Genomic DNA, 72089 nt, shown 5'->3' with positions numbered 1-72089 from the left:
TACACATTTTCAAACTGAATATGTTATAGAAATAATTTTTGTCACTCTTTTGTGTAAACTCAGAACTGAAATACATTTCTATATTTTCAAATTACATGATACTTTAACCATGAAGCTTGATTATGATTTTAAATTTCAAACATGGATTTTTGTTGAAGGCATTAATTGTGGATTATTAAAACTGTGTTCTGGAGTTTGTTCATTTTCACTAAATGTCAGAGAAGAGTCAAAACATATTTTGTAGAACTGAGACAGCAGGTGAAGGTAGAGCAAATCAGGATGTGATGTGAGGCTCTTCAGGTCTTGCAAGTGAGCTTACCAAATGAAGTCATGGGCTCACCAATTTACAGCCATCCTTCCAGACCTGCTGATGCAGAGAGAGGATGATGCCCTTTATTCAAGGATGTACCATCACACAGTTTTCTTCCTTGTATATTAAATATCTTTGGGAGACAATGAGTTAAATACTGAGCAGAAAATTGTTTTTGAAAACTACTTAAGTTTCTACTGGCAGATAAATGGATAAGGAAGTTGTGGTACATATACGCAATGGAATATTACTTAGCTACTAAAAAGGAATGTATTTGAGTCAGTTCTAATGAGATGGATAAACCTAGAGCCTAATATACAGAGTGAAGTGAAGTGAAGTGGAGTGAAAGTCACTCAGTCGTATCTGACTCTTTGTGAGCCCATGGATGATACAGTCTATGGAATTCTCCAGGCCAGAATGCTGGAGTGGGTAGCCATTCCCTTTTCCAGGGGATCTTCCCAACCCAGGGATCGAACCCAGGTCTCCCATATTGCAGGCAGATTCTTTACCATCTGAACCAGGGAAGCCTAAGAATATTGGAGTGGGTAGCCTATCCCTTCTCCAGCAGATCTTTCTGACTCAGGAATAGAACTGGGGTCTTCTGCATTGCAGATGGATTCTTTACCAGCTCAGCTACCAGGGAAGCCCTAATATACAGAATGAAGTAAGTCAAAAAGAGAAAGACAAATACTGTATATTAATGCATATATAGAGAGTCTAGAAAGATGATACCAAAGATCCTACATGCAGGACCACAAAGGAGACCCAAACATAAAAAGCAGGAGGCTCAGGAGGCTCAAGGAAAGCTCAAGGGGAGGGCATATGTGTATGCCTATGGCTGATTCATGTCGAGGTTGACAGAAGCAACAAAAGTCTGTAAAGCAATTATCCTTCAATTAAAAATAAATACATTTTATAAAAAAAAAAAAAAAGCATAAAGAACAGACATTTGGACTCAGTGGGAGAAGAAGAGGGTGGGATGATTTCAGAGAATAACATTGAAACATATATATTACCATATGTAAAATAGATAACCAATGGGAGTTTGATGTATGACACAGAGCAACCAAAGCTAGTGCTCTGTGACAACCTGTAGGAGAGGGTGCGGAGGGACGTGCGAGGGGTACTCAGGATAGGGAGACATAAGCATACCTATGGCCCCAATTCATATTAAAGTATTGCAAAAATCATTACAATATTGTAAAGTGATTATCCTCCAATTAAAATAGAAGAATATCCAAGTTTCAAAAATCTAAACAATTGACCAATGTATCATATAATATGTACCTGAACAACACACATCTGTATTAGGTGATTGTGCTTAGAAAGTATATGGATTCATGTAAATGAGTATATATTTATAAATAATGTGTCAATGTGAAACAATTTATAGGCATAACTTTTCAATTTGAACAGGATGACAATTTTTTTCTTTCCTGCTAGAATTATAATGGAAACTGTTGTAGAACTCTCCACAGTGGTCATCACTGCAAAATAATTAACCTTGACCTTCATTAAGGTCCCTGTTCTGCTCGCAATATTTGTAACTAATGAAGCAAGACATTTTCTTGCTGACACAATAATTTCATGGGTAGTATTACCACCTAAATGGGAGGACATTAAAACTGACTTTTGAGGCTTTATTTTTCTTCAAGTGAATCCATTAGCAATAGGTTTTAATCCCTTACTGATTCTAGAATTAGGAAGCATAGAATTTATGTGATAGAATTACACTAAACTACTAATTATCTGTGGTACATTTGAAATTTAAACAATTTCACTTTCCATAATTACTTTTTCTCATTTTAATTTCAATAGCTAAATCTGCTTGTTAAAATGACATTACAAAGAAAGATTTAGGGAAAAAAGTGATTCCAAAGTTTTAGCATTAAATAAATAAGTATTATAGTAATTTAATGCTAATATTGTCTGATTTGTTTTGCCTATTTGCTTGGAAAATCCCCTATCTATATTATAAAGGAAGACTTTAATTTTCAAAGTGAACATGAAGTTACTAAATTAAAGACTCCTATATGTTTACAAAGTTACTTTGTATTAGCATCAAGTTGAAAAGTAAATTTTAGAAAGTTATACTAAAGTGTTTTCCACCATCATTTATTGTATTTATATGCAAATGTGCATTTAATTTTTTTTAATTAGGGGGAAATTATGGTTTTACCACTTCTTAATGGAGTGTAGTGTGCACATTTTGGATGAAAAATTGTTCCCAATTTTTGCTTTATGTATGTATATCTGATTGTTCCTACCGGGTGACATTTATATCCAAATTCCAGAGTTTTGAGGACTAGATCCATATTATTATGTAGTCATTCTATTACAGAGGACAGAATGATTTACTGTGCAAACTTTCAGTACACAATATATTTCTAGAAATACTCTCTATTGATTACTAAAGTCCAGAAAACTTGTCATGACATTCACTTTGTTATTTACCAAACAAACAAACAAAAAAACAGATTTTAATTTTATATTTACTTTTGTATTAACTCTGTAAACATATGGGAGTCTTCAATTTAGTAACTTCATATCCACTTTGAAAATTAATGTAATCTTTTATAATATAGGAATATAATTGCCTCTTCACTAAATAAGGCAAAAAAATCTATCTTTTAATAATTGCTATTTATGAAGCACTGTGTCTCATTGCCTCCAAATGCATTATTATCTCACTAAGTGCATTTTACAAATGAGGTATTGAACATGGATAAAAACAAAATGAGTGCAGGCCATACAGGTGGCAAAGCGTTAGAGCTGTGAACATCACCTGTGTTTTCCTGGCTACTGTATCCCTGCTCCTTCCTCTCCATCACAATCAGCTCAAGACTCAGGTCAGTCCTAACCTGGGTAGTCGCATACAACAGATGCAAAAATCCTCTCTTCCCAACATAGTTAAACAGACAGTGTAGCTCTCATGGGAACTTCAAAGGCAATGTAGGAACTGAAGGAAAGGGTATGTGTATGTATAAACAGCACTGAAGTAGCCATGCAATTAAAAGACGCTTACTCCTTGGAAGAAAAGTTATGATCAACCTAGATAGCATATTGAAAAGCAGAGACATTACTTTTGCCAACAAAGTTCCGTCTAGTCAAGGCTATGGTTTTTCCAGTGGTCGTGTGTGCATGTGAGAGTTGGACTGTGTGAAAGTTGTAAAGTTAAAAATAAAATAAAATAAAAAAAGAAATTTAAAGCTAAAAAAAAAAGAAAGAAAGAAAGCTGAGCACCGAATAATTGATGCTTTTGAGCTGTGGTGTTGAGAAGACTCTTGAGAGTTCCTTGGACTGCAAGGAGATCCAACCAGTCCATTCTGAAGGAAATCAGCCCTGAGATTTCTTTGGAAGGAATGATGCTAAAGCTGAAACTCCAGTACTTTGGCCACCTCATGCAAAGAGTTGACTCACTGGAAAAAACTCTGATGCTGGGAGGGATTGGGGGCAGGAGGACAAGGGGACAACAGAGGATGAGATGGCTGGATGGCATCACTAGGACTCGATGGACATGAGTCTGAGTGAACTCCTGGAGTTGGTGATGGACAGGGAGGCCTGGCGTGCTGCGATTCATGGGGTCGCAAAGAGTTGGACACGACTGAGCGACTGAACTGAACTGAAGTAGTAGAGGGAGCCTTGAGGTACTGGACCCCCAGCCGCTACCCCTCCCAAGTCTGCATTGGCCACCGTGTAACCCTATGGACTGTAGCCCTCTAGGCTTCACCTTCCATGGGATTCTCCAGGCACGAATACTGGAGTGGTTTGCCATTTCCTTCTCCAGGGGATCTTCCTGACCCAGGGATCCGACCCAGATCTCCCACACTGCTGGCAGACTCTTTACTGTCTGAGCCACCAGAGAAGCCCTTAGTGGATCTTAAAATATTGGAGGTAGGCTCGCTAAGGAACTATCTATTCCCATAGCTTTCTTTCCTGAGTTTTGTGGTATGTCCGACTGTGGACCCCTGGTATCAGATACATCTGTATTTACCTCAGTAAATTCCAAGGCAGTAAGTTGTCATTGTCCTTTTTATTGAGGTTAAAATTGTGATTCTTTTTCCTACAAAGTTGGCATTATTGATGCTTAGCTCACACCTCAACATACATTTCCTGATGGGACAAGAAGGAGCACATTGGTCAGTGAGTATCTTTAATACAGACACACAAAATTGGACAATTCAAGCTCTCTGGCTCATATAGTCATTTAACCTAATGCCTGTTTCCATTTGCCACAATGCCCAACTAGTTTAATAAGGCTGGGTCCCCAATGAGTGGCTGAGGATTGAGTGTTCATTAACTTCACATGCTTGTTCTATAAGTCCACATCACTTTAATACCAGAACCCTGCAAAAAGAACGCCTCAAACCTCATGTTTTTGGCTCTTCAGTTTGAGAGGGCTGTTTCCTTTCACACTTTTCCTTCACGATCATTTACTAACAAATATGCTCATGGCTAAGTATGTTAACAGAAGAGATGGCTAATGAAATCTAAGTAGCCATAAAAGGAAAATTCCCATGAACTGAATAAACACAAGAATTAAAAATGTGATGGATAGGAATAAGATGCTAGAGAAATTGATATTGCCAACCGTATCATTTCAGCCACATTTCAATACTCATAACAATTACGTAGAATCAGCAACACCACACAGCTCATCAAAGGCATCTGTTCATCTCCACAGCTGTTATCTCAGAAAAAAAAAAAAGGCCACTCTCCTCCCCATTCGGCTCCAAGCACACTGTGATTGTAATGAACACCTCTACTGATGAGGAAAACAGCCTAATGGTTTGGAGAAAATTCAAATAGAGGTCCATTTGAAAGTCAGAAATATGTAGTTACCAAGGAAACTCGCTGATGAGGCAATGCAAGGGTTTAACTTCAAGCTATAGAAGTTTATCTTACATCCAAATCAACTTGCTATTCATTTTCCACTTACTCTTCTAAAATGGCTAGAAAACAAAATAAAATTATAAGTAATATAACCACACAACATTTAAATGACTAAGTTATTTATTTTTTTTTTATTCATTTTGAAGGAAATATTAGTTTTTCAGTCTTTACTATGCTCTCAGCCATATACATGTGTGTGTAGTATGTTTGTGTGTGTACCCTCATGGTTATTAACAGGAAACAGAAAAGTGGCAGCAAAAGATAGTAGCAATTAGTCAGCTAAACCTTCTATAAGGTGTTAGGAGAACATTTGACAGGGAGGACAGACCAAATGAGGAAGTTCAAGGGGTGTTTGCTTTCTTTGAAAACATATTAATGAAACAAGAACTTAAGAGAGCTCATATTAAGAGAATGAGGTGGAGATGCATGAGTAAGTCTTGATACAGAAGCTTACAATAAAAAAAAAAAAAAGTAAAAACAGTTTATGGCCTGGGTATAAATGGTTCAAAGAGAATGGGAAGAGGTCATTCAGGAGACAGAGCCTCCCTTACCTCTCCATGTTTAGGTATTTGGGTCTTATTTTTCCTAAGAATAATCAGAAGTGTATGATGAGCAGAAGAATATTCATTATTTCAGGGAAATGCTATATCAAAGAACATATAATCTCTTAGAGAATACACAAACCTTTTGGATTTCTCCATGGAGTCTGTCACAATTCCTCAGATGCCCTCAATTCCTCTGCATGCCCCACTATGTGATAACCTTAACCTCCAGTTTGAACACTGGCCATTCAACATCCCCGGAGCAGTAAGTCTGAAATAAGGTACAGCTCTCCCTTCTTTTTCTTATCTTTCTGGGCACCATGTCCTATAAATGCTGTACCTAGTACTTTTCTTAAACATGAGTCTTCTTGGGCTTCTTTCTACAACCTCACAACGGGCCTATAGCAGCAGCTTTCAAGTTACAGTCTCTTCGTTTCCAGACCTACCTTTGGAAGGTCAGCACGGAAATGTGCAAGCATTCATTTGAAAATTTCTGTTTGATTTTAATTAGTTTTATTTTCTAAATTTAAAAATAGAACCCTAATAATTTTCATAGTGTATGTCTCGAGGTCTCTATGCATTTAGTGTATTTCTCAGTCTTGTTTCCACAAAATCCCACATCCCTATGATGTTGCTGTACTTTCTTTAACTTTCTCATCTTTTCCAGTCTTTCCTAAAGCTCTCAGCACATGGATATCCTAATTATGCAACCTACATTTTTAATTGAGTCTCTGATTTCACATGTGATAAGAAAAGTTACCTTTTTGTGTGTGCTTACTCTGAATTAGGCACTATTCTAAGTGTGTTCATTTACAGTATGCTCTCTTTCATTTTTATTATTAATCTTATTTTATAAATAGGAACATTGATCCTCAGAGCATCACACATCTGGTAAGTGGCAGAACAAAGATTCCAGACTTAAGCATCACCTCTAGATCCTGTGTGCTAAATCACATTTTTGTTCATTCTAATGTTCCTCTGTGTGATATATATATATATATTTATATCATATATATATATGAAGTGAAGTCTCTCAGTCTTGTCTGACTCTTTTGTGACCCCATGGACTGTAGCCTACCAGGCTCCTCCATCCATGGGATTTTCCAGGAAAAAAATACTGGAGTGGGTTGTCATTTCTTTCTCCAGGGAACTTCCCAATCCAGGGTCAAACCCAAGTCTCCCGCATTGTAGGCAGACGCTTTACAGTCTGAGCCACAATGGAAGCTATATATATATATATAATTTCTGATATGATATATGCAATTGTCTTTTTTTCACTAATTAAATAATCATCTATTATCATCAGGGTCTATATTTGCTTGAGTTTTGTTTTTCCCTTTTAGCCTTCATCCAAGAATATAAAATGTCATTAATAGAAACATGTTGAACACTATTCAGTAGCATTACATGTGTTAGAAGCGTAGCTTTCAATTCCTTGTTGCCTGATTAGTAACAGTATAACTTTAGGTATCTTAAACTTTCTATTCCTCAGTTCCTCATCTGCAAAATAAAGAAGATGAAGTATTTTATATATGTGTATACATATATATATATATATATGTATACACATACACACACAGACACAATGCAATGTTATTTAGGTGTAAAATGAATAAAAGCTTTTCATTTGCTGCAGCATGGATGGTATTATGCCAAGTGAAATAAGTTAGAGAAAGACAAATATTGTGTAATCTCATGTATATCTGGAATTAAAAAAACAAAAATAAATGCAAAGGTCATAGCTACAGAGAACAAATTGGTGTTTGCTGAAGGCAAAAGTAGGGGTTGAGAGAAATGGTTGAGGAGATCAACAGGTATGGATTTCCAGTTATAAAATAAATAAGTAATGGGTTGTAATCTACAACATGGGACTATAGTTAAACATGCTGTATTGCAACTTAAAAGTTGCTAAGTGATTAGATTTTAAAAGTTCTCATCAAAATAAAAAAATAAACTATGTTGGGTGAGGAATGTTATTATGGTAAGTGTTTAAAAAAGGTATATCAATATTGAATCATTATGTTGTACATCTGAAGCTTATATCCTGTTATATGTTAGTTATATTTCAATTGAAAACATTTAAAAATTAAATTAAATTTCAAGACTAATAAAATTAAACAGGTATTATGAGGATAAGGAGTGTGTGTGTGTCTATATAATAGAACAGTCCCTGGTCTGGCTGAAACTGAATGCTTATGTAAGTAAAATTGCCAGTAATATTTGCTATTTTCACTACTTTCCATTTTAAATTCTAATATAGTTCTCCCAATTATGTCAACTCCTATTTCTCTATATTTTTTTTGATAATGAAAAAAACATTACATAAGGAAGAAATAAGAAATGGTGGGTGAGGGATATCATGTCATGTTGAGGGTCTGCACATTTCCAGAACTAGATCCATTGATCCAATGGCTTCACTGCATTCCTCCAGTTTGGCTTGTCAACTCATGGGACCACTGTGTCAAAGGCTTCCCAGACTGACACTCTGAAGGCGAGATGCTCAAGCTCCTTTCATTCACCCTGTCCTGGGAGATCTACCCACCCATGCCCAGCCTCTCTGGCATGCACAGGTGGATCCTCTGGGTCTTTGAGGGTTTTATCCTTCTCTTGAATGTTTCTATCTCTCTCACCCCCCATCCTCTCATCTGGTCTCAAATATCTCTCTCTTATATGCTATAAGCTTCCTTATCAGAACAATACTGTCTCCTTCTAAGGCTGCTCTGGGTAAGACTTGTTCTCAGAAGTATAATTCTATTAATTTTGTTTTTCCAAAGAAAGTAGGTGATTTTTTTCAGCAACTAAATCCTCTCTTTTTACCTTCCTTATTTCCTCATGGCCAGGGGTTTCTGAGGAAAACAGCAGGGAAGCAGTGAAAACCCAAAACAGGAATATATGAATAAAATCCCATGAAAAGAACACATCTTATTCTCAAACAAGGAAGCAAGTAGATAACTTTACGAAATAGGTAAAGGCCACAAATTTCACAAATATTTTTCTTTATCACTTCAAAAGTATTTGATACGCTAATCTGTTTGCCCCAAAGAAAATGTTTCCCATTTATTTATGGATATTAATTCTGCTTGAAATACTGAATTTGACCCACCCTAATTTGAATTAATGTTCATCTTGCTGATGAAAGTTCATCTCTCTTCACATTCTCTCTCAATAGTGGTCATAAATAACCATTATAATAAAATAAAACACTTGTTCAAAAAAAAAAAAAAACACTATAAGGATACCTCCTCAAATCTCTGTCTTCACTCGTAAGTTTTATTTGAAGCTCTTTTCAGGCGCTAAGGGATTCCCCGGTGGCTCAAATGGTAAAATGTCTGCCCACAATGTGGGAGACCTGGGTTTGATCCCTGGGTCAGGAAGATCCCCTGGAGAAGGAAATGGTAACCCACTCCAGTACTCTTGCCTAGAAAATTCCATGGATGGAGGAGCCTTGTGGGCTAACAGTCCGTGGGGTAGCAAAGAGTCGGAGACGACTGAGTGACTTCACTTCACTTCACTTCAGGTGCTAAAGTGACATCTCACACTAAACTTGGTCCTAAAATGTATGAACGTTTTTAGAAAATACACTAACTGCTACATAATTTAAGGTAACAAACTGGATGGAAAATATCATGTCCTTAGATACAGGTGCAAAGGCAGAAATTTCAAATGGCCAGTAAAGATTCTACCTAAAGAAAAGGAGGAGCAGCAACATCTATGATTTCTCTTCTCTTTACAGACATTCTTTACACAGCACATATAAGAAGGGAATGAGTGTGAATCTGCTTCTGTGGCTTTAGTCACCGTCATGTTCTGATACACAAAGTTCCACATCCTTACTGTTGCATTATTACCAGACTCACAAACATTGAGAAAACAGCAGTTGAACACAGAGTATGTGTACTGCAACAATCCTTCTCACTTTAAGGTGTGGGAAATGCCTTCTAAATAAGTTGGAATTTATTGTCTTATCAGTTCAGTTCAGTCGTTCAGTCATGTCTGACTCTTTGCAACCCCATGAATCACAGCAGGCAAGGCCTCCCTGTCCATCACCAACTCCTGGAGTTTAACCAAACTCATGTCCATTGAGTTGGTGATGCCATCTAACCATTTCATCCTCTGTTGTCCCCTTCTCCCACCTTCAATCTTTCCCAACATCAGGGACTTTTTAAATGAGTCAGGTCTTCACATCAGGTGGCCAAAATATTGGAGTTTCAGCTTCACTGATTTCCTTTAAGATGGATTGGTTGGATCTCCTTGAAGTCTAAGGGACTCTCAAGAGTCTTCTCCAACACCACAGTTCAAAAGCACCGATTCTTCCGTGCTCAGCTTTCTTTATAGTCCAACTCTCACATCCATACATGACTACTGGAAAAACCATAGTCTTGACTAGACAGACTTTTGTTGACAAAGTGATGTCTCTGCTTTTTAATAAGTTGTCTAGGTTGGTCATAACTTTTCTTCCCAGGAGTAAGCGTCTTTTAATTTCAAGGCTGCAATCACCATCTGCAGTGATTTAGGAGCCCCCAAAAATTAAGTCGACCACTGTTTTCCCATCTATTTGCCATGAAGTGATGGAACTGGATGCTGTGATCTTAGTTTTCTGAATGTTGAGCTTTAAACCATTTTTTTCACTCTCCTCTTTCACTTTCATCAAGAAGCTCTTTAGTTCTTCACTTTCTGCCATAAAGGTGGTGTCATCTGCATATCTGAGGTTATTGATATTTCTCCTGGCAATCTTGTTTCCAGCTTGTGCTTCATCCAGCCCAGTGTTTCTCATGATGTACTCTGCATATAAGTTAAATAAGCAGGGTGACAATATACAGCTTTGATGTACTCCTTTTCCTATTTGGAACCAGTCTGTTGTTCCATGTCCAGTTCTAACTGTTTTATACCTTGTTGTAAAACAACGTTCATCAGACAACATTCTTTATAGGATGTAGTCACTATGAATTTTTTTCCTTATTTTTAAAACCAAGCCTCTTTAATAATTCAGTGCTGAATTATAAACCTACCTTTTACTTCAATCTGCTTGGACAACTCTTCTATTTTCCCTTGCCTAAAATCATCCAGTGGAACTAATGTCAAATCTTCAGATGATCCTTGATCAGGATTGTTGTAATTCTTCAACACTCTTTACAGACCATGATTTTCTTAATCTTCTGCAAAACCCTTCTTTCTTCAAACTTCATGTCACCCAGTCATGATGGCTATCCCTTTCTCCTCTTTCTCATTTTCTCTAAGTAATTAAAGCAGGCATGTCTTGCTACATTCTTGTTATCTAAATCAATAGTACAATATATGTAATATATGTGGTACCTGAAGTCATGTTATACTATAACACTTATGTAATCATATACATATTGATCAGTGCTGCTCTATACTAAGTCCTTAGCTGAGTGTAGACTGACCTAAAAGGTGTCAATTTATTGGTTTATTGAGTGAAAAAAAAAAAATGTTTTTTTTCTGAAAATTGGAATTAAAATTGTGCAGACTTAGAGTGATGTAACAAAAGTTACAAGAGCAACGGTCTATCAGCACAGGTCTACTCTAGTCCCCTCCTCCCTGAAATCCTGGTTTAACCGTTTCTGTATTCCATGCCTTACGTCACTTTCTTTCTAACAATATTGGTGCACTTCTATTCATTAAGTTTATCATACCTATTCTAACCTTACTTTCCTTTCTTCCAAAAATTGATTTTCCTGGTTAGTACTATACTTTGCATCAGATAGCTACTATTATGCAACAAACCACTCAAAACATTTTGCCATTGAAACAACTATTTATCCACAGTTTTTCAAGTTAGTAGTTTATTTTCATTCCAAGTGGGACCTTCCATGCATATTTACTCAATCTCAAGTTAGATATGCAGCTTTCTTGACCTTGGCTGTCTGCTCTACACATCACTGATATATCTGCTCTGACTTAGGAATTGTTTCATGGTTCTTCATTAACCATGGGGCTGGCTTAGGGCTGGTCTCATGATATTGCCAGGGATCCCGAGATAGAAAGAAGGCATGCCAATCTCCTTGACATTAAAACATGAAACTTAAACATTACCACTTCAACCACATTTGTTGAGCAAAGCAAGTCACACGGACAGCCCAGAAGAAAATAAAAATAAATGGATTCCATAGCTTAATGGGAGAGGGTGTTGGGTTACTTTGCAAGGGGTATGGAGTCAGGAGGAGTGTAACTACTTTGTAATCTACTACAAACTAACCCTTATGAGATCTCAGCCGCTTGGCTCTCTTATCTCAGTGCCCCATCTGTTCCTCTGTACGAGCCTGCGGCACAGCTGAGCAGAATCCTTTCACAGTAGAAATTAATTTCATGACAATATTACTGTTACTATATTGAGGTGGACTTTTCATAGTCCTCAGACACTCTTTGGATCTTCCTGTGAAGACTCTCTTGAGTCTCTCATTGTCAATTTCAAAAACTCTTCATTCTCCATGAGCCACATATACAACCGCTTCAAACCTGTGAGAGAATAAAATCAACACTGTTCATGTGATGCTTTATTCTATGAGCTCAGGTGTGATCATGCTTTGTTACAGTTCAGTAATATTGAAAGATCTGGGTGGGAAAATATATGCCACATTTTATAAAGAAGGGAATATGATCTGAAAAATGGCATTATTGTGGTGCCAGTTACTTGCAACTCATAAAATGCATCATTTAAATGAATCATTTAAACAAACAGCACAGTCAATATCTCTAGGGTAGAAAAATGTGAAAAAGCCAAAACTCACCTCTCTCAAGTATTAGTTGGAAACACGGGCAAAGTGTTATCTTTTCTCAACATCTGCTTATTAATATGCAAAATATATAAAAAGGTAGAACAAAATGACTGGTAGTGTTTCTTATAGCAAGAAATATTCAGCTAAGGAATGTGATCTGGAAATATAAAAATTTGCAAGTTTAATGTTCTGAAGGAATAAAACAAAACAGAATATTTGATGTTTAATGGACAAATATTTTAAAAACACTTTTCATAGACATATTTTGCTAATGTATTTTCAAAGCTTCATTTTTTTTTCTTTTACTATAAGTACATCTAAAGAAAGACAAAACTGTTTTATAATACATATCCATCTGTTACTTATTTTATGCTTTGTTACAGTAACATATTTTCATAGTTCTAGTATAATCACTTCTCTGTAAACAATTATAAAACATTTAGGATTTCAGTAATTCAAAAAAATGAAGAGTATACAGATACAGTAATACTTCTAAGCATGAAGAACATAATGCTTCAGCTGTCATGAATACTTAGCTTTCAGGATGGCCAGCTAAAGTTTATTTTCAACATTTCTTGCATTATCAGATTTTAACTTTCTATTAAATATCCACTTCCTCCAAAGACAGAAAGAAGACTGATACTTTGTTCTTTTTCTAAGACAAATTCAGTGGGATTCATGGCCAGTGTGTTGCAATGATACCATGCCTGTACATATCTCTACTGCAAATGCAGAGCTATCATAGAAATATATAAAAAGAAAAACTGAAAAAGATACACACAGGAGAAACATTGCATTAAAAGTTTGATTAAACACTTAGAACTTCTGTATGAAAATTAGAAGGCAACTCAACCTTTCCACCTCACACCCACTTCTGTACACACACACTTTGGGGACTATTTCTTCCCATAACTTTGGGCTAGATTTGAAGCAGGTTCTTTTTCCATCACACACAGACAATGAAAAACCCTCCAATGTCATCTAGTCACATAATGGTCTTATCTCGGTAATTAATATATCCAGCCCTCTGTCATAACTGAACATAAATGGGATAAGTCTCTTCTTTCCTCAGGCCCTCAGCTACAGGAAGACAAGGAGGGCAGCTTCTTCCTTCTTCTTTCCTATTGCTTCCACCTCTCATCTCTTTCTTTTTCCTTCCCAAGTTTTATTGAGATATAATTGAAATATAACACTGTATTAGTTGAAGACGTAAAGCACCGTGATTTGACTTAACATAAAGAAGCAATTACACTTAATAAGTTTAAGTGAACATCCATCATCTTATATAGATACAAAATTTAAGATATTATTAAATAAATATTTTTCATGAGGAAAGCTCTTAGGATTTACTCTCTATACCATTTTCATATGTAACATAGAGCAGTATTGATTATATTTATTATTTCTCATATTTATCTTTTCTTTTACAGTAGGGTCCTTGTTGGTTATCTATTTGAAACGTAACAATATGTACATGTCAATCTCAAACTCCTAATCCTCACCCTCCCCTTCCTACCTGGTGACCATTAATTTGTGCTCTAAATCTGTAAATATATTTCTCTTTTGTAAATAAGTGCATTTGTACTCTTTTTTTTTTTTTTTTTTAGATTCTGCATATAAGCAAGGAGGCAAGGATTGAAAAAAATGCAAGAAATGTTTAACAAAGGCTTAGAGGCACTAGAGAACAAAAAACAGATGAACAATACAACTGAATTGAAAAATAAGCTAGAAGTAATCAATTTCAGAATAACAGGCAGAAGAATTGATAAATGATGTGGAAAACAGAATGGTGGAGATCACTGCCTCTTCACCTCTTTCTAACCCATGCTGCATTCAACCCGTGCAAAGTATTAGAAGACAGGGGAGGAAGGGAAGAGAGGAAACAGAAGCATGCAAACTACATGTTGACTGAAACCATGGTAAGCTCTGGTGCTTTCTGCACTTGGCTGCTATTAAAACTGACTTTTGTCTTACCGTATATGTGTTCTTTAGAGAATCTTTCATCTCCTATGTCACATTTGTATCCAACAAAGACACTACTCTACTTGCTGGGCACTAACAACTCTAGGGGTGCACCTCACATCATCTACAGGGAGATTCCTAGCCATTTCCTGGGCCTTCTAGACCAGAATCTAATGACATCTACTTTTCAGCTCTCCCACATGGATGATATTTTTCTGCATCCTGCAGACACTGGTGCATGCTTCAGCCTGAAAGATTCTGGCAGTACAAGCCCATTCCTAACCAGTTCCATGTACTTTGCTCCATCGTCAGGACTGCCAGCCAGTCATCACCTCACATCTTTCTTTTCCTGAGAAATTGTTAGAGTACAGACTCTGACAGTGCCAGATTCCTGGGCTGCATGTACATTCTCTCTGTGGTCTCTGTAGGTTTCCAAACATAAGATCAAAGTGGAATACTCCCCAACTACCTCCCCATATGCAGACTCACTCCAGCATGGAAAAGCGCAGCTCAGGCACTCCGGCTGTCCTTTCCTAATCCACACCCCTAATCTCCAGTTACTTACTCAGCCTTTCCAAACTAGTTCATAAACTGAAGATCAGTTGCCAATTAAAGTACTAGTTGTCAGACACTTTACTTTCCTGAAAGGGTGATTACTGCCTAACATCTCACTTTGGAAAACATCAGCTAAAACTCAGGTGAAACTGGGACTAACATAGTTATGATTCTATTTTAAACACATTGTTACAGATGTTCTAGATGCCAAAACATGAGTAGGGATTGCAGCATCAGGCCTTCTGAATTTCTGAGGACTTTCAGGTTCAAATTGGAAATGACTGATGGGAAAGCAGATCTGGAAGTGAGCTAATGTCTAAGATGGCTAGACAAGCGAAGACCAGATCATGCCTGGAAGGCTGAAACCACAGTAGGACCTCTGATTCAAGATTTACTGAGTCTCATGAGCCTAAGGAAGAGGGAAACATTGTCAGCTGGGAAATGAAGGGACATAAATAGGGCTAAATCCTATGGGCACTGGCAGGGGAAAGACAAGGTTGGTGTCTATGTGTTTATACCATGGAAATAAGCACAGTTTTCCAGTAGCCATGCTTCACCCTGGTGACTGACTGACTGGCTTTCACTTGCCACTGACTGATATCTATGTGATATAGACCACTGACTGATATAGACCTCAGCTCAATATAAAACTGACCTGAGACCAACAGACTTGAGGTGAGGTCTTAGTAGATGCATATGGGTGATATCATGGTTCGTGGGGTGGCTTGGGAAAAATAAAAGTCATGAACATATGTGTTAGCATGAAATATATGCAGTAAAAACCTATGGAGGGAAAATTTATAATTCCACAATGAAAAGAGAAACAATTAATGTATTTCTCTTAGAAACAGATCAATCAATCAGGAAGAATTTTAGTAAGATGATAGACACTGTGAACAAGAGAATTAAAGCACTAAATTTAATGAAATTTAAATTAAAAATACACAAAATTTAAACAATAGAGCATTTTAATGATTGATATTAAAGATTTTGATAAAACATTGTGATTAAAAATTAGCATTTAATACAATTAAATCAGTTATATATATGTATGTGTGTGTGTGTGTGTGTGTATTATATCTCAAAATGTCTTCAGCTAAAAGAAAATTGAAACACTGTGACATGATTATTATTTTTAATTTGTGCTTCCATTTTTCTAAGGCTGTAGTCAAATCTTTTCATGTGTCTTATGTTTGCAGATACTAATATTCCATAGTGAAAGTATCAGACTTCAGTCTTATTTTAAAATACACAAATAATTTCATACAACCGGACTAAAAGTTTTAAAGCAAGGTACAAGGATTTTCAAGTATCCTAGAAACTTATGCTCAGTGTGATAGGAAATGCAATGAAAATTCATGAAGATTGTTTGTAACATCATAGTTGATTTCAAGGGCCAGAGATGCTGAGATAATTAGAAAGACATATAGCAAAATTTATGTCAAAGAAATGGTAAAATGGATAATCATGGACAAAGCAAGAAATTGATTGATAAGACATGCCTGTCCAAAGAACACTGTGCAAAATAGAGTTAAAGAAACAGTCAACATTTTAAATCTCCTATTTCAGTTATAAATATTAAAAATTGCAGGATTATCCATCATACATTGATGAAACTACAGTTGTGAATCCAGTAATTTTTTGGTAATTCAGCTTGGAAGTATAAAAAGAATCCCTAAAGTCACAGTATACTGCAATTATTTGTCAGTTTGTAGAAATGGAAAAGGAATTTTTAAACAATATACAGTGGTGGTACTGTACTTGTACAAATGAGAATAGGGAAATCCAAATATTTGTCAAATAAGAGGTTTCCATCCACATTTCTTATTGTGATGTAAAGAAAGGTGTTCTGGCCAACAATGTGTGGACCATTAAGAGATGATGCTGTTAAGCTCAGGTGATTGCCAACCATATTAGGAGCAGATCATTGACTATTTGTTATTTTTCACAGCTTTATGAATAAGGTGGTGGACATAAAACTGGTTATTTTTCATTGTGTGTTTCACTGATTTTATTATGGGGAAGTTTATCTTATTGACATTGTAAGACTTTTAATAACATTGTAACTGAACCTTTCAATATGAAAGATTTATGTCAGGTGCAATATGAAAGATTATTTTAAGAAGACAATATATTGAAATAAAAATTCATATATCAATGATCATTTACACTAATTTGGCTAAGAGTATATGGTCTCAGTGTTCAGACATCTCAGGAAATTCATTAAAGTTTTGTTTGTTTGTTTTTATACACATGTTTCTAGACATCTGTGTTTGAATACTCTCAGTGAACAACAATTTTCTTTTAGACATAGAACCACGGAGACACATTTATACAAGCAATATTGAGCCAAGTATCTCTTCATTATTGAATAATCATAAAAATTACAAGACTTCTCATTAAATAATTTATTTTCTAATGAGCATTTTTGTAATATTTGAATTCATTTCCACAATTTATTTGTTATTTTTATTTCACAATTTAATTTTTAATTTAGTAAAGTTGTTTTGTTAACTTTTATTCATGACAAGTGTTACTGGTTTTCCATTAATACTAGTGATATAAAACATTAACTTTAAATATATTTTGTAACTAAACTTTATAAAGCAAAATAATACTAGGTAGATTATAACATACATTGTCATAGTTATTGCAAGATTGTTTAATTGTTGAATACACAAAGTTTTGGAAACATTTTGCTATACAATAATGCCTTATACATATTTTCATGTTCCTTTTATAGAAGAAAGTGTTAGTCGCACAGTCATGTCTGACTCTTTGAGACTCCATGGATTCTGACAACCAGGCTCCTCTGTCCATGGAATTCTCCAAGCAAGGAGCAGGTAGCCATTGCCTCCTCCAAGGGATCTTCACAACCCAGGGATCAAACCTGGGTTTCCTGCATTACAGATGGATTCTCTACCAGCTGAGCCACCAGGAATAAGAAACTATGCAAAAGAGGGGAGAAAGGAGGAAAAATATTGAATTTTCTAATCTATATTGGGTGCTATAGTTTTCATTTTGGACCAACTATTTCATTTAATTCCTATGAAAAATCTAGTATTTACTTACGTATCTCTAGTTAAGGCAGAATGTAAAGACTGGAATGTCTAATAACTCAAAGTTCAATTAATAACAAATTCTATAAAACACACTTGAAATCTGGGTGTTCGTACTCTACAGTATTTTGCTTTAAGTGGACATATTGAATGGGTCAGTTTATATAAACAGTGTGGTTCCTTACTCCAAAGTATATCCACAGAAGAGGTAGACATAATAAAAAAAAAATGTTTCAAAAACACTGTGAGTCTTGTATAGCAGCAAAGGTTATACTGCTCTGAGTATCCAGAAGACAAAGAAGAGGAAGTGACTATTGCTCATGACCTAAGGTTGTCTGGAGCCTTCAGACAGAAGACAATAAAAGGTCAGTCAAAGTAGAGAGATGAGTAGAAGGACAAAAAGAAAGAATATATCATCATTTCACAATGACCTAATAAGCAATTCCAACATTAAATTTATATGAAGAATAAAGTCATAAAATATCTCTGTAGTAGATATCTCAGTTGAGATGTTTGCTGCCATGTACTTTCTCCCTGCCATGTGCCATGTAGTGGAGTCATTAACTGGTTCTACCCGATTGCCTGAGAGAACAGAGCATATGGTTTTTAGGTTGGTGCATTGAAAACAGTGCATCAACAGTGATATGGCTCCGTTTACCCCACTGTGGCAACATATGAGACCTTCTGATGCCAGTGTTCATGATCAAAGTGTCCTAAGTGCATGTTCTTTATTTCTTATTTGTCATGGAGTACTGCACCACCTGCATTAGGACCTGTATTGTTGATAAATAAATCTTTAGTGAGTTAAGTCACAGATTTAGGAATTAGTTACTATCACAAACCATGGATATTCTAATACAATAAATACAATTATAATTAAAATGATGAAGTAGAAAAAATTTTTGCAAACTAAGAGAGGAGCTAATGCCAATAATGTAAAAACCCCACAAAAATCAATTAGAAAGTGATTAACCCCTGATAGATAGAAGTTTCTGAATATGAATTTGCAACATAAATAACTTCAAATTATGTGAATAGATACTCTATTTTTTTCATTAGCAACTATAGAATTGAAGATTTAAACATATGATTTATCTATCTTCAAAACTAATATTCCAAATGATAAGGCCAAATACGAGCAAAACACCACAAAATGCTGCAGTGGAGTTCTATGATTGAAGGAGCATAGTTTCTCTTTGTTTTCTCCATTGGATGCTTGAACATTTCCTGTATATTTTCAATAGGCATTCAATTATTTTGTTATCAGAAAGATATTATCATTCAAAAACTGAAATCATAAGCAATTTAGAAGTATTTAAATAATATTAAATTAATGTCCATATGGTAAGAACTTTTATAGGCACAAAAACATTTTAAGAACATTTAAAGGAATATATCTAAAACTTAAATATATTTTAAAAGTATTTGAGTCATTAACCTATCATTAATAAATTAAGAGAAAAGTACAAAATGTTTTGTGTGAATGTGAAACAAGATTCAAAACTTGCAAACAGAATGATAAGATTATTTTAACAACCAACAAGTATCTGAATGTCAAGGCAGGTAGAAGAAGGACACAAAGAAAATAAAGAAAAATATATATAGTTCTGGTTCAGGTCTAGGGACACTTCCAAGTCTGGGAGAGGGAAGGGGTGGAGCTTTGTGCCTGTTTAGTTCTGGTTTCACCTGACCTGAGCAATGAAATTTGACTCACACAGCAACTGTTCCTGCTGCACCCTTGGTTGTATGACACTCTCTGCAGTGACTTGGCAGTGCTTCCTTTGTAACTAAAATATATCTTACTAAGAAGAGAAAGACTGTAATAAATTGTCATCTTTGCCTTAAAAATATGACCAGAAAAGAGGAGTCACGTCTTGAGTCAACTTCACACATTGAAAATTTCACGAGGGACTTTTCTAGTAGCTGTGGAAGCTGTAAAAACAGATTAAATTCTAGTGGAAGAGATATCATTCAGTTCAGCTCAAGTCACACAGTTGTGTCTGACTCTTTGCAATCCCATGGACTGCAGCACGCCAGGCTTCCCTGTCCATTACCAACTCCTGGAGCCTACTCAATCTCATGTCCATCACATCAGTGATGCCATCCAACCATCTCCTTCTCTCTTGTCCCCTTTTCCTCCCCTCTTCAATTTTTCCCAGAATCAGGGTCTTTTCCAATGAGATATCATACAAGTTTTGTAAAAAAGACTAAGATGGATACAGAACTGCCTCTATAATCCGAACATTTCAGTCTCTTAAGTTTCAGCAGGGACATGAAACAAAAGTGAAGTGTCCACAACTGACCACATGAAAACTCTCAAGGGAATATTCTATCTTCTGGATATCACATTTAAAAGTCTCTCTTGCTGAAAAGAAACTTTCTCAAGGAGGCTTTTGTCTGAACACTCTAAAATAAGTCTCCTGTGAACTTAGACAGTCTGTGCGGTATGTCTGCATTGTTTCTCACTCAAGGGGAAGTTCTGAGCAAACCATTGAATGTGTTTTGTTAGTTTAAATTCTAGCTGATTCATATGAATGTATGGCAAAAACCACCACAATATTGTAAAGTAATTAGCCTCAATTAAAATAAAAAAAAAAATTCTAAATTGTTTTTTGGATTATAGAAAATGTGTTCATCTTCAGTTTGAAGAAAAACAAAATAAGGCACCAGTTTAAAAACAAACAAACCAACAATTAAACCTCTGGCAACCAAAAAGACCACAAACTATAAAAAGCCCCAGCCCCCACCAAAAAAAAAAAAAAAAATACAAACTTATTTGAAGTCTTGGGACTGTAATTCAAGGATCCTAGATTCCAGAGGAAACCACAATAATGTCCTGGGCAGAGTTTTTTTTTGTTTGTTTGTTTTTAATAGGCTAAAAGGAGGAAGTTAATAGACTTACCCAAGTCATTTGAATCAGAGTAAGATTAGTCTATACAAACAATTCAGTTATGGCGTGGGTATGGATCGTGAACAGTTCCATCAGATCTTTGTTAGTAGACTAGATGTTTCCTGTCAATAAAATGGGGAAAAGCCTGAGGAATTACTTCTTGAAGGACTCAAGTTGCCTGGGAAGCTAGTAATTCTGCACCCATGCTCCTTCTATGGAAATCATCAAAAGGGTGAAGCCAGCCCACAGTAGTATGCCTGTGTCTGGATTGGTCATCTCCAACTAAGACACAGGTTATTTGATGCAAGTCAGAGATGACTTAGATCATAGGTTTATATCACACGATTATATTCTTCTACAAAGTAGAGGGAGTCCTCAGTGATCTTGGGAAAATACTCAGCTCTGGCCCATAATTCTGCAAGGAGCTAAGGTTCCGGATTCCAGATTGTGGATGCCAAAGGGTAAAAAAAACAGTGAAAAAGGGAAATTTTTTTTACAGGAGTGCTACTAGGTGGGGAGATTACAGAGGAGGATTAGAGGAATCAGAAAAATAGAATGGCAACACAGTGAGTCCTAGATAAGCAGGCGTCAAAGGAGAATGAGCAGAGAAAGAGGGCTCTTGATTTTTTTTTTTTTTTTTTTTTTTGAGTTTTTAGTTGAAAGTAGAGGTCTTTATTTGCAGCAGTGAACTTGGACACAGTATCTTGAAGTGAAGCAAGTTGAGATTTTTAAACCTTTGAGTTTCATGATCTCCTTGGGAGCCTTCAGCTTATGAATTTAAATAGGTTTACTACTCTGTTTAGTTTTAGACCAATTGGCCTCTAACTGTGCATCCCAAATGATCAACTTTTCAGTTTCAAAAGTTCCCCATTGTGACTAGGCCAATTTTATGTCATCTGTGGTATGTATTGCCATTGGTTTGCTCACCTAGACAAGCACAACAGGAAACCCCCAGCTTTTTTTACATGTACCCTGCAGGAGTCCCAGATGGGGAAAAATCCTCCCCTATACAGTGTTAGGCTATAAATGTCCCATTATAGTGAACTCAGAGAAAGGGAACAAACCCTTAACCAATTAGTTTAAAAATGACATCTAAACTAAAGGTCTGAACCTTAACCAAAGAGGAAGGTTCAAGACTGAGAGGACTTATCCAAGTCTTGCACCACCAGGTAGGTGACAGAGCACAGGGGGCTCACACAAGTACCTTGCTCAAATTCACGGCAGCTTTGGAGATGGGCAGAAGACCTCTTCAGATCCCACTTCTGATACCAAAAATGTCAACTGATAGGAACATGAACTGTAAAGAAGCAAAAGGACAATGCATTAGGGGGTCTTAGTATTGTTATTTGGGGATCACAGATTCTAGAAGAAACCAGAATAATGTCCCATCAGTGGAAAATGGGCAGGTGTTTTTACAGGAAAATGAAGGACGTTAATACAGGTTTACATAAGCTGTTTACCAATAATTTGAATTGGAAGGTAAAATTATTTTTATATTCAAATGGGTTATTGGATGCATCTCATTCATTACTAGGGGTAATTATATTTTCCTTGGCCACACAAAGTCCAGTTTTTAGTATTATTCTGTTATGCAACTCAGTTACAATTCAGCAGTTTTCATATTGAATGTTTAGCAAAATTCCAGCATGGAAAACAAATATAGAGGTTCTCAGGTCACATCACAGTCATCCAGACATAGTTTTTTTCATTTTTCCAAAATGTAGTCATTCATATCAAGGGTTTTTAAACTGAAACTCTAGGGGTGAAATACAGCATCAGTTCACTTCAGTCAGTCATGTCTGACTTTTTGCGACCACATGGACTGCAGCATGCCAGACTTCCCTATCCACCACCAACTCCAGCAGCTTGCTCAAACTCATGTCCATCGAGTCGAGGATGCCATCCAACCACCTCATCCTCTGTTGTCCCCTTCTTCTCTTTCCTTCAATCTTTCCCAGCACCAAGGTCTTTTCCATTGAGTCAGTTCTTTGTACCAGGTGGCCAAAGTACTGGAGTTTCAGCTTCAGTATCAGCCCTTCCAATGAATATTCAGGACTGATTGATTTCCTTTACGATTGACTGGTTTGATCTCCTTGCAGCCCAAGGGACTCTCAAGAATCTTCTCCAGCACCACAGTTCAAAAGTGTCAATCTTTGGTGTTCAGCTTTCTTTATGGTCCAACTCTCAAATCCATATATGACTGCTGGAAAAACCACAGCTTTGACTATATGGAGCTTTGTCAGCAAAGTAATGTCTCTGCTTTTTAATATGCTGTCTAGGTTGATTATAACTTTTTTTAGAAGGAGCAAGTGTCTTTTAATTTCAAAGTTGCAGTCACAATCTACAGTGATTTTGGAGCCCAAGAAAATAAAGGCTGTCACTGTTTCCATTGTTTCTCCATCTATTTGCCATGAAGTGATGGGACCAGATGCCGTGATCTTAGTTTTCTGAATGTTGAGTTTTAAGCCAGCTTTTTCACTCACCTCTTTCACTTTCATTGAGAGGCTCTTTAGTTCCTCTTCAGTTACTGCCATAAGGGTGGTGTTATCTGCATATCTGAAGTTATTGACAATTTTCCAGGTGAAAATTGATGTCAGGTTGTGCTTCATCCAGCTTGGCATCCAGTTCTACATCATTCAACTACATGTAAATAAGCAGTTATATAAGCAGAGTGACAATATACAGCCTTGATGTACTCCTTGTCCAATTTGGAACCAGTCTGTTGTTTCATGTCTTGTTCTAACTATTTGCTTCTTGACCTGAATGCAGATTTCTAAAAAGGCAGGTTAGGTGATCTGGTATTCCCAGCTCTTAACAATTTTCCAGATTGTTGTGATCCACACAGTCAAATGATTTAGCCTAGGGGCTTCCTTGGTGGTTCATTTGGTAAAGAGTCTGTTGGCAATGAAAGAGACCCAGGTTCAATCCTTGGGTTGCGAGGATCCCCTGGAGAAAGAATTGGCAAACTACTCCAGTATTCTCGCTTTGGAGAATCCTATGGGCAGAGAGCAAATAGTTCATGGGGTTGCAAGAGTCAGACAGGACTGATCAACTAAACCTAAACTAACCTAATGAAGAAGTAGTAGATGTTTTTATGGAACTCTTTTGCTTTTTTGATGATCCAGCAGATGTTGGCAATTTGATCTCTGGTTCCTCTGACTTTTCTAAATTCAGCTTGAACATCTGGAATTTCACAGTTCACATGCTGTTGAAGCCTAGCTTGGAGAATTTTGAGCATTACTTTGCTAGCGTGTGAGATGAGTGAAATCATGTGATAGTTTGCACATTTTTTACATTGCCTTTCTTTGGGATTAGTATGAAAACTGATCTTTTCCAGTCCTGTGGCCACTGCTGAGTTTTCCAAATTTCCTGGCATATTGAGTGCAGCACTTTCACAGCATCATCTCTTAGGATTTGAAAGAGCTTAGCAGGAGTTCTATTGCCACCACTAGATTTATTTCTAATGATGCTTCCTAAGAGCCACTTGATTTTGCACTCCAGGATGTCTCGCTCTAGGTGAGTGATCACACCATCTTGGTTATCTGGGTCCTTTAGATCTTTTTTGTATAGTTCTTCTATATATTGTTGCCACCTCTTCTGAATATTTTCTGCTTCTGTTAGGTCCATACCATTTCTGTCCTTTATTGTGCCCATCTTTACATGAAATGTTCCCCTGGTACCTCTAATTTTCTTGAGGTTTCTAGTAATTCCCATTTTATTTTTTTCCCTCTATTTCTTTGCATTGATTACTGAGGAAGGCTCTCTTATCTCTCCTTGCTATTCATTGGAACTCTTCACTCAGATGGATATATCTTCCGTTTTCTCCTTTGTCTTTCACTTTTCTTCTTTTCTCAGCAATCTGTAAGCCCTCCTCAGACAGTCATTTTTAATTTTTGCATTTCTTTTTCTTGAGGATGGCCTTGATCCCTGCCTCCTGTACAGTGTCACGAACATCCGTCCATAGTTCTTCAGGCACTCTGTCTAATCAGATCTAATCCTTTGAATTGATTTCTCACTTTCACTGTATAATGATAAGGGATTTGATTTAGATCATATCTAAATGGTCCAGTGGTCTTCCCTACTTTCTTCAATTTAAGTCTGAATTTGGCAATATGAAGTTCATGATCTGAGTGACAGTCAAATTCCAGTCTTGGTCTTGTTTCTGCTGACTGTATAGAGCTTCTCCATCTTTGGCTCAAAGAATGTGATCAGATTTTGGTATTGATGATCTAATTATGTCCCTGTGTAGAGTCTTCTCTTGTGTTGTTGCAAGATGTTGTTTGTTATGACCAGAGTGTTCTCTTGGCAAAACTCTGTTAGCCTTTGCCCTACTTCATTTTGTATTCCATGGCCAAACTTGCCTGTTACTCCAGGTATTTCTTGACTTCCTATTTTTGCATTCCAATCCTCTATGATGAAAAGGACATTTTTTTTTTTTTTTGGTGTTAGTTTTAGAAGGTTTTGTAGGGCTTCATTTAACTTCACCTTTTCATGTTAGTGGCTGCAGCACAGACTGGGATTGTTGTGATATTGAGTGGTTTGCATTGGAAATGAACAGAGGTCATTCTGTCATTTTTGAGATTGTACCTGTTACTGCATTTTAGACAGTTTTGTTGACTATGCAGGCTGCTCCATTTCTTCTAAGGGATTCTTTCCCACAGTAGTATATGTAATTGTCATCTGAATTAAATTCACCCATTCCATTTTAATTCATTGAGTCCTAAAAAGTTGATGTTCACTCTTATCATCTCCTGTTTGACCACTTCCAATTTACCTTGATTCATGGATCTAACTTTCTATGATCCTGTACAATATCGTTCTTTACAGCATTGGACTTTACTTGCATCACCAGTAACATCCACAACTAGGTGTTGTTTTGCTTCAGTTCAGTCTCTTCATTCTTTCCTGAGATATTTCTCCACTTTTCTCCAGTAGTATATTGGGCATCTACTGGCTTGGCAGTTCATCTTTCAGTGTTTTGTTTCATTTTGTTTTGTTTTGCTTTTTCATACTGTTCATGGAGTTCCCAAGGTAAGAATACTGAAGCAGATTGCCATTCCCTTCTCCAGTGGAACATGTTTTGTCAGAACTCTGCACCATGACACATCTCTCTTAGTTGGCCCTGCACAGCATGGTTCATAGTTTCACTGAGTTAGACAAAGCTGCAATCCACATGATCAGATTGGTTAGTTTTCTGTGATTGAGGTTTTCCATTCTGTCTGCCTTCTGATGGATAAGGATGAAAGGTTTGTAGAAGCTTCCTGATATTAGGGACTAGTTGTGGGTAAATCTGGGTCTTACAACACACCAACATGTAATCTGGGAAATACAACATACCACTTGTTTCTGCAGTATGAGCTAAAAATAGTTGTTAGTTTTTCAATTATTAGAAGATAACCAAAACAAATAATTTAACAATTGAAAATTATACAGAATTCAAATTTAAATACTTGTGGATACAATCCTCATTACTTCATGGCAACTAGATGGGGAAAAAGTGGAAAGAGTGACAGACTTTATTTTGGGGGGCTCCAAAATCACTGCAGGTGATGACTGCAGCAATGAAATTAATAGCTTGCTCCTTGGAAGGAAAGCAATGGCAAAACTAGACAGCATATTGAAAAGCAAAGATATCACTCGGCTGGTCAAAGTTCATATATTCAAAGCTGTGGTTTTTCCAGTAACCAATTGTGGTGCTGAAGAAGATTCTTGAGAGTCCCGTGGACAGGAAGTGGTCAAGCCAGTTGCTTCTAAAGGATATCAGCCCTGAATATTCATTGGAAGGACTGATGCTGAAGCTAAAACTCTAATATTTTGACTACTTAATGGGAAGACCCAACTCATTGGAAAAGACCTTGACACTGGGAAAGATTGAGGGCAGGAGGTGAAGGGGCAACCAAAGATGAGATGGTTGAATGGCATCGTTGACTCAATGGACATGAGTTTGAGCAAACTCTGGGAGATAGTGAAGGTCAAGGAAGCCTGGTGTGTTGCAGTCCATAGGGTTACAGAGAGTTGGCATGACTTAGTTACTAAAAAACAACAAATACCATCATTTTGGAACACAAACTTATCCATTTATAGATTGTCTATAGCTGCTTTCACCCTGAGATGGTGCACTTGAGGAACTGTAAGGTTTTGTAGCCAAAATTATTCACTATCTGGCCCTTTACAGAAAGAGTTTGTTGAACACTGATTACTATTTTTGAAAATACCTTAAATTCATAATTATTTTTTTTTTTTTAATTTACAAAATAGTTCAATTTCCATAAATTTCAACCTCTTGCTTAGCTAGAAATTATAGATTTGGGGTGGGAATCAAATTAGCATCTACTGTGTTAACTGGCAAAATTTGGCACTTACCAAGAGCATTGTCAATGACTGAACAACAAAGGCATTTGCCATCTGCCACTATGGAGATTGAACCCTGTGCTACTATAGCTGTTGACTTTCAACAACCCCTGAGGGAGTTCAGGGTGGAGTGTGGTGCTCTGTGCTCCAGGGAATCTGGTAGGACATGTCTATAGATAGTTGGATGTTTTTAGGAACAGATTTTATGATCTCATTCCTTGTATCTCTTCATATCTAGAGAAGCACTAAATCCCTTCATGGTGATATCACACCCTCATGACTAACAAAAGCCTTTTGTAAATTGAGTGCTTCATGGCATTGAACTCCCCCTTCAACAAAACTTTATATATTGACTTTCCCCCACTACAGCTTTGGAGTACTCTCTCAGAGCTATCTGAGATGCTGCCTCTTAGGCTGCAGTCCTCATTTTGCCCCAAACTCACAACTCTCAAGTAGTATTTCTTTTTTTTTAGTCGACAACTTCCTGAAAATAATTTCAGAAGGCAGTCAAAAGAAGTGTTAAAGCCCGTGCCATGAAATTTACAATGCCACAAGAAAGGAAGGGCCTAGAATATTCAGCTGCAGCATGACCTGACGCCTGACCTCACATTCCATATTATAGATGTAATGTAGGTGAAAAAAAAAAAAAAAGCTCTGAAATTTAAGCATTCCTCTTAAAGTTAACTAAACTTTGAGGGAAAAAAGTAGACTAAAGTCTGGTTCAGCAGGTTTGAGGAATTAAGCCCATGCAATAGATAGGGATCTCAGTTAAGGTTACTTGGACCATCAGGCAGTTATCTTTTCTAAATCCATGCTGGATTGGAGAAAACAAATGCCAAGGACACATTTTACCTTTATCTGATAAGGAACTTGGCTTTCCAGGTGGCTCAGTGGTAAAGAATCTGCCTGTCAATGCAGGAGATCAGGGTTTGATTTCTGGATCTGGAAGATTTCTTAGAGAAGGGAATTGCAACCCACTCCAGTATTCTTGCCTGGAAAATAATATGGACAGAGGAGGCTGGTAGACTACAGTCCATGGAGTCGCAAAGAGCTGAATGTGACTGAGCACGAACGCACACACCATAAGGAGATCTAGAATTCCAGATAGCATTCTGAAAGATAAGGGCAAGTCACCAATGGATGAAGGGTAATTCTTCACAGCAACAATCAATGCCAGAAGAGCAGAGAACTGCATTCACCAAACAAATCAGGAAATAAACTATGCTATTTATATTTTGGAGAAGGCAATGGAACCCCAAATAAAATATTTTAGTAAATATTTCTAAATTTGATAAAATATTTATAATAATGTTTATAACCAGTCAAATTGCTATCAGTTTAGTTCAGATCAGTTCAGTCGCTCAGTCGTGTCCGACTCTTTGCAACCCCATGAATCACAGCACGCCACTCCCTGTCCATCACCAACTCCCGGAGTTCACTCAGACTCATGTCCATCAAGTCAGTGATGCCATCCAGACATCTCATCCTCTGTCGTCCCCTTCTCCTCCTGCCCCCAATCCCTCCCAGCATTAGAGTCTTTTCCAATGAGTCAACTCTTTGCATGAGGTGGTCAAAGTACTGGAGTTTCAGCTTCAACATCATTCCTTCCAAAGAAATCCCAGGGCTGATTTCCTTCAGAATGGACTGGTTGGATCTCCTTGTAGTCCAGGGGACTCTCAAGAGTCTTCTCCAACACCACAGTTCAAAAGCATCAATTCTTCGGCGCTCAGCCTTCTTCACAGTCCAACCCTCACATCCATACATGACCACAGGAAAAACCATAGCCTTGACTAGACAGACCTTTGTTGGCAATGTAATGTCTCTGCTTTTGAATATGCTATCTAGGTTGGTCATAACTTTCCTTCCAAGGAGTAAGCGTCTTTTAATTTCATGGCTGCAGTCACCATCTGCAGTGATTTTGGAGCTCCCAAAAATAAAGTCTGACACTATTTCCACTGTTTCCCCATCTATTTCCCATGAACTGATGGGACCAAATGCCATGATCTTCGTTTTCTGAATGTTCAGCTTTAAGCCAACTTTTTCACTCTCTACTTTCACTTTCATCAAGAGGTTTTTTAGTTCCTCTTCACTTTCTGCCATAAGGGTGGTGTCATCTGCATATCTGAGGTTATTGATATTTCTCCCAGAAATCTTGATTCCAGCTTGTATTTCTTCCAGTCCAGCATTTCTCATGATGCACTCTGAATATAAGTTAAATAAGCAGGGTGACAATATACAGCCTTGATGTACTCCTTTTCCTATTTGGAACCAGTCTGTTGTTCCTTGTCCAGTTCTAACTGTTGCTTCGTGACCTGCATACAGATTTCTCAAGAGGCAGGTCAGGTGGTCTAGTATTCCCATCTCTTTCAGAATTTTCCACAGTTTATTGTGATCCACACAGTCAAAGGCTTTTGCATAGTCAATAAAGTAGAAATAGATGTTTTTCTGGAACTCTCTTGCTTTTTCCATGATCCAGCGGATTTTGGATTGCTATACCACACAGTAGTGAAAGAGATACTCTAAGGAAAAAATAAGCACAATAACCAAGTATATCTGGGAAAATGTTACCAAAACAAACAAAAATAGGACTAAGTGAAGAAATGCATTCAATACAAGATAAACCATAAGAAAAATCTCAGAAATTATTTGCAGAAAGACAAAGTATTAAGTCAATTTAATTATGAAGTGAAGTCTACCCAGCTAGAAGGATTAGAATTTCAGACAAGACAGTAAATATTATGTCTTAGTAATGCACAACAGTGAAAAACAAACAGCATTTGCAGAAGAAACACTATGGCTAAATTAAATCCCAAGTATGCAATATTAACAGAAGATAATAAACAATAATACTGTAGGAAATTTTCAGGGTTAATAAAACACCTTATCTAAAACCTTTGTGTGTATTTGTGCCACCAAAAACGCCTTGGGACTCTATCAGGTATAGTATCCCCACCATGTCCCCCTTTCCTTAGTGAAAGATTTTCCTTCATACCTTTCCTGGATTTCAGAAGGCTCACTCAAGAGTTAACAATGAGGACAGTGTGAAGAAGAAGTAATGAAGAATAGCTATTGAATGGGAAATCGGTACCTTATTTAAACAATAGATCACCCATATAGCAGAGTCCATGAAACCTTTAGCTTTTCCCTGAAGGGAATAAATAACAATGCTTGATCCACATTCCTAAGTTGTTTTTACAGAAACCAGGTCCCATCTGATGGAAACTTCTGACCACAAGCACAGAGACCCCTGAGAAATTAGGACCAGAAAGTCGATGATGTCAACTCCCAGAATATCACCCTGTTACACTTCCAAGCAATCAGGAGAATGCCCAGGAGCTGATCCTAAAGCCCACACCACTAATGTTGCCTTTAGAGACACTTCCATGAAAGCCATCAGGGAGTTTTGGTCTTTTCAGCTTGAGCTGCCTGTTCTTAATTGGCGCCCTAAAATAAATCTTGTACTTTCCTTCACCACAGCATGATGTCAAAGACTGACTTTGCTGCTCATAAAATAAATGGATCTGATTTTGGTTTGCTAGCAGTAGCTTTTTGTTTTTGTTTTGATATTTCTTTCATTAACAGTAGATTTATTCTGAATTGTGGAAGTGTATATGTTTTAAAAGTTGTTCACAATTTTCTATGCTAAATTTTTATTTGATATCCCATAGAATAATTATAATCACAGAAGCCTAATTTTTAATCAGTCCTAACACTGTTGAGAAATACAGACAAGAAAGTGCAGAAAGCAATTTAAAAATATATTATAAAAGTGATAATTAATAAAAAGACATCAGGGCACAGGAAATGCTCTAAAAATTATTGTTATTGCAATATTTCTGAAGTTTGTGATATATAGGTAATTTTTGCTTTGTCATTATATTTTGAAGAGTTAAAATGTACTTACACTATTATTTCAAGTTCAAATTTATTAATTATGAAAAACTTAGAAAATAGAAGTAAATAAATAATCACCAAAAAAATGAACATCCCAAGGCAAGTTTTTACTGAGCCCAAACTCATACTGCTCACTGCACAACAGAACAGTAAATGAAGAGATGTGTTAATGAGCAAAGCAGTAATGATTTTATTTGGAAAGCCAGAAGGGCAAGAGGATGGTGGGCTAGTGTCCTAAAGAATCATTTTACCCTGGTTAGAACCCAAGATACTTTTATACTTAAAGGGGAGGTGGGTGTAGCTGGTGATGGCGAACATCTTGATGCTAGAATTCTTTGTTCTTGCAGTTGTCCAGGTAGGTCTGGTCACAATGCTCCTATAAACCTCCAAGAACTTGAATGCTATTCTTTGTCCTGTTCATTTTTATCTCTATTTTAAATGAAAAAGCCTTATACTTTTAAAGGTCAGAGCCTTGAGAATGGGGTATCCTGTGTATTTCAAGCTATATGCAACATTTTGTTACAAAAGGTGCTAAGCTAGTATGACTAAGCACAGACAACAGAGTACAAGCATTAAAGCTAAAGAATAGATCCAATACCGAGTCACATCTAGTTCTCCAACTTCGTGAATCATAGCTATGTAACAGCCAAGGGGCTTGCATAACTCAATGAGCTATGAGGCATGCTGTGCAGGGCCACCAAAGACAGACAGGTCATAGTGAAGAATTCTAACAAAACGTGGTCAGTTGGAAAAGGAAATGTCAACCCACTTCAGCATTCTTGCCTGGAGAATTCCATGGACAGAATGAAAAGGTAGAAAATGTATGATACCAGACACCAGAAGATGAGCTACCCAGGTTGGAATGTACCCAATGTGATACTGGGGAAGAACAAGGGGCAATTACTAATAGATACAGAAAGAATGAAGCAGCTGAGCCAAAGCAGAAATGTCAGTCTGTTGTAGCTGTGCCTGCTGGTGAAAGAAAAGTCCAGTGCTGGAAAGAATAACATTCCACAGGATCTTGGAAGGTTAGGTCCACTAATCAAGGTAAACTGGATGTGGTCAAGAAGGAGATGGCAAGATTGAACACAGACATCTTAGGAAACAGTGAACTAAAATGGACAGGAATGGACAAATTTAATTCAGATAACAGTTATATCTACTATTGAAGGGATTCTTCCTTAGAATAAATGAAGTAGCCCTCATAGTCAACAAAAGAGTTCTAAATGCAGAACTCGTATGTAACCTCAAAAATAACAGAATGATCTGTTTGTTTCCAAGGCAAGCCATTCAACATCATAGTAATCCAAGCCTATGCCTCAGTCACTGATGCAGAGAGAGCTGGAGTCAACCATTGATGCTGAAGGGGCTGAAGTTTAACAATTCTATGAAGACCTACAATACAATTCACACAAACACACACACACACACACAAACTTCTTTTCATCATAGGGATTGGAATGCAAAAGTAGGAAGTCAAGAAATATCCAGAATAACAAGTAAATTTAGCCTTGGAGTACATATTGAAGCAGGACAAAGGCTAACAGAGTTTTGTCAAGAAAACATGCCGCTCATAGCAAGTACCCCTTTTCAACAACCCAAGAGAAGACCCTACACTTGGACATCACCAGATGATCAATTCTGAAATTAGATTGATTATGTTCTTTGCAGCCAAAGATGGAGAAGCTCTATACAGTCAGTTAAAAAAAAAAGTAAAAGAGACCTAAAGAAGACTGTAGTTCAGATCTTTAACTCCTTATTGCAAAATTCAAACTTATATTAAAGAAAGTAGGGAAAAATCACTAGGCCTTTTAGGTATGACCTAAATTAAATCCCTTATAATTGTACAGTGGAGGTGATGACTAGATTCAAGGGATTAGATATGGTTGCTGCTGCTGCTGCTAAGTCGCTTCAGTCGTGTCTGACTCTGTGTGACCCCATAGATGGCAGCCCACCAGGCTCCCCTGTCCCTGGAATTCTCCAGGCAAGAACACTGGAGTGGGTTGCCATTTCCTTCTTCAATGCATGAAAGTGAAAAGTGAAAGTGAAGTCGTTCAGTCGTGTATGACCCTCAGCGACCCCATGGACTTCAGCCTACCAGGCTCCTCCGTCCATGGGATTTTCCAGGCAAGAGTACTGGAGTGGGGTGCCATTGCCTTCTCCGTAGATCTGGTAGAGTACCTGAAAAACTATGGACAGAGTTTCAAACCATTGTACAGGAGGCAGTAACCAAAACTATCCCAAAGAAAAAGTGCAAGAAGGCAATTTGATTGAGGAGGCTTTACAAATAGCTAAGGGAAGTAAAGAAGTAAAGAAGGGAGAAAGGGAAAGATATGCAGAGTTCCAGAGAAGAGAAAGACAGATAAGAAGAACTTCCTAAATGAAAAAAAAAAAAAAAAAGAAATGTAAAGAAAGAGAGGAAAACAGTAGAATGGGAAAGACTACAGATCTCTTCCAGAGATAATCTTGATGGTGGGGTCAGATAATCATGATGATGTTATCACTTATCTAGTCAGACATCCTGGAGTATGAAGTCAAGTGGGCCTTAAGGAAGCAATTCTATGAACAAAACTGGTGGAGGTGACAGAATTCCAGCTGATCTATTTAACATTCAAAAATATGATGCTATTAAAGTGTTAATATGTCAGCAAATTTGGGAAATTCATCAGTGGCCACAGGACTGGAAAATGTTAGTTTTCATTCCAATCCCCAAAAAGGGCAATGATAGTGTTTAAACTACCATAGAATTGTGCTCATTTCACATGCTAACAAAGTTATTCTCAAAATCCTTCAAGCTAGGCATCAGCAGTACATGAACTGAGAACTTCCAGATGAACAAGCTGAGTTTAAATGAGACAGAGGAACCAGAGATTATATGGACAATATTTTTTTGATCATGGAGAAAGCAAGGGAGTTCCAGAAAAACATCTACTTCTGCTTCATGGAATAGGTGAAATCCTTTGACTGCATGGATCACAACAAACTGTGAAAAATTCTTAAAGAGATTAGAGCACCAGATCATCTTCCTTGTATCTTGAGAAACATATGTGTTGGTCAAGGTTGTAACTGAAGCAAGAGTTAGAACACATGGAACAACAGATTGATTCAAAATTGGGAGAAGAGTATGACAAGGTTTTACATTGTCAGTTCAGTTTAGTTGTTCAGTCATGTTTGACTCTTTGAAACCCCATGGACTGTGGCACACCAGGCCTCCCTGTCCATCACCAACTCCTGGAATTTACTGAAACTCATGTATATTGAGTCATTGATGCCATCAAATCATCTCATCCTCTGTAGTTCCCTTCTCTTCCCACCTTCAAACTTTCCCAACATCAGGGTCTTTTCAAATGAGTTAGTTCTTTGTATCAGGTGGCCAAAGTATTGGAGCTTCAGCTTCAACATCAGTCTTTCCAATGAATATTAGAATTGATTTCCTTTAGGATGGACTGGTTGTATCTCCTTGCAGCCCAGGGGACTCTTAAGAGTCTCCTCCAACACCACAGTTCAAAAACATCAGTTCTTCCATGCTCAGCTTCCTTTACAGTCCAACTCTACATCCGTACATGACTACTAGAAAAACCATAGCTTTGACTAGACAGACCTTTGTTGGCCAAGTAATGTCTCTGCTTTTTAATGTGTTGTCTAGGTTGGTCATAACTTTTCTTTCAAAGAGCAAGCGTCTTTAAATTTCATCATTGCAGTCACCATCTGTGGTGAACTTCAGTTCAGTTCAGTCGCTCAGTCGTGTCCAACTCTTTGCGACCCCATGAATCGCAGCACGCCAGGCCTCCTTGTCCATCACCAACTCCCAAAGTTCACCCAGACTCACATCCATCGAGTCAGTGATGCCATCCAGACATCTCATCCTCTGTCGTCCCCTTCTCCTCCTGCCCCCCAATCCCTCCCAGCATCAGAGTCTTTTCCAATGAGTCAACTCTTCACATGAGGTGATCAAAGTACTGGAGTTTCAGCTTCAGCATCATTCCCTCCAAAGAAATCCCAGGGCTGATTTCCTTCAGAAAGGACTGGTTGGATCTCCTTGCAGTCCAAGAGACTCTCAAGAGTCTTCTCCAACACCACAGTTCAAAAGCAGCAATTCTTTGGCACTCAGCCTTCTTCACAGTCCAACTCTCACATCCATACATGATCACAGGAAAAACCATAGCCTTGACTAGACAGACCTTTGTTGGCAAAGTAATGTCTCTGCTTTTGAATATGCTATCTAGGTTGGTCATAACTTTCCTTTCAAGGAGTAAGTGTCTGTTAATTTCATGGCTGTAGTCACCATCTGCAGTGATTTTCGAGCCCCCAAAAATAAAGTCTGACACTGTTTCCCCATCTATTTCCCATGAAGTGATGGGACCGGGGGAGCCCCCAAAATAAAGTCCATTACTGTTTCCATTGTTTCCCCATCTACTTGCCATGAAGTGAGGGGACAAGGTGTCATGATCTTAGTTTTATGAATGTTAATTTTTAAGCCAACTTCTTAGGTGTTTTCTTTCACTTTCATCAAGAGGCTATTGAGTTCTTCACTTTCAGCCATAATGGTGGTGTGAACTACATATCTGAGGTGGCTGACATTTCTCCCGGAAAACTTGATTCCAGATTGGGCTTCATCCAGCTCAGCATTTCTCATGATGTATTCTGAATAAAAGTTAAATATGCAGGGTGACAATATACAGCCATGACGTACTCCTTTCCGAACTTAGAGCCAGTCTGTTGTTCCATGTCCGGTTCTAACTGTTGCTTCCTGACCTACATACAGATTTCTCAGAAAGATGGTCTGGTATTCCCATATCTTGAAGAATTTTCCACAGTTATTGTGATCCACACAGTCAAAGGCTTTGGCATAGATGTTTTTCTGGAACTCTCTTGCATTTTCATAATCCAATGAATGTTGGAAATTTGATCTCTGGTTCCTCTGTTTTTTATAAATCCAGCTTGAACATCTGTAAATTCACGGTTCGCATACTGTTGAAGCCTAGCTTGGAGAACTTTGAGCATTTCCATGCTAGTATGTGAGATGGATGCAATTGTGTGGTAGTTTGAGCATTCTATGTCATTGCTTTTCTTTGTGATTGGCATAAAAACTGACCTTTTCCAGCCCTGTGACCACTGCTGAGTTTTCCAAATTTGCTGGCATATTGAATGCAGCACTTTCACAGCAACATCTTTCAGGATTTGAAAGAGCTCAGTTGGAATTCCATCACTTCCACTAGCTTTGTTTGTAGTGATGCTTCCTAAAGCCCACTTGACTTTGCATTCTATGACGTCTGACTTATCTGGGTCATGAAGATCTTTTCTATATAGTTCTTTTGTGTATTCTTACCACCACTTCTTAATATATTCTGCTTCTGTTAGGTCCACATCATTTTGGTCCTTTATTGTGCCCATCTTTGCATTAAATGTTCCCTTGGTATCTTTAATTTTCGTGAAGAGATCTCTAGTCTTTTCCGTTCTATTGTTTTCCTCTATTTCTATGCATTGATCACTGAGGAAGCCTCTCTTATCTCTCCTTGCTATTCTTTGGAACTCTGTATTCAAATGGGTAATACCTTTCCTTTTTTTCTTTTGCCTTTTGCTTCTTTTCTTTTCACAGCTATTTGTAAGGTCTCCTTAGACAGCCATTTTGCCTTGTTGCACTCCTTTTTCTTTGAATGGTCTTGATCCCTGCCTCTTGTACAATGTCATGAACCTCCATCCATAGTTCTTCAGGTACTCTATCAGATCTAACCCCTTGAATTTATTTGTCACTTCCACTGTATAATCATAAGGGATTTGATTTAGGTTATACCTGAATGGTCTAGTGGTTTTCCTACTTTCTTCAATTTAAGTCTGAATTTGGAAATAAGAAGTTCATGATCTGAGCCACAGTCAGCTCCTAGTTTTTTTTTTTTTCTTTTTCTAATTATATACAGCATCTCCAACTTCAGCTGCAAATAATATAATCAATCTGATCTCAGTGTTGACCATCTGGTGATGTCCATGTGTAGAGTCTTCTCTTGTGTTGTTGGAAGTGGGTGGTTGCTATGGCCAAAGCATTCTCTTAGCAAAACTCTATTAGCCTTTGCCTTGCTTCATTCTGTATTCCAGGGCCAAATTTGCCTGTTACTCCAGATAGTTCTTGACTTCCTATTTTTGCATTCCATTCCCCTATAATGAAAAAGACATCATTTTTGGCTGGTAGTTCAAGAAGGTATTGTAGTTTTCAGAACCGTTCAACATCAGCTTCTTCAGCATTGCTGTTTGGGGCATAGGCTTGAATTACTGTGATATTGAATGGTTTGCCTTGGAAATGAACAGAGATCATTCAGTCATTTTTGAGATTGCATCCAAGTACTGTACTTCACACTCTTGTTGGATATGATGGCTATTCCATTTCTTCTAAGGGATTCTTGACCATAGTAGTAGATATAATGGTTATCTGAGTTAAATTCACCCATCCCATTCCATATTAGGTCGCTGATTCCTAAAATGTCGATGTTCACTCTTGCCATTTCCTGTTTGACCATTTCCAATTTGCCTTGGTTCATGGGCCTAATATTCCAGGTTCCTGAGAAATATTGCTCTGTACAGCATCATACTTACTTCCGTCACAAGTCACATCCACAAGTGGGTGTTGTTTTGCTTTGGCTCTGTCTCTTCATTGTTTCTGGAGTTATTTCTCCTCTGATCTCCACTGTATATAGCTTCAGCCCAATAGTAGCATATTGGGCACCTACTGATCTGGGTAATTCACTTTTCATTGTCCTATCTTTTTCCATTTTCGTACTGTTCATGGGGTTTCTCAAAGCAAGCATACTGAAGTGGTTTGCCATTCCCTTCTCCAATGGACAACGTTTTGTCAGAACGCTCCACTATGACCCATTCATCTTGGATGGCCATACATGGCATGGTCATAGTTTCATTGGTTTAGACAAGGCTGTTGTCCATGTGATCAGATTGGTTAGTTTTCTGTGATTGTGGTTTTCAGTCCGACTGCACTCTGATGGAGACAGATAAGAGATTTATGGATGTTTCTTAATGGGAGAGCCTGACTGAGAGGGAAATTTGAGGTGCTGGAACAGCGGCTTTGCGGCCCTGGAGCAGCTATTAGGAGAGACCCCGTGTCTAAGGGCAGAGAAATGCCAGCAAGACTGTAGGTGTTGGAGCTGTGGCTGTGTGGCACTGGAGCAACTTTGAGGAAATACCTCACATCCAGGGGCCAAGGAGAAGCCGCAGAAAAACAGTAGGAGGGGTGAAATGGTGTTTAGAATGAAAGCCCATACCTGCCAGAGACCCTCAGAAGGCTCAAACAAACCTTGTGCACACCAGGACCCAGAAATTCCAGAGACTGTGTCAGAACTGCATTTGATGTCTCCTGCAGAGGTATGGGTCAGCAATGGACTGCTGCAGGGTCAGGACCTCTGGCTGCAGCAGGCCTGGGTATGGCATTAGCCCTCTTAGAGGAGGTCACCATTAACCCCACCATGGAACTGCCATCTCTTACACAGGACTAGGGAAACAGACTCTTGGAAGGCATGAACAGAACCTTATGTGTACCAGGACCCAGGAGAAAGGAGCAGTGATCCCACAAGAGACTGACCTAGACTTGCCTGTGAGTGTCCAGGTGTCTCTGGTAGAGGCGTGGGTAAGTGGTGGCCTGCTGCAGGGTTGGGAACACTGAGTGTAGAAGTGTGTGCATGGGACCTTTTGAAGGAGGTCCCCATTATCTTCTTTACCTCCACCATAGTTTGGCCCAAGGTAAATAATAGGGAAGGAACACAGCCCCACCCATCAACAGAAAATTGGATTAAAGACTTACTGAGCATGACCCCACCCATCAGAACAAGACCCAGTACATTGTGACCCTGCTTACATATCTTATGTGCAGAGTATATCATGTGAAGCAAGCTGGAATCAAGTTTGCCAGGAGAAATGTCAACAACCTCAGATATGCAGATGATAACATTCCAGTGGCCAAAAGTGAAGAGGAACTAAAAATACTCTTGATGATGGTGAAAGAAGACAGTGAAAAAGCTAATTTGAAATCAACAACAACAACAAAAAGAAGTGCAAGTAGTGACAGATTTTATTTTCTTAGTCCAAAATCACTGTGGATGATGACTGCAGCCATAAAGTTAAAAGACACTTGCTCTTTGGAAGGAAAGCTATAACAAACCTAAACAGCATATTAAAAAGCAGAGACATCACATTGCTGACAAATGTTCATATATTCAAAGCTATGGTTTTTCCAGTGCTCATGTACAGATGTGAGAGTTGAACCATAAAGGAATCTGAGTGCCAAAAAATTGATACTTTGAAACTGTGGTGCTGGATAACACTCTTGAGAGTCCCTTAAGATCAAACCAGTCACTCATAAAGGAATTCAACCCTGAATATGAATTGGAAGGACTATTGCTGAAGCTGAAGCTCTAATACTTTGGACACTTGATGTGAAGAGCTAACTCACTGGAAAAGACCTTAATGCTTGGAAAGACTGAGGACAAAAGAAGAAGATGGGGGATGCAGAGAATGAGATGGTTATAGAGCATCACTCACTCAATGGATGCAACATTGAGCTAACTTCAGGAGACACTGGAGAACAGAGGCGCCTGGCATGCTACATTCTATGGAGTTGCAAAAGTCATTCAGGATTTAGAACTGAACAACAACAATAACAAATGCTCTTTTCTGTAAGTAACTATTCCTATTATTGTAAATATACATTGTTTCCTTTTTCAACATTATGATATAGCACTGCACTAATCAATATTTTACCAACGTTTCCCCTGTCTTTTACACTTAGAAATTTGTGACAATCATTTTTAATATTTTGATATGCCTCCACTGTTTGAATATTTCCTTATTTTTCATATGGTTAACCATTAAAGTTGTTACCACTTTTCTCTTACCTTCACCATTGTATCCATTTGTTAATCCATAAAATATTTATTGGCTGCCCAATATAGTTCAGCTCCTTTCTGACTACTGGGATGAAGAAGACACAACCACTGTCTAAAGGATCTCAAAGCATATTATTTAATAAAAAATAAGGACCACAATGGTGTTACAACTCATTGAAAAATTTGTAAACCAAAAAGTCTTCAGGGTTGTTGTTGTTGTTGTTTTTTTCTTCTGGTTTTTTTGTTGTTGGTTTGTTTGTTTTACTTTTAAAATGTGCATGTTAGCCCAGGACTGGCAATGTACTAGTGGCCCAAAAATATTCTTGGAGTCATTGTTGAATGAATGTATGAATAAATATGTAAGTGAATGATCAGAGGCAATATAACATGCTGGAGGTATTTTGTTGCTTGTTTTTACATTTGCAAGTTTATAACTTCCTTCTCCATCCCTTTATGCTTATCCTCCATTTTTTCTAACTCCTCCTCCTCTTCCTTCTCACTGATAGTATGTATGTGTGTATATGTGCTTTATTTTTCTTCCATTTTCTTGTGAATTGCTGTGCTACCTCTGTTACCAATTATCCTATAGATTTTTAACTTATTCTCAGTGCTTTGCTAGACTCTTGATGCAATATGTTGAGTTTTGTGCAAATATTTTTTCTAAGTTCATCTTTTTTTAAACTATCCTCTAGATTTTTTTTAAACAGAATTTTTAACATTCTATTCAGTCAGTTTCAAAAAGAATCAAAGTCTTCAAAGGTTTATTAAAGTTTTTCAGTATGATTTTTGCCATAGCATATGAAAAGATATTCTTGCTAGCACACAATCACATAAGTCTATACAAATTCCTTTCATGGTTTTATTTATTTTATATTATTTTTATTAAATTAAAATAATTTGTCATATACAAAAGTTCTAATTTCACTTATTTCCAAAATATTAATCACTTTGCTGAGTGCCATTAATTAACTAAACAATTTAATTTTTACTTTTTGCTATAGAAAGCTACTTTGTCTCTTCATTCACCCTCATACCATTTATCTCTGCCTATCTGCCCCATTCTACTATTCACTAATGAAAGTAAGTGAAAGTGATAGTCATTAGCCCACCAGGCTCCTCAGTCCATGGAATTCTCCAGGCAAGAACACTAGAGTGGGTGACCATTCCACTCTACAGGGGATCTTTATGACCCAGGGGATCGAACAGGGCCTCCTGAGTTGCAGGCAGATTCTTTACTACTTGAGTATAAGGAATCTATTACATCATAAAATATTAATTTATTTTTCCAATTAATCAACTCACTAGGTCCTTATGTTATTTTTTGTAGATTTTCAGATACTCATGAAGTCTAAAAGTTATATACAAAATATAAATCAGTTCAGTAGCTCAGTCGTGTCTGATTCTTTGTGACCCCATGGTCTGCAGCATGCCAGGCCTCACTGTCCATCACCAACTCACGGAGTTTACTCAAACTCATGACCATTGAGTTGGTGATGCTATCTTACCACCTTATCCTCTGTCATCCCCTTCTCCTCCCGCCTTCAATCTTCCCCAGCATCAGGGTCTTTTCAAATGAGTCAATTCTTCACATCAGGTGGCCAAATATTAGAGTTTCAGCTTTAGCATCAGTCCTTCCAATGAATATTCAGGATTGATTTCCTTTAGAATGGACTGGTTGGATCTTCTTGCAGTCCAAGGGACTCTCAAGAGTCTTCTCCAACACCACAGTTCAAAAGCATCAATTCTTTGGCACTATTAAATAGATTTTCACTACCCAGAATGATGTCAAATATAAATAAATCACATTTATTTTTTCCCTTCTCATAGTTATATCTCTATTGTTAATTGGTTTTGGTAATTGTTGTAATTATTAGATGTTTTTCCACAACCAGTATAGTGTTGCTGATGAACACTCTTAGAATTCCTTGTTTTAACAGTTATGATTCAATTTTTCTTATAATATAATGTATTTGACCTAAATATTCTTTATTATGTTAAGGAATTATTCTATTCAGTTTCCTAAAGCTTAATACATTTAAATTCAAGATTGAATTAAATTCATTATTGGATATTGAATTGTACTGTGAGTTAATTTTGCATTTTCTATACATTTGTAAACCTCTTCATGATTTGAATAGCTTGTTTAATTTGTTTATAAAAAAATCTTTTGTGCCTCATTCAATGTTTCAGAATTTTTTTCTTTATATTATTTGCTTGTTATGTCTTTTAAATATTTTGATTACTCTGTTATAATCTCTCTCTAGTTGACTGCATTTAGAGTTAAAATTTTAGCTTTATTTAAATCTAAAAATTTGATCATTTAATAAGGATGGAAATTTTTAATGTAATAATTAATCTCAATTAAATAGTATCTTTATCATCTTATTTCATAATTTTTGTATGCTTTTTATATATTTCTATATGCTTCCTTGGTGGCTCAGATGGTATAGAATTTACCTGCCAATGCAGTAGACACAAGGTTTGGGGCTGGGGTCTGGAATATCCCTGGAGAAAGAAATGGCAACTCACTACAGTATTCTTGCCTGAAAAATTCTGTGGACAGAGGGGTATGGTAGGCTAGAACCCATGGGGTCACAAAGAGTCAGATGACTCAGAGACTAAGCACACCACAGGACATATTCATAGCCTCCTTTTCCTTAACAGTCAAAAATTGTAAACAACTAGAATATCAATTAATAGATGCATTGATGAATAAATTACAGTGTCTCCATACAATGATGCAATACATGAAACAAATAAGTAGAAAATAAACCAAGAGATTTAGAATACAAAAGTTAATAAAAATGTCTGACATTCAGTTGCTCAATCGTGTCCTGTTCTTCGTGACCCAATGGACTTGCTTTTTTGATGATCCAGAAGATGTTGGCAATTTGATTTATGGTTCATCTAGCTTTTCTAAATCCAGCTTAAACATCTGGAAGTTCATGATTCACGTACTGTTGAAACCTGGCTTGGAGAATTTTGAGTGTTACTTTGCTAGCTAGGGCTTCCTTGATAGCTTAGCTGTTAAAGAATCTGCCTGCAATCCAGGAGACCCTGGTTTGATTCCTAGGTTGGGAAAATGCCCTGGAGAAGGGAAAGGGTACCCACTCCAGTATTCTGGCCTGGAGAATTCCATGGGGTCACAGAGAGTCAGACTCAGCTGAGTGACTTTCACTTTTCCTAGTGTGTGAAATGAATGCAATTGTGCAGTAGTTTGTGCGTTATTTGCCATTGTCTTTCTTTGAGATTGGAATGAAAACTGACCTTTTCCAGTCTTGTGGTCACTGCTGAGTTTTCCAAATTTGCTTGCATATTGAGTACAGCACTTTCACAGTATCATGTTTTAAAATTTGAAAGAGCTCAACTAGAATTCCATCACCTCCACTAGCTTTGTTTATACTGATGCTTCCTAAGGCCCACTTGGCAGCATTGTAGGATGTCTGGCTCTAGATGAGTGATCACACCAGCATGGTTACATGGGTCTTTTAGATCTTTTTGTATAGTTCTTCTGTGTATTGTTGCCACCTCTTTTTAATATCTTCTGTTCTATTAGGTCCATTCCATTTCTGTCCTTTATTGTGCCCATTTTTGCATGAAATATTCTAGGATGCAAACATTAATAAAAATATATTTTTTTCTTTTAAATTGTTCCATGGTTATTTTTGATACATATTGCTGCTTTTCTTGTTTCATATTTGCCTTTTACCTATTGTTTTAAATTTATCAATGTTTTTATGATTTTTCTAAAGCACACATTTAAAGTGACATGTTTTTAGTGCCTACTGAATAACAATGTTATTTTGTAGTAATGGTGTTTCTTATATTCAATTTTTATAAAACACACAAACTAATAACATTAATAATAAGAATAATTTTACAGTGTTAGCTGTATACCAGCTTGCTTTAGGTAATTAATACAAATAATTATCTCTATTCCTATAATGTGCATATATTTTTATCCTCCTTAAGCAAGCAAGAATGCTCAGTACACAGAGATTAAATAATTTGATAAAATTATACAGCTAGTAGGTGTAGAGTTAGTAGCTGGAGGTATAACTTATAAGAATGAAGCAAGTTTTTTTAATAAGGCATTTATCCAAAAAATCATAAGCAGCCAAAATGGTGGATATTTTGTCTGACAGATATTCTTTAATAGTCTTAATGCCACTCCAAATAATTTCCTACCATTTTGTGTCAGCCCAGAGCTGCTGTTATACTATTTTAGAATCTATGTAAAAAATAAACCTGTTTGCTTTAATAGCTCTGATGCAGAGTCATTATTATATTAAACTCTACTGCATTATGCTAAGCAAATTTTAAGTGACCTCTCTATATAGTGAAAAAAGTGATATGTTTTTATCTTTTAAAGACTTAATGCATAAGGGCTATTATTTTTTAAGTCCTTATATCTATGAGGAAATTAAAAATTTTATGCTCATTGTTTTCAGGAAGACATTTGGATTAATGATATCTAAAATGTTTGTTGATAAAGAAGGAATTTAAAAATTAGAAGCCACTTATTTATTCATTAGAAAATCTATAAACATTAGACATCATGGGAACAGTTATGACACAAAATATTTCAACCAGATTAATTTTGTTTTAAATACCCATTCTTTTATTAAACAAATATTTACATTTAACAGGAAAAATCTCTACCATTTTGGAATTTATAATCTAGTGAAAAGAGATAGGCAAAAAGCTAAGTAAATACTTAAATTGTATATTGGATCAGCTCTGTGGTGAATACTAAAGCAGGAGAGAAATACAGGTAACATGAGAGAACTATGACAGAAATATTATATATATATATACTAAATATATAAATATACTAATACATCTACATGTGTGTGCTTAGTCTCTCAGTTGTGTCTGACTCTTTGCGAACCCATGGATTGTAGCCCACCAGGCTCCTCTGTCCATAGAATTTTCCAGGCAAGAATAATATAGTGGGTAGCCATTCCCTTCTCCAGGGAACTTCCTGACCCAGGGATTGAATCTAGGTCTCCTGCATTGCAGGAGATTCTTTACTGTCAGTGCCACCGAGAAAACCCAGTAATCCACTAATAGGTATATGTAAGTATTATGTATATATACACACACACACACACATATATACACTTACGTATAATAGTGTATACTTATATATAAAAGGCATTTATCAAGAAAGATAGGCTAGCTTTCTAAATCACTTGAAATTATTACTTTTTCATTTTGGCAAAACATTTAACATGAAATTTGTCCTCTTAGCAGCTTTTCTATGTGTATAAGCATTGTTGACTATAAGCACTAAGATATGTGACAAATCATGAAAACTTATCTTCCAAACTAAAACTTTATGCTTATTGAAAAGTAGTTCTCCATTTTCTTCTACTTTCTTTCCCTGGCAAACACCATTTCACTTACTTTCTGCTTCTATAAATTTGGCTATTTCTATTAACACCTCATAAAGTAGAATCATGCAGTATTTTGTCCTTCTGTGACAGGTATATTTCACCTAGCATAATGTCCTCCTGGTTTAACCATGTTGCATATGGCAAAATTTAATTCTTTGTTATTGTTAAAGATTTTATATTTTCTAGAGAAATTTTAGGTTCATTATAATATTGAGAGGAAAATACAGATATTTCTCATATACTCACTACCTGTACACTGTCATAGCCTTGCTCACTATGAGCATTTCCCACCAGAGTGGTATATTTTGGTATAACTAATGAACCTACCTTGACAATTATAGTCATCCCAAATTTTAGTATTTTCTCTGTCCTAAAGTCCTCTGTGGTCTGTCTACTCATTTCTCTCTCCATCACCCACTGGAAATTACTGACCATTTTACTGCTTCTGTAATGTGTCTTTTCCTGAATGGCATGCATTTGGATTCAAACAATATGTAACCATTTCAGATTGACTTCTTTCACTTAGTAATGTACATTTAAGGTTCCTCCATATCTTTTCATGGCTTGATATTTCACTTCTTTTTAACATTGACTAATATTCCATTGTCTGGATATATCACAATTTATTTACACATTGACCTACAGAGTAAATCTTGGTTACTTCTGAGTTTTGGTAACTATGAATAAAACTGCTATAAATATACATGTGCAGGTTTTTGTGTGCACATATGCTTTCAACTCTTTGGATGAGCATGATCACTGGATTTATGACAAGACTTTTTATAGTTTTGTAAGGAATCATCAAACTATTGTCTAAAGTGGCTGGTGTTATTTTGCTTTCCCACCAGCAATGAATAAGAGGATCTATTTCTCTATATCCTTGCTGCTGTTGTCAGATTTTAGCCATTCTAATAGATGTATAGTGATATTTGTTGTTTTAATTTTATCTTGTGACCTGTGATGAGAAGCATGTTTTTATAGTATTTTTGCCACCTGTAAGTGTCCTTCAGTGAGGTGTCTGTTAAGATATTTGGTCCATTTTTAATTGAATTGGTTACTTTCTTATCATTGAATCTTAAGGATTATTTGTATATTTTGGATTACAGTACTTTGTTTGGTGTATTATTTGCAAATATTTAATCTCAGAGGTTGACTGGTCTTCTCATTTTCTTGCTATTTAGTTATTTTTAATGCTGACTGCTATTCCATTGTATGTATATACCAAAGTACTCTTATCCATCATCCATTGACAGACATTTAGGTTGTTTCCTCATCTTGGCTATTGATAATAATGCTGCCAAAAACATGGGAGTGCAGGTATCTTTTCAAGATTCTGATTTCAAATGTTTTAAATAAATACCCAGAGGTGGGATTTCTACATTCTGTAGTAGAATATTTTTAGAACTTTCCATATAATAGCTGCATGAGTTTTCTATAATAGCTGCATGAATTTACATTCCTACAAAGAGTATGCAAATGCTTCCTTTATGTCCTTACTAACACTTATCATTTTTTTTAATAATAGTCATCCTAATAGTATAAGGTGATATCTCATTGCCATTTTGATTCCAATTTTCCTGATTATTTGTAATCCTGAGTAACATTTTCATATACATATTGGCAATTTGTATGTATTTTTTGAGAAATGTTTATCAAGTTCTCTAATTTTCAACTTAATTTTTGTTAGTAAACAGTAGAACCTACTTATACATCTTAGAGATTAACTTCTTTTCAGTTATATGGCTTACAAACATTTTCTCCTATTTTGCATTGCTTGTTACCTTGTTAATTGTTTTAGCTTTCATGTAGTCCCTAATGTCCATTTTTGCTTTCGTTGCCTGTAATTTTGGTGTCGTATCTACATCATTACCAACACCATTACCAAGCTCCATGATGTGGCTTTTCCTAGGTTTTATTCTAGAAGCTTTATAGTCTTAGGTTTTACATAGTAATGGTATTCAAGCCTTATATTTAGATATTTAAGACATTTTAACTTGATTTATATGTATGATGTAAAATTTCAACTAAATAATAAAAAATATTTTAGAAAATAAACCCATTGCCCTCACCCATTCTTTCTACCTGAATGCATTTAATGGGAGGAATCATATGCCCTGAAAAATTGGAAAGATTAAATAATTAAATTTGCAAAGGCACTACTTTTCTCCAAAATTAAAAGAGGCCCTCCCAGGACAAAGTCTGAAATTTTCAAACACATAAAAGTGCTCATACCATCTATACCAAAATGGTAATCTCTTTATTATACTGGTAAAAATAATTAAGATATTCGCAGTCTTTAGAGTGTTATTTCATTTCACAAGAAAATGTTTTTATTTTATGTCCTCCTTTCTCTATTGTAATTTTTAAGGAATCAGTTCAGTTTAGTTCAGTCTCTCAGTCGTGTCTGACTGTTTGCAACCCCATGAACTGCATCAAACCAGGCTTCCCTGTCCATCACCAACTCCCCGAGTTTACTCAAACTCATCTCCATTGAGGCGGTGATGGCATCCAACCATCTCATTCTCTGTCATCCCCTTCTCCCACCTTAAATCTTTCCCAGCATCAGGGTCTTTTCAAATGAGTCACTTCTTTCCACCAGGTGGCCAAAATACTGGAGTTTCAGTTACAACATCAGTCCTTCCAGTGAGTATTCAGGGCTGATCTCCTTTAGGATGGACTGGTTGGATCTCCCTGAAGTCCAAGGAACTCTCAAGAGTCTTCTCCAACACCACAGTTCAAAAACATCAATTCTTTGGCACTCAGGTCTCTTTATAGTCCAACTCTCACATCCATACATGATTATTGGGAAAACCATAGCTTTGACTACACGGACCTTTATGGGCAAAGTAATGTCTCTGCGTTTTGATATGCTGTCTAGAATGGTCATAACTTTTGTTCCAAGGAGTAAGTGTCTTTTAATTTCATGGTTGCAGTCACCATCTGCAGTGGTTTTGGAGCCCCCCAAAATAAAGTCTCTCACTGTTTCCACTGTTTCCCCATCTATTTCCCATGAAGTGATGGGACCAGATGTCATGATCTTAGTTTTCTGAATGTTGAGCTTTAAACCAACTTTTCACTCTCCTCCTTCACTTTCATCAAGAGGCTCTTTAGTTCTTCTTTGCTTTCTTCCATAAGGGTGGTGTCATCTGGGTCTCTGAGGTTATCAATACTTCTCCTGGCAATCTTGATTTCAGCTTGCACTTCATCCAGCCCAGCGTTTCTCATGATGTAGTCTGCATATAAGTCAAATAAGCAGGGTGACAATATACAGCCTAGACATACTCCTTTCTTGATTTGGAAGCAGTCTATTTTTCCATGTCTGGTTCTAACTGTTGTTTTCTGACATGCATATAGGCTTCTCAAGAGGCAGGTCAGGTGCTCTGGTATTCTCATTGCTTGAAAAATTTTCCACAGTTTATTGTGATCCACACAGTCAAAATCTTTGTCATAGTCAATAAAGCAGAAATAGATGTATTTCTGGAACTCTTTTGCTTTTTACGTGATCCAACGGATGTTGGCAATTTGATATCTGGTTCCTCTGCCTTTTCTAAAACCAGCTTGAACATCTGGAAGTTCTCAGTTCACGTCCTGTTGAAGCCTGGATTAGATAATTTTGAGCATTACTTTAATAGCTTTGGGCTTCCCTGGTAGCTCAGAGTATAAAGCATCTGCCTGCAATTTAAAAGACCTGGGTTTGATCCCTGGGTCTGGAAGATCCCCTGGATAATGAAAAAGCAACCTACTCTAGTATTCTTGCCTGGAGAATCCCATGGACAAAGGAGCCTGGTAGGCTACAGTCCACAGGGTCACATGACTGAGCAACTTCTCTTTACTATCTTGTGAGATGAGTGCAATTGTGTGGTAGTTTGAGCATTCTTTGACATTGCCTTTCTTTGGGATTCTGGGCTTCCCTAGTGGCTCAGATGGAAAAGCATCTGTCTGCAATGCAGAAGACCCAGGTTCGATCCCTGGTTTGGGAAGATCCCCTGGAGAAGGAAATGGCAGCCCACTCCAGTATTCTTGCCTGGACAATCCCATGGATCATGTAGCCTGGTAGGCTACCATTCATGGGGTCACAAAGAGTTGGACACGACTGAGCAACTTCACTTTCACTTTCACTTTCTTTAGGATTGGCATGAAAACTGACCTTTTCCAGTCCTGTGGTTACTGATGACTTTTCCAAATTTGCTGGCATAGTGAGTGCATCATTTTTACAGCATCATCTTTTAGGATTTAAAAGAGCTTAACTAGAATTCCATCACCTCCACTGGCTTTGTTTGTAGTGTAGTGATGCTTCCCAAGGCCCACTTTACTTTGCAATCCCAGGTGTCTGGCTCTAGGTGAGTGATCATACCCTCATTATTATCTGGGTCATTAAGATATTTTTTGTATAGTTCTTCTGTGTATTCTTACCACCTCTTCTTAATATCTTTGATTCATTTAGGTCCATACAATTTCTGTCCTTTACTGTAGCCATCTTTGCATGAAATATCCATTTTATATCTCTAATTTCCTTGAAGTGGTCTCTAGTCTTTCCCATTCTATTGTTTTCCTCTATTTCTTTGCACTGATCACCGAGGAAATCTTTCTTCTCTCTCCTTGCTATTCTTTGGAACTCTGCATTCAAATAGATATATCTTTCACATTTCTCCTTTGCTTTTTGCTTTGAGAAATATGTGTTTACAAATCTCAACCATGTTTGAGTTATATAAGACTTCATTTATTACCAGCCAATAAATGTTGGTAAAGTTTTAACTCATTGGAAATTAATTGTAAAAATGGAAAATATGTAATAGAAGATACTTTTAGGAATCAATTTTCTATTTTGTAACAAATGTAAATTTATAATTTCATCTTCCATAGTAAATTGTGGACACCCTCTCCTACATGTTCAATATTTTTATAACTTTTGGGGTATATAAAACCAAGACATTTGTAAAGCACAAATCATTTGTTATTATATACTATACTCAAAATGTTAATCCTTACTTTAAATTCCACAGCATGGATGTGCTACCAATTACATTCTCAGAATCTTTTGCAGGACTTCCTTTTTCACATATGTAATTCTTATACATGCAACAACACACACATATACACACATATGGACCCACAAACACATAGTTGATCCCTGAACAACATGGGTTTGAACTGTATTAGTGCACTTAAAGGTATCTTTTTTTTTTTTTAATAAATACTGTTGTACTCCATGGTGGAATCCAGGGATGTGGAAACCACAGACAGGGAGGGCCATGTTTGCAATGTGTGTATCTGCAAATGTTGGTGCTCATGATAGGTCCTGGAACCAATCCCTCACAGATATTGAGAAGTGACTATATTCATTAATTCAGTGAGTGAAAAATAGTTTAAAAAATGTAATGCTTTGTATATGAATTTGAAATTTTTTTCTCTGTATATTTGAAATATATAAAGGCTATCAATTTTTTTATTATACTATCAAAAATATCACTCTTTAAAAAGTCTTATTTTTTTTTTTTTCTGGCTACTTTAATGACTAAATTTTAATTTATTTCAATCATTGATCCATGAGACTTACTTTGCAATAATTAGGAGAAATAGACTCAGACATTTTTCAAATTGGTTATGACCAACCTAGATAGCATATTCAAAAGCAGAGACATTACTTTGCCAACAAAGGTCTGTCTAGTCAAGGCTATGGCTTTTCCTGTGATCATGTATGGATGTGAGAGTTGGACTGTGAAGAAGGCTGAGCGCCAAAGAATTGTTGCTTTTGAACTGTGGTGTTGGAGAAGACTCTTGAGAGTCCCTTGGACTGCAAGAAGATCCAACCAGTCCATTCGGAAGGAGATAAACTCTGGGATTTCTTTGGAGGGAATGATGCTGAAGCTGAAATTCCAGCACTTTGACCACCTCATGCGAAGAGTTGACTCCTTGGAAAAGACTCTGATGCTGGGAGGGATTGGGGGCAGGAGGAGAAGGGGACGACAGAGGATGAGATGGCTGGATGGCATCACTGACACGATGGATGTGAGTCTCAGTGAACTCTTGGAGTTGATGATGGACAGGGAGGCCTGGCGTGCTGAGATTCATGGGGTCACAAAGAGTCAGACACAACTGAGCGACTGAACTGAACTGATCCCACTAGCAGCCAGTATCCCATTAGCATTTACCAAGAAAACAAATTTTCGTTCTGATTTTAAATGCCACATTGTATTAAATCTCCTTAAAATATCTTTAGATTTTCTACCTTTTTCTTCTGTATCACAAGTTTTTACTCATTATCATTTCATAATTCATTAAAATATGTGATATGGCTGATTTGTAATCAAACTTTTGATTCTAGTCTTTTTCCTGGCTATTTGTAGTTATTTATTTTTTTCAATTAAAATATATTAAATTCCCAGCAACTATAAACACATTCTTATAGACAAGGAGATCCAACCAGTCCATCCTAAAGGAGATCAGTTCTGGGTGTTCATTGGAAGGACTGATGCTAAAGCTGAAACTACAATACTTTGGCCACCTCATGCAAAGAGTTGACTCATTGAAAAGACCCTGATGCTGGGAGGGATTGGGGGCAGGAGAAGAAGGGGACGACAGGATGAGATGGCTGGATGGCGTCACTGACTCAATGGACATGAGTTTGAGTGAACTCTGGGAGTTGGTGATGGACAGGGAAGCCTGGTGTGCTGTGATTCATGGGGTTGCAAAGAGTTGGACATGACTGAGCGACTGAACTGAGCTGATAGACATCTTTTCACTATTGAGTCTGAGTATATAAGAAATTGTATGAATCATATGTATTCTTATTGGTTTGAGTCATTTTATGTCTCTTCATAAAATTTGTCAGTTTTATTTAAAATATGTGCACATTTTGCTATGTTTGTATCTATTAATACATATCATTTTTAACAGAAGAAACTTTAAATGCAAATTACATCTAATCTTCATATAACATAAATAAGTTGTTTTGCACCACTTCCCTGGTGGCTCAGAGGGTAAAGTGTCTGCCTGTAATGTAGGAGACCTGGATTCGATCTCTGGGTCAGGAAGATCCTCCGGAGAAGGAGATGGCAACCCACTCTGGTACTCTTGTCTGGAAAATCCCATGGACAGAGAAGCCTAGTAGGCTATAGTCCATGGGGTCGCAAAGAGTCGGAAACAACTGAGAGACTTCACTTTCACTTTCAAGTTGTTTTGCAAGGGAGAGGGATGGCATAAATGTTCTTAACAAACTGTTAAACCAAAAAGTAATTTTTGAGATTAACCTTGGGGCAGAAAATATGATAGCCAGTTCCAGTGGGTAAATAAAATAGAGTTGTGCCCTCACTGAGTTTACAGTTCAATAGGTGAAAAACTAAGGAATAAAAAGCAAATGAACCACTTTAGCAACAGAACTGATCCTTTGTTGCCAACTCCTGAGCATTTTCAATTACTTCACATGACATCCTATTTTATTTCCAGCATATGGGCTTTTCAGTCCTCTCATCTGTTAGAGTAGACAAAATAGCGGGTATAGTCATGATGCCCACAGCTAATTGAACTGGGATCATGGCTCAGGTTTAAACGTGCAATGTAGAGTGAGGAAGTGCACAATTACTCAGATAAAGAACTTGTTGAAACAAAACTGTTTACCATTTGCAATGCATAGATAACGGACCATATTTTTCAGTAACATTGGGTGTATGTGTGTGTGTGTGTGGCTATACAGGAAATAATATAATTGATGGGATCATGAAAATAGCAATCAGAAATGTTCAGCTCTATTTTATATGAGCAAGATACTCATATAATTTGATTTAATGAGATTTGTTGTTGTTTTTCAGTCTTTCAGTAGTGTCTGATTCTTTGTGACCCAATGGACTGCAGCACACCAGGCTTCCCTGTCCTTCACTATCTCCCGGACCTTGCTCAAATTCATGTCCACTGAGTCGGTGATGCCATCCAATGATCTCATCTTCTGTTGTCCCATTTTCCTCCTGCCTTCAATCTGATGGGATAACTCATGATTAATTTTAAGAATAAAGAGATAATTATGTGATTAATACTTCATCAGTACTTTTAGCATTAAACTTTATGGTTTAACAATTTTCTACATATTATTTTAATTGTTCCTCAGAACATGTTGTTAAAATCAGGTCATATTTTTATTTACATATTTTATGATAAGATTGTAGTTTATAAAGCACAATGTGTTGAATAATTTTCTGTTGTTACAAGGTATTTGACAGTAGCATTTTTAATAAAATTATAGTGGGAGTTTCAAAGTGCATTAGATTTTAAGGATTAAGCATTTATCCTTGATCTTTCTGCCAAATTCCATAGATAATTCTTCACATATTCTTCCACCATTGCTCGCTTCTCTAGTTGATAATGTTGCTAAATATTATTTTTTAGCATTTTTGGATCAATAAAGGTTAAATGTAAAAGACTTTTATGTGTGCTAAATGTGTAGCCTTTTCTATCCATAAACACTTTTAATTGAAATGAGGTATTAGTTACATAGATTGAGAACCAACAGCAAAGAAAACTCATATTCATATAAATTTTTATATGCATTAAGTCAAGCATTTCCACCTAGAAATCTATGAGATTTCTAGAAGAAAATTTTCCCATATAGTAATAACAAAAATAAAACAATTTGCTTGATGCTGTGTTCTTACTGGTTTTGATTTCTATGGACTCTCTCAAGTTCTTTGAATACAATCAACTATGGAAACAAATAGATCAGTCTAATAATACCTACAACACTATAGGAATTACAAATAAATATATTGTGTTCTAGATGAAAATTCAATATTCTGTTTGTTGTGTTGCATAAAACTGTGAAATATAGCAAAATAATCTAAAATAATGCATTAATATCACATCTGTTTTCTCTGTTTCTTGAATATCTGTAGTGCTGTCTCTTCTAGTGCAGAAAGTTAAACTTCCAGTGTGTACTTCCAATGTCATTTATCTTTAGATATGCTATTTTTTTTGAATCAGTTTTCATATTAAGCCTAGACAAGATTTTTAATTTATACAGATGAAGCAACTTGCTTCTCAACTAAGGTACATCTAACTGAAACAATTATTAGTGAAAGCATAACTTGAAAGACCATGATACCACATGGTCTCTGTGAGAAACACCTCAGGCATTTTTAAAAAATAATTATTTCAATCTATAGATATTATATTTTACAACATGTATGGCATATATTTGGAACTATATTCCCTAATGGATTTCATTAGGTAGCTGCTACTGCTAAGTTGCTTCAGTCATGTCCGACTCTGTGCGACCCCATAGACGGAAGCCCACCAGGCTCCCCCGTCCCTGGGATTCTCCAGGCAAGAACACTGGAGTGGGTTGCCATTTCCTTCTCCAACTTGTATCCATATGTGCACTCAAAAATTGTTTTCTAAGTTGTTTAATTTGTTACAGCATACTTAAAATATTAAAAGCCTTTATATTGCAAGTCCAAGCATAAAATTAATTTTATCAATCTTGACCTGAGTCACTAATTAGTAGAAATTCTTATAATGGACTGTATGACTCCTTGATTTTACCTGGCTAGAATGAATATATTTACAAGGAAAGCAAGTACATATCATGCCAGCCTTTATAGTTTTTTTGCACATATTGTTTTTCTTTTGTGCACCATGCTTTTCTTTAACCCATCCAACTACCTTATGAAATAAATGGCATTTTTTTCTCACTTTGGAAACAAATGGGGTTTGTTTGCACGTGAATTCTTTACTGTCTGAGCCACCATGGAAGTCAAAACGGCAATTAGTTATTTTTTTTTTTTTTTAATGATCAAATTAATACAATTACTTAGAGTTGAAGCGATGATTCTGAGATTGACCTAACTAAACCACCATCTGTCTCCACTGACTTAATGATCAGCTCTCAGTTACCAGTGTCTTCCTTCCAGAGGATTTAATATTCTATTCATTTGTCCATGACATAAAAATTTCTATCTCTGGCCTCATTTCAATTACTCACATATTAAATAAATTATCTTTTGTTCTGAATTCTCAGCTACCATCGTTGGTAATACCTGTCTCATCTCAAACAGTAAAAAATGAAAATTGGGAGTCCAAAAAAGATATATTTGGTATTTTTATATGTTTATTTTAATTTGTCCTTAATAAAATATACTTTGATTGTGGTTAAAACTTCATTCTGAGTTTGTGCTCCACCAGTTAACCACATGATACTGTGTCTGTTGTACAAGAACCATTACCCATGGACACACACCAGGGTTCAGAATATACTGTGCAAAGAAAGAGACATAAATTTTTTAATGGAGACAAACTAAATAAAAACAAGCTGCATTGAGAAAATAGTAAAGTTCTAAAGTTGAGTCAGCAGAGACTAGAAGAAATGGGTTTCCCACCTTCCCTCCTTTCACAGAAATCTGCATTGCAGCTGACCTACCAGCGGAGGAATTGTAATCCCTCTGATCTCTTGCTCTCATAGGGCAAGTGTGTGAAAGCAGCTTTGACGTAGAGAAAATAATGGACTGTTTATTGGTAAGTAATGTTATTTGGGGGTACTACTAGAAGCAGCTGCTTTGACACTTTTATGTTTGTGCATCTGTTTTCCTCAGAGCTAAATCACAAAGATGAGATCACCAGGCAACATTTGACCTAGTTCCTGATTCCTGCTTTACTAATGTGCACAATACCTTACCTAGCCTATTTATTCCTTTTATGGATTAGAAGGAGTAAAAATGAAGTAGATAAAGAATGACTGACTCTTTATCCCTAGTTTTCCCTTAATAAATTTGCAAGTGGATCTCATGGGTGCAGGCAAACTTTTTGGGCAAGAAAATATCCAATTCCAGGCAATCCACATGGGCAAGACAGTGCCCAAGGAAAATCAGAAGTCACTACATCTGCAACTCAATGGAAAAATAACAAAGAATCAGACCTACTGTCTAATGATTAACTGAGAATGTTCCCTTTTAAAATTTGTCATGACTGAGCAAAATTGTCAGAGTTGTTCTCTGGACACAAGTCTACTTTCTTTCCAGATTGCTGGTTCTTCTGAAAAAAACATCTTTCTACCAACTCTTGCCCCTTGATTATTGGCTTTCAAGTGGCAAGCAGCTGAACCTGAGTTAACAAACACCACATGATGGAGTTTTATGGGAACATGACCTCTTGGCCCTAAAGACCAAGGGAATGTTGGGATATTAGAGTGCTATGACTGGAAAGAAGAATGCACACATCAAGAGGGATATAAGTGAATTCTAGTTCAGTTACAATCTTGAGAAAATGGTTTCATCTCACACATTTTCAGGGCAAGCCAAGTGTCACCCTGAATCATTTCCAGATAATTCTGCTCTTTGAATCACAATGCCTCATTTACTTCATTTGCAAACGGTGCCAGTAATATTAGCTACCTTATAGAATCATTAAGAAAATTAAATGAGTTAATTTATAAGCAGATGCCTGGGATATAGTAAAGGGGATGCCACTTAGTCTTATTACCAATATATTCTATGAAATAGGTCCATCATACCAGGCTCAGAGTCCAGACAGTTGCATATAAAATGAATGCAACCCTCAACACATAACAAATACCAATTCATTTAATGAAATATTTTTTTTTTTTTTTTTTTTTTAACTTTTAATTATTTATTGTTGATTATGTAGTGGGATGTTTTCATAAATAGTGTTATAGAATTGGTTTTAGAAATTGAATTGGGGTTTTAGAATCTGGTACACTTATTTTGTATTGAATTTCTGCTATGTAACTATTTGAGTGGCTTTGTGAAAGTTGCTTAATCACTGTAACCCTCTGTTTCTTCCTTTGAGAAAATTGGTTAAAACATATATTCTGTGGTCATCAAAATGATGAACATGGCTAACCCTCAAATGCTATCTGACATATTGTTGCTGTTCAGTTGCTCAGTTGTGTCCAACTCTTTGCAACCCCATGGATTGTAACATGCCAAACTTCCCTGTCCTTCACTATCAACCAGAGTTTGCTCAAACTCATATCCATTGAGTCAATGATGGCATCCAATATCTCATCCTTGGTTGCCCCTTCTCCTCCTGCCTTTGATCTTTCCCAGCATCAGGGTATTTTCCAATGAGTCAGCTCTTCACATCAGGTGGCCAAAGTATTAGAGCTTCTGACATATTACAGGTGCCTAATTCATGTTAATTCTTTCTCTTGTCCTGCACATGATTAACAGTCTTCTCAAATGTAGTTTATTAAAACACAAAATTAAGATTTACTTGATTTTAAAAGTGTTAAAGAAGCCAGACACTTTGCCTATTTAGTGCATTCAGCTACCTTATGGTGTTTCTTAGAATTAAAGTAGTATTGTTACTTGTGAATTTTTTTAAGAGATTGAAGTTACATAACAGACACCATGGCTTAAAACTATAATGTCAATAATGAGTTATGCGCCATTTCAGGGGCTTTCAGCAGATTTAAGCACTTTTGAGTAGGATTCTTTGTATTTGTGCAGCATTCTAAAATACTCAAACAAATCATTTAATAATATCTGGATGTTGTGAATTTTGAAGACAGTCCTGTTGCTCACATTCTGAAGGGGGATACTAAGGAACACTCCACAGCACCATTTAGATAACAAACAATTCCTTTTTTAAGGTGAAAAAGTCACTGCCCATTTAGACTTACCAGTGTGTGACAGTATAGTCACCCAACTCCCCCCACTGAAACACACACCCAGGTTCTGAGGAATGAAAACTACAAAGAATAATAGAACAAGACCAGCCTATCACTGAGTATACACTTCTCTGCTGCTGGTTCTCCCATCAACCTATTGACCCAGGTGGCTGCACCAACTCTAGCCTTCAGCAGCCTTCTCTGACATCACAAAAATGGTTTCCCAGGCCTCTAACCTGCCCTTGAACAAATGATCTCCATAAGGTACTCATGTGTTCTTTCTCAAACTCACCAGGGATAATGACATATATCCATCCTTATAAATTAAAAAGTATATACTTCATGTGGTGGGGGGCAATAACATTTTGTCACCAAAGCAGGACTTTTTTGAGAGTAAAATATGGTTTTATTAAGAATTACATTAGGACAACTGGAGTCCCCTGGAACTCCTTGTAGCAAAAAGGGATGTATGGGATTTTCAGGAACTAGTCATGCTTGCTACACTTGAGTTTATCTTTTATAATCCTCATTCTTTTTTTTCTGTATATTCTGGCTACACTAAATTGGTATCGTACCCTAAGAGGGCTTTTCTCAAATTTAGATAAGCGCTTGTGATCTGTCTTCTTAGATAAAATCATTACTTCTTTGATCTCATTTTCAATTCTCTATTTAAATTATCCAGCCACACTGGACTCCTCACTCCTGGACCTCCCAGGCTCACTTGTGCTCAGGGATTTGCATGTGTTACACCTTCTACCTACACTTCATTTCTCCCAGAACAGCAGCTCACTGTTTCCTCCAGGTCACTCAATGTCACCTTCTCAGTGGGACCATCCCAGCTTACCCCAACTAAAGTTTTAGTCCTCTTCCTCAGTCTATTCCATACATCCCTTCTCTGCTTTATTCTTCCCTTAACATTAATTTTTAAACTCTAAACATATTTTTTTTATATATATATATATATATATATAGTTGTGCTCACTGTTATATTTCCAGCATTTACAACAGAAATCATCACATAGTGGTAAATAAGTATCTGTGAATTTGTGGATACCTCTTTGTATTTCTTCCCAGGTGATGCTAGTGGTGAAGAACCCATCAGCCAATGAAGGAGACCAGAGATGACAGTTCAACCCCTGGGTTGGAAGATCCACTCCAGTATTCTTTCCTGGAGAATCCCATGGACAGAGGAGCCTGGGGGCTACAGCCCATAGGATCACAAAGAGCTCGACATGACTGAAGTGACCTAGCATGCACTCACACACTGCACTTGAACCTCCCTTTGTCTATACCATACAGTCCTCCTTTCTTGGTTTGGTGACGTTGTATTTATTCTTAACAATTCAGTCCATGTGTAACCTGTTTTAGGAAACCTTCCCTCACTTCCATGTCTCTCACAGGCACTGAACTTGCATCATATTATTGTAACTATTCCTCAAGTTGCCTATCTCAGCCTTAGACTAGGAGCTACTTCAGATCAGGGAATGACATTTATCTCTGTTTCTCTAATGAAATACAGTGCCTGCAATACTGAGTGGATGGTTACACATTTCTTGTGTTAGTGTAGCCAGTCCTTTTACCTCTTTTCTGTTTGATCAGCCCTATTTGTTTGTTTGTTTTAGACCTTAATCATAAAGAGGAGATCATTAAGCAGCATGTAACTTAGATCCTGATTTCTCCTTTACTAAATATACTCACTTTATTTAACATGCTGATTCATTTCCTGCATTAGAAGCAGTAAGAATGAAGAATTTAGCAATTAAAGATGTACCAACCCTCTACCTCTGCTGCTGCTGCTGCTAAGTCGCTTTAGTCGTGTCCAACTCTGTGCAACTCCATAGACGGCAGCCCACCAGGCTCCCCCGTCCCTGGGATTCCCCAGGCAAGAACACTGGAATGGGTTGCCATTTCCTTCTCCAATGCATGTAAGTGAAAAGTGAAAGTGAAGTCGCTCAGTCGTGTCGACCCTCAGTGACCCCATGGACTGCAGGACATGCTCCTCCGTCCATGGAATTTTGTAGGCAAGAGTACTGGAGTGGGATGCCATCGCCTTCTCCGCCCTCTACCTCTAGCTTCCCTTTATTAAAGTTACTGGATCTCATGGTCATAGTGGGACCACACAGCCAATAGAACACCTATTGCAGGCAGACACTGTGAGCAAGATGATGTTCCATGAAAGACCAGAAGAAGTCAGCAGGTCTGCATGCAACAGAAAGATGAAGACTGCCTGCCTCAATGATTACCTGAGATTATTTCTTTTTTTTTTTTTTAATTGGCATGGCTGACTTACATCAGGGTTGGTCTCTGGATATAAGTCCACTATCACCCCAGATTTCCAGCTTTTCTGAATAAAGTATCTTTCTTCATATCTATGGAGATAGATAAATTGCCTCTCAATTTATTGGCTGTTGAGTGGTGAGAGACAAAGCCTGCAGCCAATTTCATTAGGAAAGGCACTACATTTGGAGTCAATCAAAGTCATCTTTTAAGTACTCCTTCAGAGTGGGAGAAAATAATAGCAAATGAAGCAACTGACAAACAACTAATCTCAAAAATATACAAGCAAATCCTACAGCTCAATTCCAGGAAAATAAATGACCCAATCAAAAAATGGGCCAAAGAACTAAATAGACATTTCTCCAAAGAAGACATACAGATGGCTAACAAACACATGAAAAGATGCTCAACATCACTTATTATCAGAGAAATGCAAATCAAAACCACTATGAGGTACCAGTTCACGCCAGTCAGAATGCTATGATCCAGAAGTCTACAAGCAATAAATGCTGGAGATGGTGTGGAGAAAAGGGAACCCTCTTACACTGTTGGTGGGAATGCAAACTGGTACAGCCACTATGGAGAACAGTGTAGAGATTCCTTAAAAAACTGGAAATAGAACTGCCTTATGATCCAGCAATCCCACTGCTGGGCATACACACTGAGGAAACCAGAATTGAAAGAGACACATGTACCCCAATGTTCATCACAGCACTGTTTATAATAGCCAGGACATGGAAGCAACCTAGATGTCCATCAGAAGATGAATGGATAAGAAAGCTGTAGTACATATACACAATGGAGTATTACTCAGCCATTAAAAAGAATATATTTGAATCAGTTCTAATGAGGTGGATGACACTGGAGCCTATTATACAGAGTGAAGTAAGCCAGAAAGAAAAACACCAATACAGTATACTAATGCATATATATGGAATTTAGAAAGATGGTAACAATAACCCTGTGTACGAGACAGCAAAAGAGACACAGATGTATAGAACAGTCTTTTGGACTCTATGGGAGAGGGAGAGGGTGGGATGATTTGGGAGAATGGCATTGAAACATGTATAATATCATATATGAAACAAGTCACCAGTCCAGGTTCGATGTACGATACTGGATGCTTGGGGCTGGTGCACTGGGATGACCCAGAGGGATGGTATGGGGAGGGAGGAGGGAGGAGGGCTCAGGATGTGGAACACATGTATACCTGTGGCGGATTCATTTTGATATATGGCAAACCCAATACAATATTGTAAAGTTAAAACAAAAATGCTCCTAATTTCTCTAAAATTTCCTTATTAACAACTGGCCACTCTTTTGCATGCCTAACACTCCCTAGGTTAATCATATTTCAATGTGATGTTGTATAGCATTGTGCATATGATGTCACCCTAAGAAATCTTTGTCTAATCTAAGGTCAGGTAGATTTTCTCATGTTTCCTCCTAGAATTTCTATATTATTGGATCTTATATTTAGATCTATAATACATTTTGAGATATTTTTGTGTGTATGGTATGAGGTAAGGGTGGAGATTTTCCTTACTTTCCTCCTCCCCACCACACCCTCCCCACCCCTTTTCCTTCTTCTCACCACCTCCCCAAAATCATCATTTTTTTTTCTTTTTTTAATTCTTCTGCTTCTCCTTCTTCTGCTTCCAAGTGTATATCTACTTGCTCTGAAACCATTTGTTAAAAATAATAATTCTTTCCTCATTGAACTGCATTGGCACTTTTGTTAAAAATCAATTGATCATAAATACAAAGATAAATTTCTGAACTCAACTGTGTTCCACTGACCTCACCTATTCTGCCTATATCACAATATCTTGATTACTATAACTTTGCAGTAACTTTTGAAATTAGGTAGTATGTTCCCTCCAACTTAGCCATTTATAAAACTATTTTGTCTTCTGGATCTTGTATTTTATATAAAGTTCTTTTAATAAACTTTCAGTTTATACAAAAAATATCTATAGGGATTTTTGATAGGGATTCTTTAAACTGTTTAGATCAATTTGAGTAGACAATGGGGTCAACTATATTGTGTCTTCCAACCATGATTATAAAATATCTTTTGATTTTATTTAGAACTTTAATTTCTTTCAGCAGTTTTGCAATTTTCAATGTGAAAATGTTATACTTCTTTTGATAAATTTATTCTTGTTTTGATAAGTTTATTCTCTTTGAATGCTATTGTGAATGGGATTGATTTTTATATGTTGATCCCATATTTTGTGACCTGGCAAACTTTTTATTAATCCTGATAGATTTTTTGGAGCTCTCATTTGTTTTTCATTTTAGTATATGACATGATAAATTTATACTCCATATATTATTATGCATCCTAATCTCTAATTTTTTCTGCATGTTTATTATAAACTATTAATATTGATTTCCCACCTCATAGAACTTAGCTTTAAGACAAATTTGCATATCCTGTTTGTTTCATTTATCTTAACAAGAAGCAAAGATCACGACGACCAAAGAATTCTTTCTGCTATTTAGAAGAGCAATATAAATTTAGGTCTGAATACAAAATAGTGATAGGTCTCAAATATTTTTTGTTTCAGTATTGTTTTTTTCAGTTTCCATATTACTTTCACATATTGTCTGGTTTGAGTCTTACATGTATAATTATTGTCCACTTAAGAAAAAAAGCAATATAAGGCTCAGATGATTATGTTTCCTATTACATGACAAAGTTTCAGCAAAAAATCAGCAATCCCTTACTCTCTCTTGAGTTCTTTCCACAACACACTAGAATGCATTTAATTTAGGAGGCAACACGAAGAACTATATATAATCCCATTGTTTGGTAAGCTTTATTTCCTGATGACTTGAGAGTCTCAAGTGATACTTCATCATCTAAGGTAATTACTCACAACTCAAAATTCTATTGTCTATGGAAGATGTATCAATTTTTTCATTGACAGTCTATAAAATTCTCCTTGAGTTTGTAAAGGTCTATGCATTTATTTTCATAAGAGTCAAGTTTAGAAAATAAGAGATGTTTCTAATTTATATTCAATGTAATCATCCTTTATCATTTTAAATCAGATAAAGAAATTGAAATAAAGGAAATAAGCACCAATTTACACTAGCTATTAACTCTCCTGGGGTATGCTATTAGTCCTCAAAAGGTTTGTTGAGATTGTCCTTCAGTGTGGTTTCATTTAGTAATATCACTAATGACCCCATTAAGGACATTAAAAGTTTCCTTTTCTGATCAATCTTGAGAATATTGAACTGTATAAAGTACCTACTGACTAATCCATTAAATAAATCAAGGTCATCTTTAAGATGGCATCCTAAAGCTAATTGTGGATATAAGACTTGTTACACAACTCTCATCCAGAGGTAGCTGTTTCTAAGCACCAGGGTTACATCAAGTAAACGTTTCACATGTTCAACAATCTATTATGTGTGCAACTTCACTAAGGAAAACTTGTGATATATTGGAGGGAAAAATTGAGATCATAGCTTTTTTTCAAAATACAGTATCTCATTGGTAGGTAGATGAATAAATGTTTGCAGTCTAAAATTATACAGCCTAAAATTTTACAGTTTAAAATTTTATAGTGTAAAATTGAATGTAAGCAAGAAGTTCTTTTATATGTCTTTTCTTTTCCATTTTGTCCCCACTGTCTTCAAGTTAGAATGGGGAAGTGGGAAGAAAAGATAAGCTTTGTTAAAAATTAGTTATTTGCTAGCCATGTGCTAACACTGCCTGCTATTAAGTTATGTGTTAACACTGTTTACAACAAGGCAAGTTATATAGTATCAGAGGTTTGCAGTTCAATTAATATTTTTCTCTATCTCAAAATATACCTTATCTTTCTTGTATTTAAGAGTACTTCACTGTATTTCTCTTTGTAAAAAAAAACTTAATAATGCACAATAGTAGATCAGAAAATAAATATTACTGGAGTATTATTAACATAAATAGCTGCTGTTTTTTTAATTGGGCTTGTATGATCTGGGGACAATTATGTGGATATCAACAGTATTTCTCAGTAGTTTAGAGCTAAAGAGGACCCAAAGCAAATAATATATGAATATAACTTTCTCATTTTGTAATGGAAAAAGCTACAAGAGGAAATTCTGTTGACTTTGTCTAAATATGATCAAATTGTGGCCTAAATAGGTCTTAAATATACTTCTCCTCATCCCCAGACGATACAGTTGGGTTTCCTGAAAAGCAACCTAAGAGGTCAGTGTTCAAATGTTCATGTGCAAGAAGTTTATGTATAAATGCTTTGAGGATGAATGTGTCTTAGGGCAGAAAGGAACCAGGATTGAGCACAAAAGAAACTGAACTGTTTGGTCCTCCCACAATGACCTCAGCCAATCCCTCTCGGGGGGAACTCTAAAGCTGGAAGAACACTCCAGTTGTGTCCCAGCTGGGGCAATTGGCCTTTATCCTCTTACACTGGTCATCATTCTATGCGGGCTGTCCCTTGGGAAGAGGCCTGACCATGGGGCACAGTGGCTTTCTTCAGTTCAGAGGAAGTCTCATAGAAGTGAGAGGGTAACAGGCAGGAAGGCCAGGGGTCCCCAAACGGAGGAAATAGGCTGCAAGTGTCAGACATTTTTATCTCTCTTAAGCAGCAGGGGGAAACAAACTAGCCGTATTTTTTCCCTTCTCTATACAAATTTAAAAGGAGGTTTCTCTTAAAATACTGTGTTGCCCTAAAGACACCTGGTTTCACCTAAAGTTAACTATTCTCAAACCTTGAGTTAAACTATGCATGTTTCTTATGGAAATGTTTGTCTTAAGCTATGTTAATGTACTATGCATTTACTCCAGACTCTGCCTACAAGTTGGTTCCCCCTAATGGCTCAGAACTGACTTGACAAACTGGTATGTTAACTCAGACATTGTTCTCCTAATCTATGTAAATGAAACTATTTGTATGGTAATCTGCACTTCTACAAGATTCAAGTCAATCCTTTTATGGCCCTGGATGAATCATGTGGTGCCAAGATTATCCCAAAATGCATCTATGGGTGAGGGGCCAGGTACCATTCTGAGTTTCAAGACATTCCTTTCTTTCAGTAACAGACTGCTACTGGAGAAGGGAATGGCAAACTACTTCAATATTCTTGCCTTGAGAACCCCATGAACAGTATGAAAAGGCAAAATGATAGGATACTGAAAGAGGAATGCCCCAGGTTGGTAGGTGCCTAATATGCTACTGTAGATCAGTGGAGAAATAACTCCAGAAAGAATGAAGGGATGGAGCCAAAGCAAAAACAATACCCAGTTATGGATGTGGCTGGTGATACAAGCAAGGTCTGATGCTGTAAAGAGCAATATTGCATAGGAACCTGGAATGTTAGGTCCATGAATCAAGGCAAATTGGAAGTGATCAAACAGGAGATGGCAAGAGTGAACGTCGACATTCTTGGAATCAGTGAACTAAAATGGACTGGAATTGGTGAATTTAACTCAGATGACCATTATATCTACTTCTATGGGCAGGAATCCCTTAGAAGACATGGAGTAGCCATCATGGTCAATAAAAGAGTCTGAAATGCAGTACTTAGATGGAATCTCAAAAACAACAGAATGATCTCAGTTCATTTCCAAGGCAAACTATTCAATATCACAGAAATCGAAATCTATGCCCCAACCAGTAAATCTGAAGAAGCTGAGGTTCAAAGGGTCTATGAAGACTAACAAGACTTTTTAGAACTAACACCCAAAAAAGATGTCTATTTCATTATAGGAAATTGGAATATAAAAGTAGGAAGTCAAGAAACACCTGGAGTAACAGGCAAATTTGGCCTTGGAATATGGAATGAAGCAGGGCAAAGGTTAATAGAGTTTTGCCAAGAGAACACACTGGTCACACAAAAACACCCTCTTCCAACAACATAAAAGAAGACTCTACACATGGACATCACCAGATGATCAACATCGAAATCAGATTGATTATATTCTTTGCAGCCAAAGATGGAGAAGCTCTATACAGTCAGCAAAAATAAGACTGGGACCTGTCTGTGGCTCAGATCATGAACTCCTTATTGCCAAATTCAGACTAAATTGAAGAAAGTGGGGAAAACCACTAGACCATTTAGGTTTAACCTGAATCAAATCCCTTATGACTATACAGTGGAAGTGAGAAATAGATATAAGGGACTAGATCTGATAGATAGAGTGCTGATGAACTATGGACGGAGGTTTGTGACATTGTACAGGAGACAGGGATCAAGACCATCTCAATGGAAAAAATGCAAAAGAGCATAATGACTGTCTGAGGAGGCCTTACAAATAGCTGTGAAAAGAAGAAAAGTGAAAAGCAAAGGAGAAAAGGAAAGATATAAGCATCTCAATACAGAGTTCCAAAGAATAGCAAGGAGGGGTAAGAAAGCCTTCCTCAGCAATCAATGAAAAGAAATAGAGGAAAACAACAGAAAGGGAAAGACTAGAAATACCTTCAAAAAAATTAGAGGTATCCAGGGAACATTTCATGGAAAGATGGGCTTGATAAAGGACAGAAATGGTATGGACCTAACAGAAGCAAAAGATATTAAGAAAAGGTGGCAAGAATACACAGAAGAAATGCACAAAAAAGAGCTTCACAACCCAGATAATGACGATGGTGTGGTCACTCACCTAGAGCTAGACTTCCTGGAATATGAAGTCAAGTGGGCCTTAGAAAGCATCACTATGAACAAAGCTAGTGGGTGATGGAATTCCAGTTGAGCTATTTCAAACCCTGAAAGATGATGCTGTTAAAGTGCTTCACTCAATATGCCAGCAAATTTGGAAAACTCAGCAGTGGCCACAGGACTGGAAAAGGTCAATTTTCATTCCAGTCCCAAAGAAAGGCAATGCCAAAGAATCCTCAAACTACCACACAATTGCACACATCTCACACGTTAGTAAAGAAATGCTCAAAATTCTCCAAAATAGACTTCAGCAATATGTGAATTGTGAACTTCCAGATGTTCAAGCTGGTTTTAGAAAATGCAGAGGAATCAGAGACCAAATTGCCAACATCTACTGGATCATCAAAAAAGCAAGAGAGTTCCAGAAAAACATTTATTTCTGCTTTATTGACTATGCCAAAGCCTTTGATAGTGTGGATCACAATAAACTGTGGAAAATTCTGAAAGAGATGGGAATACCAGACCACCTGATCTGCCTCTTGAGAAAACTGTATGCAGGTCAGGAAGCAACAGTTAGAACTGGACATGGAACAACAGACTGGTTCCAAGTAGTAAAAGGAGTACGTCAAGGCTGTATATTATCACTCTGCTTATTTAACTTTTATGCAGAGTACATCATGAGAAACGCTGGACTGGAAGAAACACAAGCTGGAATCAAGATTGCCGGGAGAAATATCAATAAGCTCAGATATGCAGATGACACCACCCTTATGGCAGAAAGTGAAAAGGAACTAAAAAGCCTTTTGATGAAGGTGAAAGAGGAGAGTGAAAAAGTTGGCTTAAAAGTCAACATTCAGAAAATGAAGATCATGGCATCTGGTCCCATCACTTCATGGGAAATAGATGGGAAAACAGTGGAAACAGTGTCAGACTTTATTTTTTTGGTCTCCAAAATCACTGCAGATGGTGACTGCAGCCATGAAATTAAATTTCCTTGGAAGGAAATTTATAACCAACCTAGATAGCATATTAAAAAGCAGAGATATTACATTGCCAACAAAGGTCCGTCTAGTCAAGGTTATGGTTTTTCCAGTGGTCATGTATAGATGTGAGAGTTGGACTGTGAAGAAAGCTGAGTGCCAAGGAGTTGATGCTTTTGAACTGTGGTGTTGGAGAAGACTCTTGAGAGTCCCTTGGACTGCATGGAGATCCAACCCGTCCATCCTAAAGGAGATCAGTCCTGGGTGTTCTTTGGAAGGACTGATGCTGAAGCTGAAACTTCAGTACTTTGGCTACCTCATGTGAAGAGTTGACTAATTGGAAAAGACTGTGATGCTGATAGGGATTGGGGGCAGGAGGAGAAGGGGACGACAGAGGATGAGATGGCTGGATGGTATCACCAACTCGATGGACATGACATTGAGTGAACTCCGGGAGTTAGTGACGGACAGGGAGGCCTGGCATGCTGTGATTCATGGGGTCGCAGAGTCCAGCACGACTGAGTGATTGAGCTGAACTTAATCAACTCCAATACTCTTTCCTGGAAAATCTATGGATGGAGGAGCCTGGTAGGCTGCAGTCCATGGGGTCTCTAGGAGTCGGACACGACTGAGTGACTTTACTTTCTCTTTCATGCAGTGGATAAGGAAATGGCAACCCACTCCAGTATTCTTGCCTGGAAAATCCCAGGGATGGGGGATCCTGGTGCGCTGCCGTCTATGGTGTCTCATAGAGTCAGACACTACTGAAGCGACTTAGCAGTAGCAGGAGTAGCAATCTTAACTAATTACTTCTGCACATAACCTGTTTCTAAATATTGTCAAATTCTGTGGTTCCATGTAGACCATTAATTTTTTGGGGACACAATTCACCCCACTGCATATACATTCAGCCTTCTCCTTGTAATGTAAATTAAAAAAAGAATATTAAAATGCCCAATTGTCCCATGAATATAAAATTACATTTGAGTTCACTTTTCACTATATATTCATCATTGTAATTACAAGCATCCTTATAGTAAATATTGAAAATTATTAGATTAAAAAAATACAAAAAGGGTATTCATGCTTTGAGTTCACTTATTGTACTTAAGACCTCATGTACTTTAAACAGAGGTAACCAAAGACAGCACATAAAATAGCCCAAAGACCACTATACATTTCAGTTCAGTTCCGTTCAGTCGCTCAGTTGTGTCCGACCCCATGAATTGCAGCACACCAGGCCTCCCTGTCCATCACCAACTCCAGGTATTCACTCAAACTCATGTCCGTCGAGTCAATGATTCCATCCAGCCATCTCATCTTCTGTCATCCCCTTCTCCTCCTGACCCCAATCCTTCCCAGCATCAGAGACTTTTCCAATGAGTCAACTCTTTGCCTGAGGTGGCCAAAGTATTGGAGTTTCAGCTTCAGCATCAGTCCTTCCAATGAACACCCAGGACTGGTCTGCTTTACAATGGACTGGTTAGATCGCCTTGCAGTCCAAGGGACTCTTAAGAGTCTTCTCCAACACCACAGTTCAAAAGCATCAATTCTTCAGTGCAGAGCTTTCTTCACAGTCCAACTTTCACATCTATACATGACCACTGGAAAAACCATAGCCTTGACTAGACGAACCTTTGTTGGCAAAGTAATGGCTCTGCTTTTTAATATGCTGTCTAGGTTGGTCATAACTTTCCTTCCATGGAGTAAGCGTCTTTTAATTTCATGGCTGCAATCACCATCTGCAGTGATTTTGGGGCCCCACAAAAATAAAGTCTGACACTGTTTCCACTGTTTCCCCATCTATTTTCCATGAAGTGATGGGACCAGATGCCATGATCTTCGTTTTCTGAATGTTGAGCTTTAAGCCAACTTTTTCACTCTCCACTTTCACTTTCATCAAGAGGCTTTTTAGTTCCTCTTCACTTTCTGCCATAAGGGTGGTGTCATCTGCATATCTGATTGATATTGATATTGATATTTCTCCCAGCAATCTTGATTCCAGCTTGTGCTTCTTCCAGCCCAGTGTTTCCAGTGATGTATTCTGCATAAAAGTTATATAAGCAGCGTGATAATATACAGCCTTGACATACTCCTTTTCCTATTTGGAACCAGTCTTTTGTTTCACATCCAGTTCTAACTGTTGCTTCCTGACCTGTATATAGGGTTCTCAAGAGGCAGGTCAGGTGGTCTGGTATTCCCATCACTTTCAGAATATTCCAAAATTTATGTATTCCACACAGTAAAAGGCTTTGGTATAGTCAATAAAGCAGAAATAAATGTTTTTCTGGAACTGTCTTCCTTTTTCGATGATCCATCGGATGTTGGCAATTTGATCTCTGGTTCCTCTGCCTTTTCTAAAACCAGCTTGAACATCTCGAAGTTCACGGTTCACCTATTGTTGGAGCCTGGCTTGGAGAATTTTGAGCATTACTTTACTAGCATGTGAGATGAGTGCAATTGTGTGGTAGTTTGACCATTCTTTAGTATTGTCCTTCTTTAGGATTGGAATAAAAACTGACCTTTTCCAGTCCTGTGGCCACTGCCGAGTTTTCCAAATTTGCTGGCATATTGAGTGCAGCACTTTCACATCATCTTCCAGGATTTGAAATTGGTATGAAATAAACATGAGGAAAAATAAACCTCCATTTAAAATTTATCAAATGTATACTGTTTGCCTTGAAATTAAGATAGCATGGGAAATGATTTAAATGAATTACATCTTTGTAAAATACTACGTTTGATTTTGTTTGATCTTGTGTCTCCATTTATTTTTTTTTTGACCTAGCTTTTCTTTTCTTTTTTCCTCTAGATATAAATATAGTTTAATGCATTCCATTGACCTTAGGGTTACCTCATAGTAGTTTTCTAGACTTTTCATAAATGCTTGTGATGGCACTCATCTTCCTAATGATGTTGTTCTCAGTGATATTTTTAAATCAAAGTGCAGACCCAACATTTGTCTTTACTTACTCTCATTTCTCACGTTATTCAAAGCTGACCTCAATATATTACTCTTGAAAAGTTACTAGGAAACTGGTGCCTACTACTCAGTTGATAAGTAAATAAGCCTTGTTAAGGCATCAAAAGCTGCTATTCAATTAACTCTTAAATGGTACTGAAGGACTGAATCTGTGAGACACTCTAATAGGTTGGTTGGAACAAGAGGCAACCCAGTTCAACAGGACTACCTAAGCCAAACAAAACGTATTTACCCATAATCAAAAACCTCTTAAAGCTTCCAAGAACATGTTTTTAGCAGAATTTGACTGTGGCATGCTCTTCTCTGTCTTGCTGGTTAAATGTGTCTCTCTTTTATTTTATTTTATTTAACTTTACAATATTGTACTGGTTTTGCCATATATCAAAATGAATCTGCCACAGGTATACATGTGTTCCCCATCCTGAACCCTCCTCCCTCCTCCCTCCTCATACCGTCCCTCTGGGTCGTCCCAGTGCACCAGCCCCAAACATCCAGTATCGTGCATCGAATCTGGACTGGTGACTCATTTCATATATGATATTATGCATATTGGGTCTCTTTTTATTTTTGTTCAAATGCTCTTGAATTCATCCCCAAGCTATCCCCTACAATGCAAGTGGGTTAATGTTGAAGAAGTTAAACTTCTTTCTGTAGCTCTTTATGTATAGACACATGGATATATAAAGAAATATGATAGACAGATAAAGAGATAAATGATAAGTAGATGATAATAGATGATACATAGATGACACATAGATGACAGATAACCTCTTTATAAGAGTTTACTAAAGTAAAGAAGAAATTAGGCAGCCTTTCCCTTTCCCAGGGGATCTTCCCAATCCAGGAATTGATCCCAAGTCTCCAGCATTGCAGGCAGATTCTTCACCATCTGAGCCACCAGGGAAGCCCAGAACATCCAAAGACAAAGACAACTAAAATGAAGTATCCGAGTTTGTACTGATGTGAGAGTTGGACTATAAAGAAAGCTGAGCATTGAAGAATTGATTGTTTTGAACTGTGGTGGTGGAGAAGACTCTTGAGAGTCCCTTGGACTGCAAAGATCAAATCAGTCAATCCTTAAGGAAATCAGTTCTGAATATTTATTGGAAGGACTGATGCTGAAGCTGAAGCTCCAACACTT

General features: G+C 37.1%; 1 non-coding gene across 1 annotated transcript; it reads left to right on the top strand.

The window, feature by feature from the left end:
- Positions 1 to 49385: 49385 nt before the first annotated feature.
- On the top strand, positions 49386 to 49457 carry TRNAC-GCA (transfer RNA cysteine (anticodon GCA)). Its single transcript has one exon. It is a non-coding gene; the product is annotated as a tRNA-Cys (tRNA).
- The last annotated feature ends 22632 nt before the right edge of the window (positions 49458 to 72089 follow it).

The sequence above is a fragment of the Bos mutus genome, chromosome 4 (assembly GCF_027580195.1).
Source record: "Bos mutus isolate GX-2022 chromosome 4, NWIPB_WYAK_1.1, whole genome shotgun sequence".
Taxonomy (NCBI): domain Eukaryota; kingdom Metazoa; phylum Chordata; class Mammalia; order Artiodactyla; family Bovidae; genus Bos; species Bos mutus.
Note: the sequence above shows the minus strand (reverse complement) of the source record. Positions and strands in the feature narration are given on the sequence as shown.